Source organism: Notamacropus eugenii, chromosome 1 (assembly GCF_028372415.1).
Source record: "Notamacropus eugenii isolate mMacEug1 chromosome 1, mMacEug1.pri_v2, whole genome shotgun sequence".
Taxonomy (NCBI): domain Eukaryota; kingdom Metazoa; phylum Chordata; class Mammalia; order Diprotodontia; family Macropodidae; genus Notamacropus; species Notamacropus eugenii.
The window spans coordinates 540,330,706-540,402,794 of NC_092872.1; the positions used below are offsets into that span (position 1 = coordinate 540,330,706).

At 36.1% G+C, this 72,089-nt stretch overlaps 1 pseudogene; it reads left to right on the forward strand.

Annotated features, from left to right (window-relative positions):
- Positions 1-42,500: 42,500 nt before the first annotated feature.
- On the forward strand, positions 42,501-43,635 carry LOC140518839 (DNA-directed RNA polymerase III subunit RPC4 pseudogene; annotated as a pseudogene).
- Positions 43,636-72,089: the final 28,454 nt, after the last annotated feature.

The following is a 72,089-nucleotide window of genomic DNA, read 5'->3' on the forward strand; positions in this document are numbered from 1 at the left end:
TTTTGGTCTGGAATTGTGGTTTTATAATTATAAGGAATTTCCAGTGAGGAATCTCTCTCTACCAATGCATATTGGCACATATTCAATGTGTATTAGCACTGGTTGTGTGACTTATACTCTGAACATTACCAGGGAACCTGAAAAGTTAAACAAATTTCCCAGGGTCATAAAATCTGTGGGGGGGGGGGGTGAGAGAGAGAGGGAGAGAGAGAGAGAGAGAGAGAGAGAGAGAGAGAGAGAATTAAAATTCAGAACTTTCTGTTCCTTGGGAAAGTTCTCTATTCACTACACCCTTCTCTCAGATTTTCAGAATATAAATTCTGAAAAGAAGCAAAAACAAATTTTTGAAAAATAATAAGGGGATAACAACTTATCCAAATCCTTATCAAATGAAAATGCTGTGGATGTATTACTGATCTTTATTGAGTGTTGTAAATTTAATGAAGTAGAAATGTTTCCTTGTTTGTTTAAAATCATTCTTAGAGCTCTGGGATTTATCTTAGGTTACAAAAATCAACACTCAGTTACCAAGAAAGAATACCTAGTCCTTGACTTACTTATCTTTATGTAAAGCATATCTTTTAATATGCCATGATTTAACATATGGTGAATGCCCAGATTCCTGTAAATTTGTTTCATGTTTAAAAGAAATGAAGTCTCTATTTGAACAGCACTGTTGCCATAGCATGAAACAAAAGTGACACTTCAGTCTTCAGTGTAATGATTCCTAGTTGATGAAAATCCTTGTGTCACAAGTGGGTTATTTCACCAGAAGTTAGAGAGGACACCATAATTGAAGAAAGGAGGAGTTTCAAAATGAATAATATTTATCCAAGTAATTGACTAAGCATCCAGAGGCCAGTAAGCTGGCACAAAGTTTAAAAGATAATATACTGCTAAAATCTTCATTACTTTTTGTTGATTTGGGTAGAGAAGGTTCCAGTTCAAAGAAGATATCAACTCTATAGTTGGTGGACATAATTAAAGAAATGAAACATTATTGAGGGACAAGCATAAATAAACTCTTGTTTCTTCAGCAGAAAATTATAAGATATTTTCAGTTATTTAAAATGGCAAAATTATAAAATATTTTCAGTTATTTAAAATGGCAGATTAGGTTTGAGGAGCCCAAGGAACTAGTATCAATCAGTCTGTACCAAAAACTTGCTTCACTGAAGCATCCAGTACACTCAGAAAACTTAAACCTAAACAGAGGACAGGTAAAACAAAAATAGAATTTAGTAATCAAAGGGACCTTAAATAATAACAAATCTACTTTCACCATGATAAAATGACTTGCTAAAGTCATTTTAAATGGTGCAGGTTCTGGGAATTTTGAGGAAAAAGGGACTGCTTTGTCAGTCTGACAAGTCTAGAGTCTCCTCAGAACAATGCTTTTAAATATACAGATGGAACAATAATGATTGTTAAAATTCAGTTATCTATCTATCTCTATATCTATATCTATATCTATATATTTAAATGTTCATGGACTCCAGAATAGGAATCTCTGTCCAATAGGTATCTACCCTGTTTCCCATATCCTGTTATCCTGTTTGAGGGAATGATTTTTTGTAAGAGTATATACATATATACATATGTATACACACACATATATATGTATACATATGTCTATGTCTGTATAAATATACATATACACATACATGTATATATACATGTATATGCATATACACACATATGTGCATGTACATAGACATATGTACATGCATGTACAAATACATTATAAATGTATTTACAGATATATCTAGGTACATATTCTTTGGCATATGAGTGTGTTTGAAGGTTTTGGTTACCAAACCTTTATCCAAAACGTGGTATGCAAAGATATTTTTCCCTCTCCTTGGTGCATTAATTTTGTCTATGCAGAAGCATTTCAGATTTATTTAGCCAAAATCATCCATTTTAACTTCTAAAATTGGCTCAGTCCTTTGACTAAGAATATATTTCCTACTCATAGCTATTGCAGTTTTATAATCTGCTCCTCTCATTTCCTTTTTTATAGGATAATTTTTAATATTAAGGTTAAAAATACATTTAGAATCCATTGTGGACTGTTGTATAAGATTCTAGCTTAAGCCTAATGTCTTCCAGACTGTATTCCTGTTTAGTCAACAGCTTTTATCAAATTGGGGGGGAGGGGAGCAGGATCTCTTCTAATAACTTTATGATTTCCAGTTTATTGAACACTGGTTTATTGAGTTTCATTGTTTCTGCGTCTCCTATGGTTAATCTAAATGATCTATATCTCTATTTTTTAATCAAACCAGGTGGTTTTGATGGCTTCTGATTTATAATATGGCTTGAGGTCTGGAAATGTAATTTTACCATTTGTATCTCTTTTTTAAAATTTCCCTTTATATTCTACATCTTTTTTTTTCCAAGTGAATGTTGTTATTATTTATCGATTTCTGTAAAATATCCCTTTGATAATTTGATTGGTATAGGATTAAACTATAAATTAAGTTGGTATCATTTTTATTATATTTACATGTACCAGTCACATATTTTTTCTATTATTGTCTCTTGAAATTTGTTCTTATTACATAGAAATGTTTTGTATTTTGAGGGTTTAGTTTGCAGTAAGCAAGATTGCTAAAATTACTTATTGTCTCAATGAGAATCTTTGCTGATTCTCTAACTTTAGAAGTAAACTATTATACCACTAGTTAACAGGAGTAGTTTAGTCTCCTTATCTACTTTTGTATAATTTTTTTTGTACAGAAGATTTGCCAGAATATTTAGAATTAGTTCAAATAATATTAAGGCAAATGAACATTACTGCCTTATTCCTGAACTGATTAGGAAAGGTTCTAGTAGAATACCTTGATTGCATATGATGCTTCCTTTTGGTTTTGGAAACAAATTTCTTACAATATTTTTTAAAAGACCTTTCTATGATCATACTTTGGAGGGCTTTTTAAAACCATAAATGCATATTAACCTTTATCAAAGAAATTTGTTTAGTCTATTGAGATAATCATGGGAATTTAGATGATTGTGTTTAAGTATGATGAACTATAGTAATTATTTCCCTACTAATTACCCATTTTTGCCTCCTAGGCATAAATCCAACTTGGTTGTGTTCATTGATTTCTTGAATAATCTGCTTGACAGGATTAAATTTTGAATCTATATTAATTAATGGAATTGGATAATAATTCTCCTGTGCTTTTTCCTCCCTAGATTAGAGATTAGGACTACATTTATCCTGATTTTAAATATTTGTCCAATCTGAAAGATTTGTCCTAAAAAAATCTGATAGGTTTCTTTCCTTCTCAATTTCTCCATATTAATATTAGTAGTACTGGTATGATTTTTTCTTAAAAATTTGATAGGATTTTCCTGTGAATCCATAAGAACCGGAATTTTTGCTTTGTTTTAATATTTCTATATAACTATTTCTTTTTATGAAATTGGATAATTTCTCTATTTAGCTTTTTATTATTTTGGATATTTTATGTTTTTGAAGTTATTCATTTATTTCTTTGCATTCTCATGGTTGTTAAAAACATGAAACAATTCATAAGATGTTCTGATAATTATTTTTATTTCTTCTGGTTTCTTGTAATTTTAAGGTCATCATTTGCTATTTTACTTGTTTGACTTTCTGCTTTCTTTGCAAATTGGCTAAAAGTTTATCAAATTTATTATTCTTTTCAATAAACTAGATTTTAGTTTATTCCTATGATAGTTTTTTCTTCCAATTCATCTATAATTGATTCATTTTAATATTAACTCTTTTCTACTTATTTTAAATTTATTTATTGATGGACATTTTAGTTTTTAGATACACAGAGATATAATTCCCCCTAAATACTGCTTTGCTGCATCCCAGAAAATTATGCTGGTTTGTCATTATATTTCTTACACATAACTGTTGTTTCTATAATTTGCTCTTTGACTTACTCATTAATTAGAACTTTATTCTTAAGTCTCCATTTGGGTCTGTGTCTTTGTGTTTCGTGAAATGATTTCTATTTTTGTTGTGCTGTGGTCTATAAAGGATATGTTTCTTTTCTGACTTTTAACATTTGCATGAAATATCCTGCATTCAAATGCATGATTAAGTTTAGTAAAAGTTCCATGTACTGCTGAGAAATAAGTGCGCGTGTGTGTGTGTGTGTGTGTGTTTGCATGTGATATTCTTTAGCAGTACATTTAGGAAACTCCATAGATTGGTCTTTTAATTCTATTCTCTTGAACAATTTATTCAGTGCTATATTTTCCTTGTTTATCTTTCCATTAAACTTGCCCAAAACTTAGAGACAGACATTGAAATCTCCTGACATTATTGTATTCTACATCTACATGCATGAGTTATTCCTTCATGAATTTATATGGTAAGGAATTTAGAGTATAGAAGTTTAATATTAATATTGTTTTGTTATCTGATTCCTTAAAGTTTAATATACTTTTATTGTTTATCCTTTCTTTAATTTTTGAATCTCTCTCTTTGCATTGTCTGATACTATGACTGCAACTCATGCTTTATTTTTTTAGTTCCATTTTTTATTTTTTCAAATTTATTTATTTATTTATTTTCTATTGTCAACAATCACTTCCATAAGTTTTAAATTTTCTGCCCCTCCCTCCTAGCTCCTTAGCCAAGACAGAATGCAATCTTATATAGACTTTACACTTACATTCTTATTAAACACATTTTCACATTAGTCATGTTGCATAGAAAAGTTAAAATGAATGAGAGAAAACATGAATAAAACTAAACAAAACTAAACATAACAAAAGAGAAAATAGTCTGCTTCATTCTACATTCTAGCTCCATAGATCTTTCTCTGAATGTGAATGGCATTTTGCATCATGAGTCCTTTGGAAATGATTTAGGTCCTTTCATTGCTGTGGAGGACTAAGTCTATCAAAAAGAGTCCTCATACACTGTGGCTGTTACTGTGTATAGTGTTCTCCTGGTTCTTCTCATTTCGTTCACCATCAGTTCTTATAAGTCTGTTCAGGTATTTGTGAAGTCCTCCTGTTTGTCATTTCTTACAGCACAATAGCATTCCATCACATTCATATACCTCAATTTACTCAGCCATTCCCCAATTGATGGGTATTCCCTTGACATCCAGTTCTTGACCACCACAAAAAGAGCTGCTATAAATATTTTGATACATGTGAGACTTTTTCTCATGTTTATGATCTCTTTGGAATACAACCCTAGAAGTATTGCTGGATCAAAAGGTATGCACATTTTTATAGAACTTTGGGCATAGTTCAAATTGCTCTCCAAAATGGTTGGATCAGCTCACAGCTTCATCAACATTTAACTAGTGTTCCAACTCCCCCACATCTTCTCCAACATTTATCATTTTCCTGGTTTTTCATGTTAGCCAATCTGATAGGTGTGATGTGATACCTCAGAGTTGTTTTGATTTGCATCTCTCTGAACAATAATGATTTACAGCATTTTTCATATGACTATAGACAGCTTTTATTTCTTTCTCTGAAAATGCCAGTTCATACCCTTTGACCATTTATCAATTGGGCAATGACTTGTATTCTTGTACATTTGACTCAGTTCTCTATATATTTTAGAAATGAACTCTTTGTCACAGAAACTAGTGGTAAAAATTCTTTCCCAGTTTTCTGCTTCCCTTCTATTATTGATTGCATTGACTTTGGGCAAAAACTTTTCAATCTATGAGTAATCAAAATTTTCCATTTCACACTTCATAATGTTCTGTATCACTTGCTTGGTCATAAATTCCTCCATTCTCCATAAATCTGATAAATAAATGATTCTTTGCTCCTCTAATTTGTTTATGCTATCAGCTTTTATACCTAGATCCTGTACTCATTTGGACTTTATTCTGGCATATGATGTCAGACATTTTTTCCAGTTTTCCAGCAGTTCTTTTTTCAAACAGTGAGTCCTTATCCCAGAAGATGGGGTCCCTGGGTTTATCAAACAGTAGATTGCTATAGTCATTGTCTACTGTATTGTGTGTACCCAACATGTTCCTCTGATCTACCCCTCTATTCCTTACCCAGTACCAAATGGTTTTGATGATTACTGCTTTATAACACAATTTAAGATCTAGTATGGGAAAGCCGCCTTCACTAGCATTTCTTTTCATTAATTCCCTTGATATTCTGGACTTTCTGTTCTTTGAGATAAATTTTGATATTATTTTTTCTACATTTATAAAATAGTCTTGTGGTCATTTGATTGGTATGCCACTGGATAAGTAAATTAATTGAGGTAAGATTTTCACTTTTGTTATATTTGCTTGGCTATCCATGAGCAACTGATGTTTTTCTAATTATTTAGATCTGACTTTATTTGTGCAAAAATGTATTTTATGATTCTGTTCATATAGTCCCTTGGTATGTTTTGGCAGGAAGACTCCCAAATATTCATAGTGTCTACAGTAACTTTAAATGTGATTTCTCCTTCTTAGGTTTAGGTATCAGAACCATACTTATATCATAAAAAGAATTTGGTAGGATCCCTTCACCAATTTTCCCAAATAGTCTATACAGTGTTAGAATTAACTGTTCTTTGAATGATTGATAGAATTCACTTGTAAATCCATTTGGCCCTGGAGATTTTTTCCTAGGGAGTTCATTGATGGCTTCTTCAATTTCTTTTTCTGAAATGAGGTTATTTAAGTTTTTTTACTCTCTCTTCTCTTAATCTGGATCGTTTATATTTTTATAAATATTGATCCATTTCACTAAGATCATCAAATTATGGGCATACAGTTGAGCAAAATAATTTCCAATTATTGTTTTAATTTCATCTTCATTGGAGACGAATTCTCCCTTTCCATTTTTGATAGTGGTAATTTGATTTTCTTCTTCCTTTTTTTAAACCAGATTGACCAAAGGTTTATCAATTTTATTGAATTTTTTTCATAAAATCAGGTCTTAATTTTATTTATTAGTTCAATAACTTTTTAATTTCAATTTTGCTAATCACTCCATTGGTTATTATTATTTCTAATTTGGTATTTAATTGTGGATTTACAATTTGTTCACTGACATGCTCTCTCTCTATTTTATTCATGCAACCATCCAGAAATATAAAACTTCCCCTAAGAACTACTTTCTCTGCATCTCATAACTTTCGGTAGGTTGTATCATTATTGTCATTCTCATGAATGAAGTCATTGATTGTTTCAATGATTTGTTGTCTGACCCATTCATTCTTTAGGAATAGGCTACTTAATTTGCAATTAATTTTTGTTCTATCTTTCCATGGTCCCTTATTACATATAATTTTGTTGCATCATGATCTGAAAAGGATGCATTGACTATCTCTGCAGTTCTGTACTGGATTGTGAGGTTTTTATGACCTAGTACATGGTCAGTATTTTGTGTACACACCATGTACCACCAAGAAAAAGCTATATTCCTTTCTATCCCCATTCAATTTTCTCCAGAGGTCTATCATATCTACCTTTTCCAGAATTTTGTTCGCATCCTTAACTTCCTTCTTATTTATTTTGAGGTTAGATTTATCAAGTTTAGAGATGGGGAGCTTGAGGTCCCCCACTAGTATAGTTTTGTTATTTCTTCTGGTAATTCACTTAATTTCTCCTCTAAGAATTTAGATGCTATACCACTTGGTGCACATATGTTTAGTAATAATATTGCATCATTGTCTATGGTGCCTTTTAGCAGGATATAGTTTCCTTCCTCATCTTTTTTGATTAGAGTTATTTTTGCTTTCGCTATGTCTGAGATTAGAATTGCTACTCCTGCTTTTTTTGCATCAGCTGAAGCTTTTTACCTTCAGCCTTTTACTTTTACCCTGTGTGTATACCCCTGTTTCAAATGTTTCTTGTAAATAATGTATTGTAGGATTGTGGGTTTTGATCCATTCTGTTATTCATCTATGTTTTATGGAGAATTCATCCCATTCCCATTCACAGTTACAATTATTATCTGTGTCTTTCTCTCCATCCTATTTCTCCCCTTGTTTATGATTTTATTTCTCCCTTCTCCCTTCCCCTCCTCAAGAGTTTTTCTTTTGACCACCACCTCCTTCAGTCTTTTTTCCCTGCCATCATCCCCCTCTCTTTAATTTCCATTTCCCTTACTACTTCTTCCCTCCCTTCTAATCAGCCCTTTTTCTTTCTCTCCTCCTACTGTCTGTAGTACAAGTTAGATTTCTATACTTAACTGAGAATGATTTTTTCTTTTCTTGAAACAAATCCAATGAGAGTATAGCTCAAACAATGCTCCTCTCCTTCCCCTCTTTCCCTCTACTGTATGTTTTTGTGTCTTTTACTGTGAGGCAATTTACTTTTTTCTGCCTCCTCCTTTTCTCCTGTTACAGTTCCTTTGCATCCTTTAATTATGTTTTTTCTAATCACATCAGTTAATTTATAGCTACTCCCTCTATCTATGTATATCCCTTTTAAATGTCATAATAAATATACAATTCTCAAAGTTAGCAAGCATCACTTCCTATACTGGGATGTAAACAGTTTGACCACATTAAATAACAAGTGTTGTTTCTCTCTTTTTTCCTGTTTACCTTTTTGTGCCTCTCTTGAATCTTGTATCTGAAGACCAAATTTTCTATTGGGCTCTGTCCTTTTCATCAGAAAGTTCTGGAAATCCTTTATTTCATTGAATTTCCACCTCCTTGCCTGAAAGATTATGCTCAATTTTTCTGGGTAGCTGATCCTTGGTTGTAGTCTAAGCTCCTTTGCCTTATGGAATATCATATTCCATTCCCTTCAATCTTTTAATGTAGAAGCTTCAAGATTCTGTGTGATCCTGACTGTAGTTCCTCAATATCTGAATTGTTTCTTTCTAGCTGCTTGAAGTATTTTCTCCTTGACTTGATAATTCTGGAATTTGGCAACAATATTCCTTAGTATTTTCAACTTGGTATCTCTTTCAGGAGGTGATTGGTGAATTCTTTCAATCACTATTTTGCCTTCTCTATCTAGGACCTCAGGGTGGATTTCCTGAATGATTTCTTGGAAGATATTATCCAGACTCCTTTATTCATCTGGTAGACCAGTAATTCTTCCATTTTTTTCCCTTGGATCTATTTTCCCAGTCAGTTGTTTTTCAAATGAGATATTTTATATTTTCTTTTATTTTATTCATTCTTTAGATTTTCTTTGATTAATTCTTGATGCCTCATGGAGTCATTAGTTTCCACTTGCCCAATCCTAATTTTTAATGAATTATTTTCTTCAGTTAGCTTTTGTATCTCCTTTTTTAAAGTTATTTTCTCCAGTTAGGTTTTGTATCTCCTTATCTATTTGACCAATTTTATTTTTTAAAGAACTGGCTGTATTTTTAAAATCATTCGTCAGTTTTTCTTCTACCTCTTTAATTTGGCTTTTTAAATCTTTATTGAACTCTTCCAAGAATGCTTTTTGAGCTTGAGATCAGTTCATATTCCCCTTTGTGGTTTCAGATGTGAGTACTGTGTCAATGCTATCCTCTTCTGAATTTATATTTTGTTCTTCTCTGTCCCCATAATAAGATTCTACAGTCTTTGGTTTTCTAATTTGCTTCTTTCTCAAGGTGATTGCCTTTTTTTCTGACTTCTAAAGTGGGTCTCTTCTTCTGGGACACAGAGGGCTCTGTTCCACTTTTTTGTGCTGGGAGTTAGAGTCCTGCTTAGTGACTTTGTGTTCTGTGACCTCTGTTCTTTCAACTAGAAGCTATATAAGGCTGCATCTTCTCTGGCACTGAGCTGGCTAGTGTGTGACCAAGGCTGAGGTCAGGTGTCAAGTCTGATTTTCCCTAAGGTTACACTTAAGTTTGCTGAATAAGGTGTGGGGGAAGGGTGGTCTGGTTGCTGGTGATCTCCTCCTCCCTAGGGCTGCACTAAACCCATTTGTCCTGGAGTCTGCCCAATTCCCCTGGCTGTGCTAAGGGATGCCTGGGGTCCTGTTGCTGGTGCTTACTGGCTACACCCCCTGGGACTCATGATCTCTGCTTAGTCTGCTCAGGTGTGACTTGCTGAGATACCTCTGGTCCTACACTGCTTCCTTTCAGCCACAGAAAACAGGACCCTTCTTGGTGGTCTCCTTAGCCCCCTGATGTAAAAAAAAATTGCTTATCCCTTCTGTAAACTTCACTATTCCAGGATTTTTCCTGGGGCAATATTCTCAGGGTTTTTCAAGGTTAATCAGAGCATTCACAATTTACACAATTTACACCTAGTTCAAGTAGGTGACTTACAAACAATCTATGTGCTGATTGCCCCAGGAATATTGCTGCAGCTGTCATGGGCCCTGTGCTTCTCTCTCATCTAGGTGTGCCGGACTCCTGTCCTGTGTTGACCAGTTTAGGAATTTGAACTGCTGCTGCACATTCAGCCCAGGAGGGCCTCTCCTGCTTTGCTTTGTCTGTGTCTGTGCTGGTGCTTCACATCTCCTCTGTACTCTCCCAGTTTGGTGTAATAGATCCTTCCCATTGATCTTTCAGGCTGTCCTGGGTTGGATATCTGCCACAGTCTATCTCTCAGTGAATTCTGCCACTGTAGAATTCATTCAAATTCACTTCTTATAGGTGTCTCAAAGTATTTACAAATGAGGACAGGTGGGTCCCTATTTTCTTTCTACCATCTTGGCTCCGCTCCACCTCCTGCTTTATTTTTTGTACTCATTTGATGCATATTATTTTTTCCAACTGCTCATTTTTATTCTGTGTATGACTTTGTTCTTAGGTGTCTTTCCTGTAAGCAGTAAATTGTGGAGTTTTGTTTTCTTATCTAGTCACTCTTTTCTCATTTTGTCATATTATTTAATCTATTCATATTTAAAGTTATGACTTATATTTACATTTTCTTTTACTTATTTCTAATATTGGTTAAGATTTTTGCTCTAAATTTATATTTTTTCCTCTTCCTCTGTAAAGATACTACTACTCTCTTTCATTTATTTTACCCTAATCTATTATAAGACAGCCCTATTCCCACCAACTTTCCCTTCACTCTAAAGTTATCCCTCAAATCCTTTTCTCTAGTTTTGGACTTTTGCTTAACTTATTAGTTCTTTTATCTTTCTTCTTTCAATCTAATTATTTAATTTTTCCTCCTATTTTTCTCCTCAGTCAAACAGATAAGGAAATCACTACTCCTGTTCAAATTATTTTGTTCAATCATTTTTAACTTTTTCTGCATTTTTTACTTAAAAAGGATTTCTTTTCCCTCATACTCTTCATTATTTATTTTCCCTTTCTGTCTGGTCTAGACTTTTATTCTTTGATTCATGACTTGATACCTACTTAGTCCTTTTTTATTAATTATATTCCTTATGAAATTAAAATACATACATGTTATTCTAAACAATTTCTATTTTAATGCTGCATGGATCATTTCTCCTTGATCCCTTATTTCTGTTGCACTTAATTCTTAGAAATAATAGTCTATTAAGGTGATAGAGAAGATATTACCTGATGGTAAGATCGTGTGTGTGTGTATGTGTGTCCCTGATAATGAAACTTATTATTAGTCTTTGACCACCCCTATGATCACTCTATCCTTTTTGTTTAAAATAATCTCCCTAGGTCCATTCCTTCCCATACTTTTGAATCAACTGCCCCTTTGGAGCTCTGATCCTCCTTCTCCTGAGATGACTCACTGATTCAGGGGATAGAACACTGGACCTGGAGTCAAGAAGACATGAATTCATATCTGTCCTCATACACTAATTGTGTGATCCTGAGCAAGTCACTATTTGCCTCAGTTTGCTCAATAATAAATTGGGGATGATACTACCACCTCCCTCTTAGAACTGCTATGAGGATCAAATGAGATATTCATAAAACATTTAGCATCGTGCCTGGCATATAATATGTTTGTTTCCTTCCATCCTGAGGCAGTATGAGTATTTGCTCCAGGTACCAAATCCCTACAGATTATACCCATTGTAAGATCCCCATCAGCATTTATAGAAAATCTCTCTTCCCCTATGGAACCTTATCCCATCACTAAAATGAAATTCCTCCTTTCCCTCTCATGTCTTAATTCCTCTTTTTAACTCTTCATCCATTCTCTCATAGGTTCTCTGCTTTCTTAGAGACTAGAGGAATTATTTTCTATTTAATGTTAGCCTCTGCCATGATTAGAGTAATACTATATTCCCTTCTATCTCTTCTGCTCCCTCCTTTTGTGAACCTTGACATTGTCTAATTTAGTTTCACCAAAAAAAACCAACTATAAATGGATTGTGGGGAGGATTAACCCATGCTGTAGCAAGCCTATCTCTCCACCATCACTTCTATTTTACTTCTGTTCTTATTTTTATCTTCTTTTGTAATTTTAGAAAGAAATTTCTTAATGATCTCTCTGTTATTATTTTGCAATTGTTGTGCTTGGATACAATTTGCTTGCCTTTCTTATATTTGCATGGTATTAGATAGTTGAAAAAGAAATAATTTCTTCAAGTCTATTTTTATATGGCTACTTCAAATGCATCTTTTTTAATTGAATATCCATATTTTATATTAATGACTAAGCTCAAGTTTGCAGGGTATGCCATTTTGTGTTCAGAATACATCATTCCATTTCTTCCTGTAGTTTCAATAATCCAGAACAATCCTAACATATGATTCAAATTCCTCCTCCTTGTAAAGATCTTTCCTTTGGCTACTTGCAGAACTTATAGTTTGTTTATGGAATTGGTCACTTTAACCCTATTATATCTGAAACTTTGAATTATAGGTTCCCCCTACCCCCAAAGCAAACTGTGGATTCTTACAGTTGGTATTTTGCTTTAGATATCAAGGTTTTGGGGCAGTTTTCTTTTATTACTTTTTTAACATTATAGAATTCAGAATTTTTTGACATAGTGTGGTCTTTTGAGATATCTATAATTCTTAAATTGTGTTTGTACATCTTGTCTTTCAGATCAATGTATTTTCCTTGTATAGAGATCACATTTTTTTTTTTGATGTTTTTTGCTTCTCTTCTTCCAGGCAGCACTCCTCTGTGTATCTACATTTCAGACTGGTTATTCTTTTTGTTTTCTTTGCTGAAACTTGTCATTGTGCATTTGAAAGGGTTTTTTTTTTCTATGTCACTAATTATTTCTTCCATACCGGTCAAAAAATCTGCTTTCATTATTCTTACTTCTCTTCTAAACCATCTATGAACATTCTGCTTTAATTTCATGCTCATTGTCAACCCACAGGTTCTCCTGGTTCATCAGGTGTTGATTCATTTTCTTTTGCCATCTAATATGTATTAAGAGATGTCTGAATTCTTTTAGCTGATCTGGAAGTCCTATTACCTTTTGTTAACAGTATCTTCTTTGTTGGTTTATCTGCATAAGATTAAGTTCTTTAATTGCGTTTTCTTTCTCCTGAGACTTCTTCCCCTACCTTTCCATGTTCTCCAATTGCTCTCTTTATGACTCTTTCCCCTTTGATTGCAGTTTCCCTAGGGTTAGAATTAAAAATCATCTCATCTCAGCCTCCTCCTACCTAAGGCATTCATGCTTCACTAGCTTCAGGAACTGTCCCTGGTGACTTCTGGGCTGACAGAACTGGCTCCAAATGGATGCTCATCTTTTTCTCTAAAGTTTAGTGGATTGCATTGCAGCAATGTATATATAACCTGCCTCACTTCCCACTATTCCTCAGTTCTCTGATTGAGCCCTCTTGCAATACAGAACACTGTTCTACTAAGATAAGCTTCTGCCTCTTGATTTTTCAGAACACTGGGAGGAGTAAAGAGTACGTTTGAGTTCTCCTTCAAGCCCAAGATTCTACTTACATAGTCCTCCTTGGTTGTGTGGTTGTGTGGTGGGAAACAGTGCTAAATGAATGCATTAAGAATGAAGGATAAGTTTTTTCTAACAGGAATTCATTGGGTTTTCATCTTATTGGAATTCTTGGTTCCAAAATTGTTAAGACAGCTAAAATTTCTTTATCTCTTGCACATAATTCCTACTTTGAAGTAGTTGAGAGTTTCTCACAATGACAAAAATGTCTTGCCCTTATACCCAATGGGCTACAAAAGTGTGTATACCCTTTGATCCAACTATACCACTACTAATTCTCTATCCCAATGATACCAAAGAAAGGGAAAGAGACATATTATTACAAAAATATTTATAGCAGCTCTTTTTGTAGTGGCTAAGAACTAGAAATCTAGAAAATGCCCATCAACTGAGGAATGTCTAAACAAATTGTGGTATATGATTGTGAAGGAATATTATTGTGCCATAAAGTGTGACAAGCAAGATGATTTCAGAAAAACCTGGAAAGACTAACACATACTGATGCAAAGTGAAGTGACTAACTAGGGGAATAGTAACAGCAGTATTATGTGATGAAGAAATGTGAATGACTTAACTATTCTCAGTAATACAATAATTTAAGACAATACCAAAGGACTCATGATGAAGCATGTCATCCAGTTCCAGAGAAAGAACTGATGCTATTTGAATACAGACTGAAACATTCTATTTTCACTCTCTTTTTTTCTTTCTCCTTTCTTTCTTTCCTTTTGTCTTTTTTTTGTATTATTCATCTTCTTATACAAAATGACTAATATGGAGATGTTTTACATTGTAGTACATATGTAACTTATGTCAAATTGCTTATTGTCTCAAAGAGGAGGAAGAAGAGGGAGGAAAAGACAGAATCTGAAACTCAAAACTTTAAAAATTGTTTTAATATGTAATTTGGGGACAATAAAATTTTAAAAATATCTAGTTCTACATTTTTTGAAACCATTTGAAATGCTTGTTTATCATTTTTTGTTATTTTTGGAAAAAAATCTTCCTATCCTATGAACATTTTTCTGTTGAAGGAATGCCTCTTGGTTTTCTCTATTTTTCTAGTTAGCTATATGTTTTGTTTTTTATCCAGATCAGGTTAGGAACCTCCCTACACCAATGTAGATCAGAAAAACAAAGCTATTCTGAAACTCATTGTCTTTGAGAGTTCACTAGGACACAGAGTGTAAGTGATTTTTTTTCCCAGGAGTTCATAGGCGATACAGATGTAACATGTATTGGAAAACTGACTGACATCCTAGAATGTGTAGTTCAGTGGGGCAATTATTGCCTCTTAGCTCTGTGAACTGTTTTTTGACTCTCAATACCTTTTAATTGGAAGTTAGTGGTAGGGGGAAGTAGAATATTAAAGGAACACATTAAATTTTAAAGACAGACTGAGGTAGGAATGGGGAAAATAGGAACTGAGAAGTGGCAGAAGAAGCAGTGGGAAATGAGTATGCCCTGCCTTCCTGAACCTCCTGTGACTAACCAGGCTGAGCTGACAAGTATTGGGGGCAACATGCAAAAAGAGAAAATGGAAAGGAGAAATTTGCAGGCTAAAAGGAAACTATGAAATAGAGGCTGGAATATGACAAAGGAGAGAACAAAGAGAGGCATTCATGAAAATCCTATAGGCATCTCGGAGTAAAATGTTCAAGCTGAAACTTCTGGTGGGACCCACATTTTCAAGTATTGAGGGAAGGAAGGAAAGAAGGAAACAGGAAAGAAGGAATTTATTAAACACCTACCAGAAACCAGGCTATGTGCTGTACAAGAATCTCATTTGATCCTCACAGCCTTGTGAGGTGGGTGCTACTATTATTCCCCATTTTAGAGCTGAGACAAACAAGACAGGGAAGTTATGTGATTTGTCTAAAATCATAGTTAGCAAATATCTGAAATCAGATTTAAACTCAGGACTTCCTGACTCCAGGCATAGTACTCTTCGCACTATGCCACTTATCTCTTAGATGTTCCAGATAAAAAAGCCTGCTCTTTCTCCAACTTTCTCTCCTATCTAGTAAAACACACTTACTGATTATGCCTAAAGATTTCCTATACTTTAGCTTTCGCTTCAGATATAAAGTGATCAATAGTCAAAGAGGAGCAAAAGTTTAAATTAGATCAGAGAGCCAAACGTTCATCCGAATGTTGGGAATTGTTTAACTGTGGATCCCGAACCATTGTGATTGGACAACTTGTTTCATAAAACAGAGAAAGAGTCTCAGGACCTGAGGGTCATGACATTGACCCCAAACTACAAAATGAGCTATTTTTAATAACAAGATGTGGATAATTAGGTCAAGAGACACAGGGGATAAGGAAGAAAAGGAAGAAAAATCAGGGAACTGAGGTCATTCACCTGAGTGAGTAGAGAAAAACCCTAGGAAGGATGCTGCTATATCCATACCTATTATGGAAGAAGGATCTAGTACTGACTAGCTAATTCTAACTTTGATAGTGACATCACAAGTATTACATTGATCTTTTGCTTTATTCCTTGAAAACTCTAATTTCTCTGCATCTACCCTTGCCATTTTCGCTTAATTCTTTGATTGTTTTTCTGAACCATTCTAATAGGCCAGCGTCACTTAGGTGGAGTTCATAATTTGTTATAATACTTTCCTCTTTCTAAGGGAATTAGAAATAATTCTCCTTTACTTAAAAATTGCTTATTCATTGAGATAATTTTTTTATTTCTCCTTCTTAATTATTTTTTATTCATATTTACAGTCACTGTACTAAATTTTCTATGTTGTCCTGGTAACCATCAATCCTCTCCTTTCTGTAGGGCCAACACTGCCATCATGAGCCCTTACTTCCTGATCTTTTTTCTCTTCTCTCAGACCACTAGACTTGGCTCTCAGAAGGTAAGGATGACCCTTTGGGTCATTGAAATAGGGAATTAATAGATGAAGAGATTTAAAGTTGGACGAGAATTCTGAAGTCCATAATATAATTCTTTTAAATGGGATGAATAGAGAATAATTGATCCCTTTTAATGAAAAAGAATAGTATGTGCGTCAATATAAAGAAAAATCTGTTTTATTCCTCAGAAATTGATATAAAGGTTCATAGGATAACAGATTTTAACTAGATAGGACATTAAAGACCAGCTAGTCCAATCCTTTCATTTTTAAAATGAAGAAACTAAAATCCAGAGAGCCTGAGTGACTTCTCCAAGGTCACACTGGTAGGAACTAGCAGACTATAACTGGCACACTGTAATGGACAAAGATGGTCAATTGGCCTTTTGATTCCAGATTCAATGCTTTATTGCCTACCTTGCCATATAACCATTTTCAACATCTTTGATCATTGCTCATTCATTATATTCAACTATATGCAATGTAATGTTCAAGGTTCAGAGTTCAGGATTCCAGGGACCCTTGGGCAGGGTAGAGAGGGAGTACAAAAAAAAATGTACTAAAACCATGATTTCTGTCTTTGAAGAGTTAATATGCTATAGGGGAAAATATGCATACAAAAATTACGTGTCATTATTATGGGGGGATATGTGTAGTGTATATGTATATACTTAAATGTATGTATATACATATGTATGTATATACACATATATGTGTATGTATGTATACATATATGTGTGTATATTTACATATATAAATGTTCAGAATTGGAGGGAAAATTTCTGACTCAGTTCATTGGACAAGGCTACATGGAGGCGGCATTTGATGTGGGTCTTTAAGGGTGGATAGGATTGTAATACTGCCAATGGCAAGGTGGGGAATACCTTAAACTTCTATGTAAATGTCTGCTATTATTGTTTTAAGGACAGGGTGCCCTAGCCAGGAATAATGATATAAGCAAAGCTACAGACTATATGCATTTGTTCATGGAACATGTAGTATATATCAAGTTAAGTGGTATACAATGGGCATCGAAGGCAATGATGATAGATAAAACTATGCTATCAACATTGACAAGAACAGAAGAATCTGAACTTCATTTTGTAGGTATTGTTTAGACATTAGACTTTTTTATCAGGGTAATGACATGATGAAGGAAATTCAATATGGAAATTATCCTGACAACAATTTGTCAACAGTGGGAAAAGGTTGGAGACATGAAGACAAGTTAAGAGGCAACTGCAAAAATGTACTTGTGTGTTAGCAAGATTCACTACTAGATGAAATTGATAGCCACTATCTTGTTTTTCTACAAAAAGCATCAGAAGTTGTAAAGATTATAAGTACTGAGCTGACAGGAAGTGCAGAGGAAATGTAAATCATAAAGAAGAGATAGACCATCTTCCATATTCCTGTTTTACCTCTCTCTGAGTGAATATACAGTCTTGTTAGCCATAGGAATATGGTTAACATATATTGACTTAGTCAGAATTAGCTCTGAGCCCAACCACCATATACCTTGGTTCAGGTCTCTTGTCTAAATTTGCTATTTCCCATTAAGCCATATGATATTGACATAAGATAACAATCATTCAATTAGGGCTTATCAAGTGCTGATTATGTGCCAAATACTTTTCTAGACATAGTGAATACAAAGACAACTTAATCCCTCAACACAAGGACCTTATATTCTATCAGATACTATAACATGTGTAGGTATATGTAAAATAAGCATGAAAGAATTAAAGGGTCAGTTTTTGCTTTTATTTCTGTTTTGGCAGTTTTTTGTTTATCTTTATTTTTCCTTGGGGATGGTAGTTACTAGCAGCTATAGGATTCAGAAAAGGTTTCATATGCAAGGCAGAACTTGAACTGAATTTTAAAGCAAATTGGGAATTTAAAGAGGCAGAGGTGGGGGAGATGTGCATTCCAAGCATAGGAAGCAACAGGCTTAATTACCCTCCAAAGAATAGTATTGTGCTAGATAGCCATTAGAGAATACAAGTATCCTCCAAAGTTGTTTTCAGGATCTCAAGCTTGAAGCTTGACAATAAACTCTCAACAAGATTTGATGCAGAAAACATTTAAACTAGAAGAGAAAGTGTAATTTAGAACAACAACAAACTGACAATTTAACAAGAAAAGAAAAAATCCCTGTGATTGTTCATTGTACTATGAAATATTACGCAATTGTCGTGTTCATCATAACATTTACGTTTTTTATAAGTTGAGCTTGATATTAGCTTGCAGAACATACTCAGTTTGATTTTGAAAGATGTTTGGTTTGGTTTAGTTTGGTTTATTTTTTCATTTTAAAGAAGTTCAATGTATCCAAATTAAGTAGTGTAACAGAAATCTGATAACCACCTATTTTCCACTTGTGACCATTAACTGCAGTACATTAAACCCTTCTTTGAACACAGCCTGTCATCACAAGTGTTTTTCATATATGGGTCAAGCCATATCCCCCCCCCCCACACACACACACGCATACAAAATTATTGTGCATTAGAAGGAGCCCTGGGTTTGGAGCTGGAAGACCTACTTTTAAATCCTGGTTCCTCATGTGTGATTTTGGGTTAGTTACTTGACCTCTATGGCCATCTGTTCCGTCATTTGTAAATGAGTGGTTAGGAACAAATGATGTTGAAGGGTCCTTTTAACTCTATGTCTATGATCCTAAGCTTAATATAACCTCCTGTGACATGCTTATACAATTACTGTTAATCATGTCCTCTTGCCTATTATCATAATAGGGATCTGCAATTTATTTTACTACACATAAAAAGTGATGAGAAACCTAGGCCTCATTCCACAACAGATTTAAACATTGTGGAGTTGGATAGATTGTTTTCAAAACCTACACATTTAAGGGGTATTAGAATATTTGAACTGAAATAAACTCAGTTGAATCATAGCAGTGAGACAGTTCTGTCTGGCAACAAGATGCCAACTAAGGACTAAGCAATATGCCTGGAAAGACATTAGCAGCGGCAAAATAAAATACATCTTCCACTTTATAAGAGAAGTTAAATGAATTTAAACTCAAGTAGGAAAAAGACAGAGGCCTACTGGTCAGTTCAAAATTATTTCCCTTGCACTTTTTCTAAATAAGAAAAACAGGAGAAATAAAAACACTAATCTAAAAAATGGCAAATACAATGAAAAAAGGCATAACCAATATTTACTAAAAATAGAAAATGTAAAATAAATTTTTGAAACTTGGTAATAAAAATTGGAAAGATTCCATAAAATTATCTGTAGAATGATAGAACTCTACCCACAACTTCCCATCTTGTAAATATACTCCTATTAATATTCCATTCATAATCCACCCACATGCTAGAGACTTAGGTCTTTTATAATAATCTGGTTCACACTACCAAGTAAACTGTCCATGTGTTATTCCTTCCTCTTGTAACATGACCAGATGACCATTTTTTTCATTCATATATTGGCTGAATGTTATATTTTAGATCCCTTATCCACAAATTGCTCAGACTCAGTTTATGACTTTCCATTGACCTTTGGGTCTGAATCAATTTTGTTCTTTCAGAAAATGTGGTGTGCTGTGATTTACAACCGTATAGTGTCACTAGAAGAATATTGATCTTAAGAAAGATGATTTTTACTTCAGGAAAGGCTTAGCATAATTTAAAGAACAACACAATGTACCAAAACTCATTATCCTCCTTTATAATTCTAGGTCAAGTTGAGAATCTATCTGTCCAAGGTATATGAAGTGATGAACCAGTTAAATGAGTAATCTATTCAATGACAGGTCATAATCTGAACAACAGAAAATTTTTATCCACTTGATTATAACTGTGTAGATTGTCAGGATGAACTCTTTTTGAACTGAAGTGGATTTTTTGGGGGGGCAAAGGGGAAGAATAAGAGAGAAAGGTGCCTTATCATTATGATAAGTGATTTCATTGGCATAGCACATATCTGGTAAGGAAAATCCCTCTACCAAAGTAAATTGGCAAACTTCTTTGCAACAGAGAGCCTAATTTTTGAGACTATAATGTATTGTAATTATTTGTGTCCATATTTTCCCCTGCTTGTTTATAAGCTTTTTGAGGGTAGCTAGGTGATGCAATGGATAGAGCACCAGTGCAGGAGTCAAGAGGACCTGAGTTCAAATCTCACCTCAGACACATGACACTCACTAGCTGTGTGACCTTGGGAAAGTCACTTAACCTCAATTGCCTCATCCTGGGTCATCTGCAGTCATCCTGATGAATATCTGGTCACTGGATTCAGATGGCTCAGGAGGAGAAGTGAGGCTGGTTACCTGCACAGCCCTCCCTCACTCAAAACAAAGTCAAGTGCAAATCATGTCATTATTTCTCTGATGGCAAGGTCTTCACTATTTTTTCAGCATCTCACACATAGTGAATAATTGAGAAATATTTGTTGAATTGAATATTATGAAATGGAAATGCTATGAAATAAGACATCCCCACAGTATTTATATTAGTTGTAAATTTCAATATAATTCAATCCACCTGGAATTTATTAGTGACCTAGTATGTGCTAGGCACAGTGGTACATTTTGGGGATACACCAAATGGAAAGACAAAATGAAAATATTCTCAACCTTAAAAGAAGTTGTCTTCTACTCAGAGAAAAAAAAGTTACTCAGATAAATACAAATTCTTTAGGTCAGAACCTGTGATTTCATGAGTGTAGATGAATGAGGAAATGAGGAATGGGGAAACTGCTTCTTCCAATGCAGATGGGCAACTACTCCACCATTTATAATCGTAGAGAATTACATTGAGTACTGAGAGCTTATATGGTTACATGATCAGTATCTATTAGGAATAGGACTCAAACCTAAGGCTTCCTGACTCTGAGGCCAATGCTAATTCCACTATGCCATGTTGTCTCCCAATATAAAAACTGTAACAAGTAAAGACATTATATACAAAATCTATTTTGGATTTTTGTCCCTTCTTCTGGACTTAAATCCATGCTACCTTGACTGCAAAGCCTTCTTTCCTCTATCTTTTCCCTACATCATGTTGTATCTTACCATAACAAAAAAAGTAAATTTAAGATAAGTGTAAAACATATACAAAGTAATTTAGGGCAAGATATAAGTAATTATTTCTGATGAGAATATGCTTTTATAAGAATTGTTTCTATATACTTATAAGAAATTTTCTTCACTCAAAAGCATTATTTTGTATTCTAATAAGAGTTTGAGAAAATGTGAGCTACCAGGATATGGGAATAAGGAAGCTAGAGAAATAGAGAGGCTATCTGGAGTCAATAACTTATTTCCCCTTGCCCTTCTAACCTGTGATGTGGTTTAGAGAGAAATTAGCCCAAAGAACCTCAAGTCTATCCTATATTAGCAAGTTCTATAGCTACTTAGATCCTGTATCATCACAAGAATGCTGTATTCACTCTGACTGTGACTTTCCCTACCCAGGCCGATATAAACCAGGCTATGGTATCAAAGTGTATGTAGAGCTAGTCCAATATAAGTGGTTAAATGTTGTACACTATAGGCTACTAAAAGTAAACAAAATAGAGCCACGGGCCCCTGAAGAGTGGGTGTGAGAAGAATTGGAGAGGTTGAAGACTACGAAAATGATTCCAACATTTACATCATGAATACCTTCTTCAGGAAAAGGTTGTTGCTGACTTCCTTCACCTGCCTCTGATCTTGGAACAGTCCATTACAGGGGTCTTGACATTCCTAATTCCCAGGAATTTTGACATTTAGGAACTATTTACTCAGCCCCATCATTGAGACAAAGTAACCTAGAGGTCCCGTGCCTGCCACCATCACGGCCAGCTTTTGAGAGTTTGCACCAGTTGCCAGAATTACTCTATGGTATTGTGTTATACTATCCTGTATTATGCACATGCCCTTGAACAAGTGGCATCATTAAACGCCTTTGGAAACAAGTATCAAATAATTATCCTTGCTAGTTCAAGAACGGCTCTAAGGAGTAACAAAGCAAACTGAACAGTGATTAACTGAACCCAAATTAGAAACTACTTTTGGTTGAGATTTAAAATTCTGCTCAGCATCATAATACATTTTAAATTTAACCAGTAAAGTTCATTGAACTTCTGTCTCTTGAGAAATGTTAAAGAATGAGATATTGAAGCTATTTTTTCAGGAAAGGAATAAGGAAGGAGCTATTCAGTGAGGTGAGTCCCTTCTGGCCCTATTATTTTGTATTCTGTTATCATCGTACCATAGTACATTCAGATAACACCCACCTTGCTCTCTACTTCTGAAGTCCAGCATATAGCCATGTGGAAAAAAATTTATTGGAAAAGAAACATTGTTTTCAAGCAAAGGTCTTAGTCTATGTATACAATTTTTCCCTTCCCTGTTCCCCATTCAGAATGGATTTTTATAAGAAAAAAATATGTATTAATACTATTGCAATACATTTCTTGATCTTTTGCTGGTCAGAATTAATTGAAACATAGAGAATGAAGCAAAGAAGGCAATAGTCTCTCATGTGAGAAAGATGAAGTCTCAGGGGAAAGAGACTGTTTATTGTAATAAATTAGAGGGACGAATACAGCACCAGCCCTGGAGTCAAAAGAACCTGAGTGCAAATCCAGCCTCAGCCACTTACTAGCTGTGTTTAACCCTAGTTGCCACTAAAAAAGTAATGTAATAGAATCTAAGTGTAGAGATGTACATTTAATAGATAACATGATGATTTATTTAAAAATAGGAATTTGGTATAGTACTTGACTCCTGGTTTATTATTTTATTTTATGTATTTCCTAATGTTAAATTTTCCAGCAGAAGTAGGATAGCATAATGGGTAGAAGACCAGCCTTGGAGTGAGAAAGATTTGGTTTCATTCATTTATTCCTTCAACAAGCATTCAGCAAGTACCTACCATATACCTGGTGTTATGTTAGACATTGAGAGTACAATGATAAAAATTAACTAGTCCTTAACTTCAATGATTTTACATTCTATCAGAGGTAGAAAATATATAAACAAAAAAGTAGATTGAAAATATATTCAAGGTAGATAAAACATAATGGGAAGGAAGGAGGTTTAAACTCTGGACCTGTCACCAAAAACATGTAGCTATAGGCAAGCCATTAACTTTATCGGTCCTCCTTGCACATAAGATGATAAGTTAAAGAAGAGTTGCCAATTGTCATCCAGATTTTCATGCTAGGAGTCCTTAAACCAATATATCACTGGGATTTGGGGGGGTCACATGAGCAACATGATAGCAGATTAGACATTTTCTCTGATCACTAAGGCTTCTTAAACCTCTCCAAAACAGAAATTATGCATCGAAGATAAATCAACTTCAGCTGTCTCCAAGGTCTGGAACACACAGAAATCAAAACAGGGGGAAGGTTAAAAAAAAACAGAAACAGATGCTTACTGACATTGACCTCACTCAGCACCCCTCCTCTACTTCCACAACTACCAAAGGACCTATGAAGAAAGATGGTTTCTGCATCCAGAGAAAGAACTGATAAATAGAAGGATGTATAGAATGATTTTACATATATATGTATATGCATATTTATATCTAATGGTAGCCATGGAGTGGAGGAGAAAAAAGGAAAAAAGTTACATGATAATTTTATTATATATTTTAAAAGAATATCAAGCTGTACACAACAGATTTTCAATTTCATGTGCAACTTTTTTCCTATTCTGCTGTTATAGAATTGCTTGTTGTATTTAAGTTCAGAACAGAATAAATACAGTTTTAAAATATAACAAGGAGCAAGAAGGAAGGATTAGATCATGAAAAAAAATAGTGAAGCAGACTCAAGGACATGATACAGACTTACATCAAAACCTATTCCCCAGTTCCCCCTCCCTCTTTCCAATGCTGTGGAGACCCCAGTTCCAGTCTGCAAAAGTTTGCTCAGGGCTCAACAGCCAGGTTGATCACAGACCTTAAGAAGCAAAAGTATGTCAGAGTTGCAACAAGAAAGCACCAGTGCAACAAAGCTCTAAACTGGTAGTCCCAGGGAAAAGAAGCTCTGAACTGCTGGCACTGGGACAAAGGACAGAGGAACAGGAGTGAGATCAGCCATCACAATAGGACAGAATGCATGTGGGAGGCTGTGTAGCACTCCACCAAGCCTGAAAGGGAAGAGCAATAGCACACAGCTGGAACCACTTCTGATGACCTTAAATTTAGTTTCTCAGTGTGGAAGGAGGCTGAGACACTGAGATTTAGCTCCTAAGGAAATCACAAGTCAGAATGGAGGGAGTCAAGAAGTAAGTAATAAAGAAAATAAGGGAGTGGGGTACTGAAAGTACCAAAGATTTCAGGAAGAAGAAAATTCAAAGACTGAACCAAGGTAATTAAAAACAAAACTTTTTTTCAGAACGCCTTATAATATAAATCCTTATTTATAGGAAATCATTCCAGTGTTTAATAATTTGCAGTCATATTGCAAAACTATGAGAATACTGATGTTAGAAAGATGAGTTTATGGTTTTGAAGTAACTTCAGATCATTGAAAGTAATGAACAGTTTCGTTAATGTGATGCAACCTGATGTTTCCCTGCTATTTCATTCTGGGTCTGGCTCATTGTCTCTGTGTAGAGTCTGTCCTAGATAAATTTAATTGTGGACTAATTAAATGGATTGATTATTCAATTGTGTATGGCAAAAAATGTGTTTTTCATCTACTTTTGTTTTTTACTCTATGGATGATTGAATCTCTTGAATGACAAGAAATGTCAGTGAGAAGACATTATAGTTTTATAAGACTCATTGCTATCAATACAGTGTAAATCAGAAAAAAAAGAATATCTGAAAAAAGTGATGATAGGTTTTATATATATATGTATATATATACTTGATATTAATATATAAGTAATAATGGAGCAATGGATCCAATCTATCATAAAAATTTTATAATAGTTAAAAATTCATAGAAGACCTCTTGTTTGAGGAGAGAGTAGATTTTGTTCTACCAGTTATGAAGATAGTGATAATGATGATGATGGCATCCTTCCAATATCAGTATATAGTGAAAAAAATCTCTTAGGATGTTTGGTGGATATTCAATGGAAACCTTGTCAAACTAAATAGATGGGTGAGTTTGGGATGACATCATTTTTAAAAATCTACATTGAAATCACACATCCATTTTAGTTTTTTAGTATAATAAAAATAAGATGGTATCATTTACTGGACCTGACACAGGCTGGTACAGTGCTAAGTTTGATATTGGTACAAAATAAAGGAATAGAAGGAATTTAGTTAGCCATAACATAGAAAGAATATCCATAAAGGACATAAGATGGATTCAACAAATCACAATTGCCATGTTTCAATATTACTCATGCTGACTACCACTTAAAAGCATATGACTGAGAAAAATACTACTGAATCTTTTTGGCCTGGCTTTTATTGTTGCTATTGTTCAGTTATTCAGTCATATAGACTCTTTCTGGCTCCACGCACAATAACATATCAGGTCCTTCTATTACCAATCATTTCTCAAAGTTTGTCGAAGCTCATGTTCATTGCTTCCATGTCGCTATCTAGCTAGCTCATCCTCTACCATCCCTTTTCCTTTTGTCTTCAATCTTTCCCAACATCAAGATCTTTTCCAATGATTCCCATTTTTTCACTATGTGACCAACATTTTTAAGTTTCAGTTTCAATATTTGACCATCCAGTGAAGAGCTTGAATTAATTAATTTAAGTAATGATTGATTTGATCTCCTTGATATCCCGGAGACTCTCAAAAGTCTTCTCCAGCAGCTTAATTTGAAAGAGGTGATTCTGGCACTCCAATTTCCTTATACTCCAGCTCTCACAGATATACATTGCTACTGAAAAAAATAAAAGCCAAGACATTGACTGTACAGAGCTTTGTTGATAAGATGATGCCTTTACTTTTTAGTAGGCTATCCAGATTTTCCATACCTTTCCTTCCAACAAGCAAGCATCTTTTAATTTCGTGGTTATAGTTGCCATCTGCAGTGATCCTTGAGGCCAAGAATACAAAATTGGATACTGCTTCCATTTCATCTCCCTTTATTTACCAGGAAGTGATAGGGCCAATTGCCAAAATCTTAGAGTTTTTTTTTTTTATTAAGCATCAAGCCAGCTTTCCTCTTTCACCTTCAGAAGAGCTTAGCTCCTTGTCACTTTCTGCCATCAGAATAGAATTTTCTGCTTATCTGAAAGTGTTGATATTTCTCTCAGCAACCTCAATTTCAACTTTTGATCCATCTAGCTAGATATTTCCCATGATGTATTCTGTGTATAGTTTAAATAAATAAGGTGACAATATACAGCCTTGCTGTAACCCTTTTCCACTCTTAAACCAATCAGTTGTTTCACATTCCACTCTAAATTGGTGCTTATTGGTCCACATAAAGTCTCCTCAAGAGATGAGATAATCTGGGACTCCTATCTCTTTGAAAACTTGCTACATTTTGTTGTGACCCACATAGTCAAAGGCTTTATTATAGTCAATGAAGCAGAAATGGATGGAATTCTTTGTTTTTTCACACTTTGGAACCCCTTCTATTTGATAACTTGGTCTATTAAAAGAACAGCCTGCTCTTCTGGTAATTCTCAGTTCATATACTACTGATGCCTAGCTTGCAGGATCTTAAGTATAACCTTACTGGTGTGTGAAATGAGCACAACTTTTTTGGAAATCTGAAAATTCTTTGGCATTGTCCAATTTTAGTATTTGGATATAAACTGATATTTTCCAATCCAGAGGCTACTGTTGAGTTTTCCAAATTTGCTGGCATATTGAATGCAGCACTTGAAAAGCATCATCTTTTAGGATTTTAAATAACTCAGCTGGAATTCCATCACCTCCATGTGATGGTAAGCAAAGTAGGATCTTTGACTGTTTTTGTTTTAGTATAATTGTCTCTGATTGAATGTTACATTTATCGACCAAGAGTCTTTACTAGGAGCAACGTACAGAAATAAGAATTATTTTAAAAAGAAATAGTACATTTAAAAAGAAATAGTACATTTAAAAAGAAATAGTATTTATATTGTTAATTATTTTAATGTGATTAAAGATCTTCCCTACGCATTGATGAGCCTGGGATTTGTAGGAAAGCCCATACCTTTTGTTAATGAGGCACTGATTCTCAAGAGTTGTGATGCCCAGTGGCAGAGCCAAGATGGCAGAGTCAAAAGACACATATACTTTAGCTCCTCCCCCACAGCCCATTAAATACCTGTGAAAAATGACTCTAAACAAATTCTAGAGCAGCAGAAGCCACAAAACGATACAGTGAAAGAGACTTCCAGCTCAAGGTAGCCTGGGAGCCTGACAGAAAAGGTCTACTGCATGAGGCGCTGAGCGGAGCAAAGTGCAGCCCAACGGGGTCCACAGGGCACAGTGTGGCAAGAACAGGACCCAGAACAGGTCTTGGGGGCAGAATCCCCAGTAGCAGTGGCAGTTCTCAGATCTCTCAACCCACAATCACAAAGAAAGCTTCAAAGGTCAGTGAGAAAGCTTTTTCAACTGGGTGACAAGGGAGCAGAATCCTCTCCTAACCTTGGTCCTAGGCAGCTGCAGCAGCAATGTCCATTTTTGGAGCTCTCTGTCTAAAGATCCTGGGGGAATTGAGCTGCTGATCTGGGTCTCAGCCCTGAGTGGAGCTGGTAGAGGTTGTGGAAAGGGATTTCTACTTGCAGATCCTAGGCAGAAAAGCTCTGATAGATTCCAAAACAGTGTGGAAGCCAGGAGAGGAGCAAACTCCTCTCCCTTGATTGTGCCACCTTGGAGGAATTGAGAATGGATGGTCTCCAGAGTACATCTCCCTCCTTGACAAAGAACTCAAAAATCAAGTAACTGGCTGGGAAAATGCCCCAAAAAGGGAAAGAAAATAAGACTATAGAAGATTACATTCTTGGTGAACAGGTATTTCCTCCCATCCTTTTGGATAAGGAAGAACAATGGCTACCATCAGTGGCCTTCAAAAAAAACATACAATTGCCTCAAGCCATGGAAGAGCTCAAAAAGGATTTTGAAAATCAAGTAAGAGAGGTGGAGGAAAAATTGGGAAGAGAAATGAGAGAGATGCAAGAAAAGCATGAAAAGCGAGTCAACAGCTTACTAAAGAAGACCCAAAAAAATGCTGAAGAAAATAACACTTTTAAAAATAGGCTAACTCAATTGGCAAAAGAGATCCAAAAAGCCAATGAGGATAAGAATGCTTTTAAAAGCAGAATTAGCCAAATGGAAAAAAAAGGTTCAAAAACTTAGTGAAGAAAATAAATTTTAAAAATTAAAATGGAAAAGATGGAAGCTAATGACTTTATGAGAAACCAAGAAATTACAAAACAAAACCAAAAGAATGAAAAAATGCAAGATAATGTGAAATATCTCTTTGGAAAAACAACTAACCTGGAAAATAGATCCAGGAGAATCAATTTAAAAATTATGGGACTACCTGAAAGCCATGATCAAAGAAAAAACAGCCTAGTCATTGTCTTTCATGAAGTTATCAAGGAAAACTGCCATGATATTCTAGAACCAGAAGGCAAAATAAATATTGAAAGAATTCACCAATCCCCTCCTGAAAGAGATCCAAAAAGAGAAATTCCTAGGAAAATTGTAGTCAAATTCCAGAGTTCCCAGATCAAGGAGAAAATATTGTAAGCTAGAAAGAAACAATTCAAGCATTGTGGAAATACAATCAGGATAACAGAGGATGTGGCAGCTTCTACATTAGGAGATCAAAGGGCTTAGAATATGATATTCCAGAAGTCAAAGGAACTAGGATTAAAATCAAGACTCGCCTACCCAACAAAACTGAGTATAATACTTCAGGGGAAAAATGGTCATTAAATGATATAGAGGACTTTCAGGCATTCTTGATAAAAAGACCAGAACTGAACAGAAAATTTCACTTTCAAACACAAGAATCAAGAGAAGCATGAAAAGGTAAACAGGAAAGAGAAATCATAAAGGACTTTCAAAAGTTGAACTGTATGCATTTCTATATGAAAAGATAATATTTGTAACACTTGAGACTTTCCTCAGTATTTGGGTAGTGGGATGGATTATACACACACATATAGATACAGAGATAGAGAGAGAGATAAATATAGAGATATATAATAATATAGACAGAGAGCACAGGGCAAGTTGAATAAGAAGAGATGATAAAATTGAAGGATGAGAGAAACATATATTGGGAAGAGAAAGGGAGAAATGGAATGGGGCAAATTATCTCTCATAAAAGAAGCAAGAAAAAGCTTTTTCAATGGAGGAGAAAAGAGAGGATGTGAGAGGAAAAAGCATGAAGCTTACTCTCTTCACATTTGGCTTAAGGAGGGAATAACATGCTCACTCAACTTGGTATGAAAATCTGTCTTACACTACAGGAAAGTAAGGGAGAAGGGGACTAGAGGAGTGGGTTGATGATAGAAGGGAGGGCAAATGGGAGGAGAGAGTAATTAGAAGTAAACACTTTGGGGAGGGACAAGGTCAAAAGACAGATTAGAATAAATAGGAGGGGCAGGATAGGATGTAGGAAAATATAGCTAGTCTAACACAGCATGACTATTATGGAAGTCTTTTTCCAAAACTACACATATGTAGCCTATATTGAATTGCTTGCCTTCTCAGTGGGGATAAGTGGGGAGGGAGGAAGGGAGAGAAGTTGGAACTCAAAGTTTTAGGAACGAATGTTGAGAATTGTTTTTGTATACAACTGGGAAATAAGAAATACAGGTAAGGGGGTATAGAAATCAATCTTGCCCTACCAGAAAAGAGAGAAGATGTAGATAAGGGACGGGAGGGGTGTGATAGAAAGGAAAGCATATTGAGGGAAAGGGTAATCAGAATGCAAGACATTATGGGGTGGGGGGAGAGGAGAGATGTTGAGAAAATTTGGAGCTCAAAATTTTGAGGAAAAGAATGTTGAAAACTAAAAATAAATAAATATTTTGAAAAATAAAACCAAATAAAAGTGTTGTGATGCCCTCTGACTCTAAAAAAATGTATAAATACTCTGAGGGTGAGAATTTACTTTGGGGTTTATTCACTGGAAACATTAATTTCGCCAGACCAGACTCTGGGAAGCCACTAAGAACCCCCCCCAGCTTTGGCAGCCCAGATATTGGTGCTTCCCTCTCTGGTAACTATGGTCAGGCAGTTGGATCTGTCTGTTGATCTGTCAGGTATTTGTTGATCTGTCAGATATTTGGAAGTGTATCTGTTGACCTTGATTTCTCTGTATTTTCTCTGAAGTTCAGGGTGCTGACTTTTTCCCCTGAACTAAATGTGCTTGATTAAAGTGATTGGTGACACCTCAAAAGTTGTCTTTCCTTTTATAAATGCAGATCTAAGAACCTATGATAGCAGGCCCACCTGTGTATGTCGGAGCACTTGCTCATACACTCCACTAATTTTAGTGTTAGCAATGCTTCCTAAGACCCACTTGACTTCATTCTCCAGAATGTCTGGCTCTAAATCAGTAACCATACCACTGTACTTATTGGTGATGCTAAGATCTCTATGGTGTAGTTCTTTACTATATTCTTATTCTCTCTTCTTAATTTCTTCTAATTCTTTTAAGTCTCTATAAGTTTAATCTTTTATTATGCCCATTTTTACATGAAACATTCCCCTGATATCTCTAATTCTCTTCAAGAGATCTCTTGCCTTTCCCACTCTATTTTTTCCTTCTATTTTTTGCATTGCTCCTTTTCTTTTCTTTTTTATTAATTTATTTGTCTTCAGTTTTCTACAATCACTTCCATAAGTCTTAGATTTTCTCCCCCTCCCAAATCCTTACCTCCCTGAGACAGCATTCAGTCTTACATGGGTTCTACACATACATTCTTATTAATCAGATTTTCACAGTAGTCATGTTGCATGTACAAAATAAAATTAATGGGAGAAACCATGAGGAAAAGCCAAGCAAAACAAAACATGACACAAGATAAAATATTCTGCTTCATTCTCTTTTCCAGTTTCGTAGTTCTTTCCCTGAATGTGGATGGCATTTTGCCTCAAGTCCTTTGGGAATGCTTTAGGTCCTTGTATTGCTGTGAAGGGTCAAGTGTATCAGAAAAATTTCTCACAAACTCTGATTGCTAGTGTTTACAATGATCTCCTGATCCTGCTCCTTTCACTCAACATCAGTTCATTTAAGTCCTTTCAGGACTCTCTGAAGTCTTCTTGTTCATCATTTCTTATAGCACAATAGCATTCTATTACATTCCTATACAACAACTTGTTCAGACTTTCCCAATTGATGGGCATCCCCTCGATTTCCAGTTCTTGGTCACTACAAAGAGAGCTGCTATAAATATTTTTGTATACTTGGCACCCTTTCTCATTTTTATGGTTTCTTTGTGACACAGTCCTAGAAGCGATATTGCTGGGTCAAAGGGTATGCACATTTCTGTAGCCCTTTGGGCATAGTTCCAAATTGCTCTCCAGAATGATTGAATTAGCTTGCAGCCCCATCAACAATGAATTAGTGTTCCAACTCTCCCACATCTTCTCCAACATTTATCATCTTCCTGTTTTGTCATGTTAGCCAATCTGATAGAGTTGTTTTGATTTGCATCTTTCTAATCAATAGTGATTTAGAACATTTTTTCATTTGACTATAGATAGCTTTAATTTCTTCCTCTGAAAACTGCCTGTTCCTATTCTTTGACCATTTATCAATTGAGAAATGATTTGTATTCTTGTACATTTGACTCAGTACCTAAACCAGAAAGAGCCAAAACAGAGAAAGAAAATTATAATTCAATTTTCCTAATGAATATATATGCAAAAATTTTAAATAAGGTATTACTGAAAAGAATATAGCAACTTATCACAAGAATAATACATTATGATCACTTAGAATTTATACCAGGAATGCAAGGCTGGTTCAATATTAGGAAAACTATCAGCATAATTGACCATATCAACAACTAAACTAACAGAAACCATATGATTATCTCAATAGACGCAGAAAAAGCTTTTGACAAAATACAACACCCATTCCTATTGAAAACACTGCAGAGCACAGGAATAAATGGATCCTTCCATGAAATAATAAGCAGTATCTACCTAAAACCATAAGCAAGCTTTATATGTAATCGAGATAAGTTAGATGTATTTCCAATAAGATCATGTCCATTATCACCACTGTTATTCAATATGATACTAGAAATGTTAACTTTAGCAATAAGATAAGAAAAAGAAATTGATGGAATTAGAATAGGCAAAGAAGAAACTAAGTTATCACTCTTTGCAGATGATATGATGATATACTTACAGAATCCTAGAGAATCAAGTAAAAAACCACTTGAAATAATAAACAACTTTGATAAAGTTTCAGGTTACAAAATAAATCCACATAAATCATCTGCATTTCTATATAATCTATATGTTAATCTATATATTAATATAGATTCCATACGTTGCTAACAAAGCCCAATAGCAAGAGACAGAGAAATTCAATTTAAAGCTACAGTAGACACTATAAAATATTTGAGAGTCTACCTGCCAAAACAAATCCAGGGATTATATGAACATAATTACAAAACGCTTTTCACACAAATAAAGTCAGATCTAAGTAAGTGAGAAAACATCAGTTGCTCATTTGTAGGCCAAGCTAATATAGCAAAAATGACAATTCTACCTAACTTAATTGACTTATTCAGTGCCATACCATTCATACTACCAGAAAAATATTTTCTAGAGCTAGAAAAAAGCATATAAAAATTCAACTGGCAGAACAAAAGGTCCAAGTGAAGTAATGAAAAGAAATGTTAGGGAAGTGGCCTAACCTTACCAGACCTCAAATTGTATTATAAAGCAGTAATCATCAAACCACTTGGTACTGGCTAAGAAATAGAGGGGTAGACCAGTGGAATAGGTTAGGTAATCAAGACACACTAATCTATGAATATAGCAATCTACTGTTTGATAAACCCAAAGGCCCAAGCTTCTGGGATAAGAACTCACTGTTTGACAAAAATTGCTGGAAAAACTGGATAACCATGTGGCAGAAACAGGGTATTGACCAATACCTGACACCATACACAAGAATAAAGTACAAATGAATATATGATCTTGGCATAAAGACTGATAGTATGAACAAATTAGAGGAGCAAGGAATAGTGTATTTATCTCATTTATGGAGAATGGAGTAGTTTTTGATGGAACAAGAGACCAAGAACATTATGAAGTACAAAATGGATAATTTAGATTACATTAAATTTAAAAGTTTTTGCATAACCAAAGATTAGGAGGGAAGTAGAAAACTGGGAAAGAATTTTTGCAGCTGTTGTCTATGATAAATATTACTCCTTTTCAGAAAACTTTCTTATCTCTCCTTTCTATTCTCTGGAAATCTGCATTAAATTGGATACATCTTTCTTTTTCTCCTTTACTTTTTGCTTTATTTCTTTCTTCAGCTAACTTTAAAGCCTCATCAGATAGCCATTTGGCTTTCTTGCTCTTCTTTTTCTTTTTTTTTTTTTAATTATTGTTAACTCCTGTACAATATTGTGAACCTCTATCCATAATTCTGTCTATTAGATGTAGCCCTTTAAATCTATTCATCATTTCCACTTTATATCCATAAGGTATGTTATTTAGATCATATTTGTGATTTTCCTTACTTTCTTCAATTTAAGTCTGAATTTTGCAATAAGATGCTCATGATCTAAACCACAATCAGCTCTAGATCTTGTTTTAATAGACTGTGTAGAGCTTCTCTACCTTTGACTACGAAGTATATAATCAATCTGATTTCAATATTGGCCATTTGGTGAAGGTCACATGTAGCATTTTGTGTTGTTGAAAAAGAGTATTTGCTATGACCAGTGAACTGTCTTGAACTTAAACTGACTTGAACTATCTTAGTCTCTCCCCTGTTTCATTTTGTACTCCAAGGCCAAGACTGGTCTGTTATTCCAATTATGTCTTGATTTCCTAGTTTAGCATTCTAATTCCCTATGATGAATGGGCCTGTTTTATGGGGTGGGGGCTTTCTACTAGAACATGTTTTAGGTGCTCATAGAACTGATCAACTTTGGTCTCTTTGACATCAATAGTTGGAGCATAGACTTGTATCACTGTGATGTTGAATGGTTTGCCTTGGATTAAAACACATATTCTGTCATTTTTGCAAATACACCTCACTATTGTTTTTCTCACCCTTTTATTGACTATGATGTCTACTCTATTTCTCCTAAAGGATTCTTGTCCATAGTAGTGTATATAATGATTGTTTGAATGCCATTCATTTTAGTTCACTGACACCCAAAATTACATTTTATCTTTCTATCTCTTCTTTGCTTAACTTGAATCATAGATCCTACATTCAGATTCCTATGCAATATTGATCTTTATAACATCAGACTTTTCTTTCATCACCAGATGCATCCTCAGTTGAGTTTCCTTTCATCTTAGGCCCAAACATTTCATTAGTACTGGAGTTATTTGTAGATGTCCTCTGCTCTTCCTCAGTAGTATGTTGGACACCTTCCAACCTGGGGTGCTTATCTTCTATTTCATATTTTTTATCACATCTTTTCTCCACGGAGCTTTCTTGGTAAAGGTATTGGAGTGGTTTGCCATTTCCTTCTCCAGTGGATCATCTTTTGTCAGAATTCTCTCCTATGACCTGTCTATTTTAGGTAACCCTGCATGGCATAGCCCATTGTTTCACTAAGTTATGTAAGCACCTCTGCTATGTCAAGGCAATGATCCAGGAGAAAATTTCAGTCCTTAGGCTTCCAAAAACCCATATCAATGGTTCAAGTCTTAGTCTTATGAACCATTTAAGTTTCAAAAACATTTTCAATAAGAATAAGCTATCCCAGCCTATGTTAGTTGATGTTAGTCTGAATTGAGTTATCAACAATGTAGGAAGTTCCTCATTAATTACTTCTCCCAACAAATAAAGAAAAGGAAAGGAAATTATTGGACAATGAAGGATAGACCAAAGAGGAGAACTGTGTAGTGTCGTAGAAGTTAAGTAAGGAGACCTTCAAGAAGAAGAGGATAATTAGCAGTGCCATAAGTTGCAAAGAGATTGAATAGGAAAATGAATGAAAAAAGCCAACAGACTTGATATTTAAATGTCATTCTCTGATAAAAACAGTTTCAATAGTACATTAGGGTCAGAAGACTATTTTGTTCTTACTATAAGATAAGCACTATTTCTTTATATATTTTAACATTAAATGGATGTTTCTTAATTTGTTGTAGTTTTGGTATTTTTCATGTCCAATTCTTTTTTTTTTATCATTTGGGGTTTTCTTGGGAAAGATACAGGATAATACCTTGCTGTTTCCTTCTCCAGCTCATGTTATAGATGATGACACTGAGGCAGATAATTATGAGACCTGCCTAGGGTCACATAGGTAGTAAGTGGCTGAGGCTAGATTTGAACTCATAAAGATGAGTCTTCATAACTTCAGGCCCAGCACTCTATATGCTGTGTGATCTGTCACCTTAAATAAGGACCTCATATTTCAAGATTGTCTAATAGCCTGTGACAAATTTGTAGTAAAGGGTTGAATTCTTTGGGTTTTAAAAATAAAATTGGGCTATGATATTTCCATTAAACATTTAGTCTTTTACATAAAAGACTAAATTCCACAGGGATCGTAAAATGAAAAAAAAATCTGAGTTAAACAAAATGTTGGACAAGGTCAGTCTTGTCCAATGTTAGCCTAAATATGGGCATGGCTTTACCACTTATGGGTAGTTCAAAGTTTTGGGACATGACTACACCAATTTCAAAGATATAATAGGAAACTTACTTGTATTTACATATTAAAAATCTTGAAAGTACAGCTGAATATAGAATTATATAAATTAATCTAATAATCTGACACATACTCAAGTCACTTAATCTTTCAGTAATCCATTTAATACCATAACACTATGAGTTGTAGATGAGTTTTCATTCTGCCATGAAAGAGAGAATTACCACATTGTATGTTACCCAGTTTGATGAAATTTCAGGTTCAGACCAAGAGAAAATATCTATATAATGAGAGAGGCAGGAGGAGGTAGGAAGATGAGGCAAGAAGAGGAGGCAGGAAAATGAGGCAAAATTCTAATTTTGACACAGAAATTGAACCTGAAAAGGTACTGGAAAAGCAGAGAAAGAAAATATCATAGAAAGAGGCAAGGCATACCATGAAGAATGCAATGAAGATTGATATAACATTTTTATGTCAACAAATAAATTTTCTTTGGCCAGGTAAACCTTGTGGACACTCTATAAGTAGGGAAGTAGCTGTATCCCACAAGTAAATTTTCCTTGGAAAATATAGGAGCATTATTAAATAAAGTTAAAAAGCTTGAAGTATTCTCAATCTTTCATCTGTGACATGCTCCTCACCAACTAGTACAAATAACCCAGTTTCAGAAGTATTTACTTGCTTCTGTTCATACCAGAAGGATTAGCTCATGTTCCTCCTTATTGCCTTCTCATCTCCCTTGAAGTTTTAAGGACTGTACCAAGGAGGATAGTGAGCAAACATGTTCCATCTTCTTTCTTCTCCTTTCCCTGTCCCCTGCCATTTCCCTGATATCAGGGATAAAAATTAGAGTATAACCTAAAGTTCAAGGATAGAAGCATAGAAGTGACAGTCAAATTCTCTAATGCACCTGGACTATGAAAAGTACTGTCTCAAGGTGGCTAATGGAAAACATACAGATAGGTCAACTGAAACCCTGAAAAGTCTACTTGTAAAATTCTTGAAGATCTGGGACCCAGGTAATCAATAGCATTTCTAGGTACTGAAGGCAGTGGAAGAGTTGAGACAACTTAATTGATGTATTGACTTTAAACTCTTGTCTCATATTTTTCCTTATAATCAGCAAGGGTCTTTGTGAGTCTTTCCTGCCCACAGCTGTCATTTCTTAACAAGCCATGGGCCATGATTTATTCAGGGATAGATTTTAGAGCACTCTAAAAATGTACCAAAATAGGTAGGCCAGAAAACAGAAGTTAGAAAGAACTAGAACAAGGGCAGTGGTGAATATCAGAGCCATAATGGCTGGACTTGTGGCATTGGCTCCTGGGGGAAGTCTCTCATTGAGGAAAGAGAATGGACTCAAGGGCACCAGGGATTTTCAAAGCTACTGCAAGGGAATGAAACCATCCCAGGATGAGGCTGCAGCCTCTGGGAAGGCAATAGGCAGGGAAGAAAGCTATAGGGTCCCTCTAAATCCGTTGTCCTGGAGCAAAGTCCTAGTGGGCCCATCCCGTTTACAAATTTAGTGAACACTTCTTGTTTATTTGGTTTTGCTTTTTTCCTGTTCCTTGAGATCATTTAAGGGAGTTAAAGATCTTACCCCTTGATACCCTGGACCAACTTCCCAGAAGTATGTAGCAATCCAATAATTCACAATATCAGCTCATATTGTCAGTTCTGCAGCCCCTCCAGTCAGTGAATCCTTTTCTAGGTTTCTTTACCCCTACTTTGCTTTCCTTATTTGTTTATTTTTCTCTTCAACATTCAACTCTTCCCCACTCCTACACACACACACATACACACACACACACACACACACACACACACACACAAACACACATACCCCTATTTAATTTTCCAGAGGAAACTCCATGAGCTTATGTGCAGAAGACAGAAATGCTAAACTTCACTCAAAGAAATGCAACACTTCTTCCTGAGAGCTCAGAGTATTTGACACCTTCCCCTTTTCTTTAGGAGAATAAATATATTTTCACCTCTCAGGAATCCTGAGGTGAGAAGGGGGAGGCAGTGCTTCATAACTAGCTTCCTACATCCTTCTCCTAGGGACAAGAGAGAGCAAATTTGTTGCAGTAACACATTTGTGTCTACTGGCTCTGTTTCTGTGATATTTTCCCCCTTAGTCAAACTGTGCAGAAGTCTTATTAAATAAGCATGCACTGAATCTTGAAGGTGGAGATGAAGACACTGTCACCTTTCCATGACTCGCAGGAAGGGAGGTTGTCCTTGCGCTACCTGGAGCTACGTGGGAAGAACAAAATGGAATATTCTGCATTTCAGGTTTGGGTAATAGCCACAGAACTTTTTGTAGAAGCTTCATTAATATGGTTCTGGTTTAAAACACCTTTCTATCTTGTTATATGTCTCACTTGAACACACACACTTTATCACAGTGTGACTCAGACTGAGTCTGTCAATTTCAATTTGTAAGAGTTTTTGGCATGCTTAGTTACATAATCTATCCTAAATTATGAGAAATAAGGAATAAAGGACAATAAGCTGCAATTGAACTTCATGCAGTTTAGTTCACTAATCAAGAACTCACATATGTGTATATGCCCGGAATCTTCTCAGTGTCACTAGTGCAAAGTCTCTTAAGTTAATTCATTTGTTAAATATCAATTTCTCCATGGAAAAAATATCTTTTCTGCCAAACAGATTGTCTGGTTGGATCTTAGCAAGTATTTTGAGGCATAATTATTTATCCCATCCATGAAACGGTCCATCTTTGGGGAAGGGATGATAGAAGCAGCTCAGTGAAGACTGCAAAATAAAGACAGGTAAAATTACCATAGCATCAGACAAATTTTGTCATCTTAGGCTTCCAAATATTCAATTTTGTATTTCTGCTACTGATCAGAAAATGTAGAGGACAAGGCCATAATTTTGCAAAACAAATGTCATAATTTTGTGCTAAGAGCCGAAACTAAAGAGGTGAGAATTTTATATCCTGACTCACTTCAAGTTCAGAATCTTGCAATTTCCAAGGATTAAAATACTAAAGGATTCACAGGTAGGCAATTTTGCTCTGACATTTGTACTGCCATTTATTATTCGGTTTCTTGCTTCTCCCCCCTAAAGAAACAAGAACTCTCTGTCAGAAAATTAAAGAAGACTGATCTCCTTTTTGTTAAGTGCTTGCCACAAAGGAAAATGTGCTACCTTGGAACAGCTCATTTCCTTTCTTCCTGTTTTGGAGTATGCATTTGCTCACAATGGAATTCAAGACAATCTTGAAATGTTACATTTGAATCTCATTACCTGGTATTTACAATAGTTCTCCTTCCAGCCAAGAGATAATTTTCATATCCTTAATTTTGCCACAGCAAGTGTGTACTTTCTGAAGGCCTTTCTGTCTGTGCTCCACAGGATTGGTTGCAAGTGGAAGATTAGGTTTTCCTGAATCACTGTAGTTCTTCCTGACAGACTCCTGAGTAGTAGTACCAACATTTCTAACCCAGAAGCAATCCCCTACTGATCAATGCACTTAGCCTGAGAATATAGGTATATAGGAGCTGTAACTTCAAAGACTGAAGTGTAGTTGGGCTATTGAGACACCTAGCATTTTATATATTAAGTAGAAAAAGAACAAAATAGGAAGAAAGTTTGGAAGGAAAGAAGGAAAGAACAGAGGGAGGAAGAAAAAGAAAGATCTTATGAGGGCATCTTTGAGATTTCAAAAACTTTCAGTAGCTTACAATTAGCATAGTGGCTTCCCACAATCTCTTGATTAACTTCTACCCCCATCTCTAGGTAGATATATAGATACATAGAGATCAAGGGAGAGAGAGAGAGAAAGAGAGAGAGAGAGAGAGAGAGAGAGAGAGAGAGAGAGAGAGAGAGAATAATTGGTTGGCTGGGAGGTCAGGAAGGGTTTCAGATCATACTAGAGTTACTTACTAGTTATGTTAAGCAAATCACTTAAGCTCTTTTAGTTTCAGTCTCCACTTTCATAAAATATGGATGATAATAACACCCACCTCAGAGAATTAGTAAGAGGACCAATTGAGAATAATATCGTAAAGAATTTTGCAAATCTGCAAAGTATTATATAACCACACACATACATACACACACACATATATATACACATATGTATGTGTATATACACATATAATTATATACTACACAAACTACATAAACAAGATGTCCCAAAGTTCTTTGTATAGTTTTAAGTTTAAAGTTTAAAGCATAAAACTGCACTGACTTAGATTATCCTGTGCACACACACACACACACACACACACACACCCATATGTGTGTGTATATGTGTATACATATATACATATATGCATGTATAAAGTACATGTATATGTGTACCTATATTGATATTATGGATATATACACATATATACACACTATATATATATATACATATATATGTGTGTATGTGTGTGTATATATATATATATATTACACACACTAGATGGGGGTTCAAGCAAAAAATAAATATGTATATATGTGAATTTATGTATACCTCTGGTCTCTGGTGAAATATATGACAGATAAGATTCTGCCGTCTAGAACTCTAACATACAACCAAGACTTTCATATCATCATCTCCAACTTCTGGCCAGTGTGTAAGGATTCTGAACAGCAGGCATCCTATCTCTGTAAATTGCCATGCATTTCACCATCCACGGGATCATAGATTTAGAGATGGAAGAGACCTTAGAAGTCATCTAGACCAGCCCATTCTTTTGAGATGAGAAAAGTGAAGACCATGGAGGCTAAGGGAACTATCCAAGGTCCCCAGGTGATAAAGTCAGGATTTAAACTAAAATCCTACGACCATACATTTTGCTATCCTGACTTATTCTCAAATGGAAACAAGCTGCTGATAAGGAAGTAAATAAAATTATTCTTTAATAACCTTTGCCTTCAAAGTATTCCTTCCTCCCATAGGTACTTGATATTTCTAAGATACTCTCCCTGTCTTATAATACATGCTCAACACAAAGGGTTGAAAACATTTTCTCACAAATGTAAAAATGACGGACTACCACTTCATGGGTTACCTCTCTCAGGGGTATTTTCATTTTGATAGGGGGCACAGCCCTTGTGAAAAAAGATCATGTAATTCTTTGCTGAGAAAATTTACCTTTCACTTTCTTTAAGTAAAAAAAGATGACAATAATAATAGATAACTTTATGTGACTTAAAAATATTGTCTATAGAATGTAAGCTCCTTGAGGTTAGGAAGTTCGTGTTATTCTTTGTACCCCATTGTTTTTTTTTTTTTATTAAAGAGGCCATCCCTTGAGTAACTACTTAAAGAAGCCTATTCATTAAATGGATGTATTACACTCAAAGTGACAATCTAATAAGACCTTAGCCTGAAAGGGTCTCATATTACATCCTGGACCATCTCCAGCTATCCTGATGTATATCAGGCCACTGGACCCAGATGGCTCAGGAGAACAAAGTGAGGCTAGTGACCTTGTACAGTCCTCCCTCATTCAAATCAAATGTCATGGTCCTCCTCAAGAAGGAAGGACAAACACAAGTGATTAACACAGAGTATATACTTAATAAATACATATTGATTGATTGCCTTATTTGCTCCACAATAAGAATACTGAGAGAGGTTTCCAGATATTATCATCTCTATTTTTCAGGTAAGGAAACTGAGGTCCAGAGAAGTTTCTTGCCCTTGGTCACAAAGTCAGTGAATCTCTGAAGGAAGATTTGAACCCTAACTACTGAGTCCAAGTCCTGTACATTTTTCATTACATTACTCTGCCTTTCAAGAGAACAGACACTCGAAGAAGATGGCTACACCCAAACTGTACAGAGTTGAGCCACTGCAGCCGTAGAAAGAAGCAAAGGATACTGGAATTTTCACTTCTGCCCTTTACTAAAATGGTAATGCCCATATGAACCCAACAATTTCCACCCCTCACCTCAGCACCTCAGTGACCTACAGGGGAACTAGACAGAAGCAGCAGGCCAGACCAATTTCTGCCATCCCTCAAGGTGGCAGCCCCCAGCAGCTACCTGACAAGTTCTGCATGGTTCTCAGACACAGCTGCAGCAATAGCTGCAGGTGCAAGGCTGACAGGAACAGCTCTAGGTGGGTGATGTGCCTTCCTGGATAAGGTTTCTCAGCTATGTGGTGCTAGGTTATAGGTACTCTCAGGATGCTGGAGAGCACCTGAGGGCGCTGACCCTTGCTGCCAGGGATCCAAGGGATGATTGGGCAGTGGCCTGCAGCCCCCCTATTCCCAGGCTGCTTCCTTTCTGTCCATTCTGGAGGCCTCACTCTCAGCATCAAGAGGAAAACCTTCACTCCTAACATCATTAGCCTGAAGGTAAATGAAGAGCCAAAGGAAGAAATATCAGTTAAGAAAGAGAAATGAGTGAGGAATCAAGATCAACCACAAGATGGGCATGGTTGAGGGAGGGGTTGTCAAGAAGTGATCCAATCCCAATCCATTTTTGAGCAGAGTCCTGCAGAAATTATGAAGAAGAAAGGCAAATAGAATAAGATAATGGATGTTTCAGATTTTGACCCATCTCGTATTATCAATATTAAAAAGGAGAAGAGGGAAATGGGTGAGGAAACTAAACAAATTCTACACATGCTAGAGAAGGATAATTTTATACATGACCCAGGGCTCAAGAATAATACATGAAACAAGCCTGTGCAGCTTCATCTGGCTCAACCAAGGTGGTTCTTTATGGAAGAGACTGAAGAACCTGATGTCAAGCTCAGGCTGGGGAGAGCCAAGGAAGAGAACATGGAGGTGGATATGCCAGGACTGAAAGTAAAAGAGGAACCACAAGATGAGGATGAGACCAAGGCAACTGCCCCCTCCAGGCCTGACAGAAGGGTGCCTGGACTTCCTCAAGATGTGTCTGTGGCAGATTTATTCAGGGAACTGAGCTTTGACAAGGAGGAAGAGCTTTTATTCCTGCAGCAGCCTAACATGCTTCCTGGTCAACCTCCTACCCATGACATCAAGCCCATCAAGACAGAGCTTTAAGGAGAAGATGGGCAGATGGTGCTCATGAAGACAGAGAAAAACAGGGATACTACACTGACAGAAAACCTATGTATACTAAGTGACCTGACAGAGGATCATGTGAGAAAACTACTTAACCAAAAATCTGGAAAGGTGCAACTGCTTCTGAGCAAAGTGACTCTGGATGTAACACTCCTTTTTGTAGGAGCTTGTTTCTGTTGGCATTGGAGATAGCGGAACAGGTGATGTGACAGTGCTGGGCCATGTGAAACACAAGCTTGTATGTTCCCCTGATTTCAAATTCCTCTTGAGTACATTGGTACAACCAACTGACTGAGGGAGAAAGGGATGCCATTTGCTCTTTGCCTTAGGATTTTCATTCTTGAACTTCATTGGAATCCAAAAGACCATTCCAACCTTCAATTCCTGCCTCTGATAACTATTATGACTGACTGTCAAGAGACTATAAGAGTTCAATTACTTCTTCTCAAGTGTTAATGAATGGCTTGATAGACTTTGGAGAAAATGGAAATAATACGCACATGCCTGCTGCTATATTTATGGTCTTATGCCCACTCTATACCTTATATTTATGTCTTCCCCTTTTTATACTGACTGTATCCATATGTGCTGAAGGGCAGTGGAGACACAAATGGAGTCATGGGAAATAAGACTATTTCTTTTGGCTTTCTTACCTGAATCTCCTGGAGGGATGTATAGATGTTTGCTATGCTTCTGTATCACCAAGGCAATATTCACAGCACCAAGGAAAACTGTTAATATGCTGGTGTAGTTCTGAATCACAAAGTACAACAGATTCTCCATATAGAAGGCAAAAGAAAAACATTCATTCAGACACCAGAAAGCCAAATCTGTCATAGTAATAAAGAAGTCAATTCACATTATCACTGCAGGGGAAAAAGCCATTCCCAAGCCACCCCCTTCCCCTCCCTGCTGGGGCCTTCCCACAAATACTCTTGAGCCTAGTTGTGTGTGCTTGTCTATGTCCTCTCCTCCCTTCACCCTAACTGCTCTCACCACCTTCCTTCCAGTTCTCCTCCACCCTTCCCGTTCTACCCATTCAGCAAGCTCCTACCACCACTTATGACTTAGGCTTCCAGGTGATTTAAGCAGGTCACATGGGCCTATTGATGAATGGGAAAGATCTTCCCATTTAAATTGCCATTACATTTGGTCCCAAGATCTTTTGTATTCATTATATTGGTCAGTTGGTCAACTGGTATTAGTAGAATTGTAACAGGGATAACAGAAAATAAGCATATAAAACAATGTCTTAGGGTGGGGCTTGAGGACAAGCACCCCATCATTCCCCCTCAAACAAATGGAGCCAAAAGCCTTGGCTTAAGGGGCAAAGATCTCTTCTGTAGCTACTTTCTGTTGAAACTAGACGTAGAGCTGTCCCTGCCCCAAGAGGTCCCATTTGAGGGATCAGTTCTTTAGCTGGCATCCAGAGCTTGGTTGACCTCATGTCCAGGGAGTGACATATCACAGTTGTGGACAGGGCATGACATCTGGCTTAAGCAATCAGGCATCTGTAGGTACAGGGTACTAAGCCTGCAGGAAACAAATCTAGCAAACAAGTTTACCAGACAAAAAGTCAAAGAGAAACAAGGAGACAATAACCAGAAGCAAGGCAGGTAAGGTCAGCAGTGCTTCTAGAGTTCACAAAGCCACTATCATAGCCTCATTCATGGTAGAATATATGAGTTAGGGGTATAATTTGGTAATCATCATCTCCTGAATAAACAACAGTTAAGGTATTATCTTTCCCATGTGCTACAATTTCCAGAGCCTTTGGAACAATATCTGGCTTCCATTTTGCCCATACTTTAGCTCCCAATTTTATTCTATCATTAAAACCCAACCCTTCAGTTCTGCTAGTTATTTTGGAAGAGGGGAGTCAATTTTCACAAAGGAGTATTGTTTCACAAGGAATAATAATCACTTGTACTATTTTATCATTTTTACAAAACTGTATGGGTTCTTCACCTAAATTCTGGAATGTCAAAATAATTTGTCCTTGATAATTAGAATCTATCACCCCAGCCAATACACATATTCCTCAACCTGCTAATCCTGATTTAGGTAATATCCATCTAAAATGATTCTTATACATATTCCGGTAGAGATTTTTCTTATATCTTTTCTAATACAACCAAAAGTCCTCTAAACAATGTAAATTATATCCTGCCAAACCAGGTGTCCCTGGATACAGTACTGTCACATGTGAACTCACAGTCCAATACTCAATATTTGGGATCTTATGTGTTTGTTGTTTTCTAATTTGCAGATTTGAGGTCATCATCCTGGCTAGAGGTATACTTCCTCCCAATGATCTACTATTCAAATTAAGTAAAACAGTGAACAATTTATCTTTCCAATGTTGATAAGAATTATTAGAACTTAACTTCCTTAACTGCTCTTTCAATAATTCATTCATTCTTTCAATTAATCCAGATACTTGTGAATAATACGGAATATGATATATCCATTCTATATTGTTGAATACACATTTCCTCACCTTTGAAATGCTACCCATTGTCATTTTGGATTTGCATTGGGGTTCCATAATATAGACTTATGATATCTAGAGTTTTACAGCTGTTTTTCTGGGTCACATTGTTATAGGGACAAGCCAGTAATACACCTGAGTAGGTGTCAACACAAGTATGTTTAAACTTGCATCCTTTATTTGGGGTAGGGGTCCAATATAATCTATTTGCCAAACTTGGGCAGGTATTTTCCTCTTGCTGTCTCTCCAAATACTACCCAAGGAACAGAGCATTCTTTTTCCAGTTGATATATATAACATTCCTCTGCTGCTTGTTTTAACAATGAATAAGAGATACAAATACCTTGGCCTTGTGCACACTGGTCTGTGGCCTGGACACCTAACTAGCTGGCCATTTGATGAACCTATTTTGCTAGTACCAGATCATCATTTGGTATCAGAGTGGGACAATATGATGAGTAGCAATCTTTGCTAGTTTATTAGCATGTACATTGTACTCACGTTCTGGCATGGTGAGGTCCAGGTGAGCATCTACATGAAAAACTGACAAAATAATAACCAAAGACATGTCCCATATATCATCCCATAATTCTTTGCTCCAGACTTGTTTGCCATGAATTTCCCAATTTTTATTTTTCCACATGGGCATCCACGTAGCTAACCCATTAGCTACTGCCCTTGAATCAGTGAATATATGATATTGTCCTCCTTGTTCTGTTTTGATAGCTTGGTGTACTGCCAATATTCAGCATATTGACTACTTCTACCTATCCCAATACTTTCCAAAGTTCACCTCGTACATGAGTTATAGGCTATTGCTTTCCAATGTCTTCTGTGGCCCAAATATTTTGCTGTCCCATGAATAAACTGTGCATGTCTCTGTTCTACAATTAATCCACCATAACCTGAATTCCGTTTTACCAAGGATTGTACCAACAGTGACTTTGTTTCAGAGTATGTATCATTTCCCTCAGTATCTACGTTTGCTACAGAATGTAAAGCAGAAACTCCACTTTTGCCTGCTTTAGATCTATTTTGAATATACCAGTTCCATTTAATTAAGCTAGCCTCTTGTGTATGTCCAATTCTGTGAGAAGCTGGGATAATCGTTACTCAGGTCAAAATCGGGATTCCAGACCTTAATATTACCTCATGGCCTAAAGTCAGTTGTTCAGTCTCTACCAAAACCCAATATGCAGCTAACAACTGCTTTTCAAAAGGGGTATATTGAATTCCAAATGAAGGGAGTTTCCTAGACCAAAATTCTAAGGGTACATTTTGGCTTTGGTGTTTTTGCCATAAACACCAGTTTGCATATTCATCCTGTATGGTCACTTGTAAATTCACCTGAGGGTGAAATTACCAATTTGCTGTAAGGAAGACATCCTTACTGGGACACTTTGCATACACCATAAGTTTAGGGCCAATTGTATAGTGGCCTTTGCTTTTCAAACACTTTACTCTGCTCACATCCCCAATCAAATTCATATTTTTTCCTAGTAATTTTATATAAGGGTTTCAAAATTTGTCCTAGATACAGTATGTGATGTCACCAATATCCAAATAATCCTACCAACTTTTGGTCTTCTTGTCGTCTAAATGTTCAGCCACATTCCTATGACAAATAGTGGGACTATGCAAACACCCTTGTGACAAGGGTATATTGTTGATCCTGATAAGTGAAAGCAAACTGATCCCATTGTTTAGAATCTACTGGGACAGTGAAGAAAGTATTGGCTAACTCAGTAATAGCATACCAAGTCCCATCATATTTCAGGATCCTTTCTATTAAGGTAACCATATTTGGAACAGCAGCATACAGGAGTCACCTTATTCAATGTCTATAATTCACTGTCATCCTCTATGTCCCATCTGACTTTCACACTGGCTAGACAGAACTATTCCATCAAGTAGTTGTAGGGACTAACACTCCTGGCTTAACATATTCCTTTATAGTATTGGTAATTTCATCTAGCTCACCTGGCACACAATATTACTTTAAAGTAATTACTTTAGTTGGTTCAGGTAAAGTGATTGGGTCCATTTTTATTTTACCCACTAAAACTGTATTAATTCATATCTTCCTTACTGCAAATTGGTATCTCCCCTCAGGTAAATTTAAAGTTATGCCTCTCAATATATCTGTTCCATTTATGTATTCAGGAATGGGTACAATTACCACAGTATACTCTTTCTTAGGTAATTATCTAATTTTCATCATTAGTTTGACTTTTCTAACTGATATTTCAGCCCCTCCCAGTCCTGTGATGGTGATAGGAGTTTCATGTTTAAACTTATCAGGATTTCCATAAATAAGGGAGGCCTCTGCCCCAGTATCTATTAAAGTGCTAGTTACAGTATTTGATCCATTTTTCCAATATTTGATCAAATTGATATGGGGTCTGTAATCCCATCAGTGTATTTCTTTAATCTGAGCTTGGTCTCATTCAATTTCCTATTCTCCCTGAAAGTGTGACAAACTTGGTTACAAGGGTTCAGGAGGATCTGTAGGGACAGTTCTTACTTCTCAATTCTGTCTAGTATCAAGCCTCTTTTAATGGTACATTTTGTATAGTTAATTAGTTGTAATACCATCTATGCTTACAGAATCTACCCTTGCTTTCATTAGAGCTTTAGACAATTCTTTCTTGTCAATCTATTCTGACATTGAATCTGTTGACTATTTACTCTTGGCTCTCGAGGAAGTTTATTTTATCCCCAGTCCCCTAAGTCCCTTAACTGTAACATCTTGTCCAGCACCTCTGAAAGAGGGTGCCCTATTTCCCCAATTATTAGAGTCAAAAATAAGTGCTTGTAAGCAGGAGTAGCCATCTTCACTATTATATTTCTATGGGAAATTGCTAAGGGGGTATCATAGTGTACATCTGCATTTCCAATCATTATGGCAGTCTTCATCACCTCTTCCTTTAACTTTATTATACAGTCCCTAAGTGAATATTAGGGTCTATCTCCACTAGGCCACAGAGATTCAGTAGGATACTGTTTACTGCATTCTTCTGCAGACAATGCTAATAGATTAGTCTTATTGTTGTCTCCTTGCATATTGTAATCACTAAAAGTTTGGTGTGCAAAAGAATTCTGATTAATACCTATAAATTTCAAGTAATCCCTGCCATGTGTATATACTCCTCCAGCCCCTTCCTCACTGATTCTCACCATCCAAGACACTAATGATTCTTCCATCCTTTGGGTGAACAGAAGCAAAATATCTGTGACCTCCTGCTGAGTAAAATCCTCAATTATCTCCCTAATCAGTGTCTCCCTACTTGGTTCTCTTGTTTTCGCCCTAATATAGGGTGTGCTTCTGCCTGAGAAGTCTCCCCTTGTAACATTGTTTCATTTTCCTCCCACACATTCTCCTGGCAGTCTTCACCGTGGCAAATAGGCTGGGTCTGTACAAAGGCTGTATGCACACTTCTTTTGCAATCCTTCCACTTCTTCTTCTCAGCTAAATGAACTGACTTTTCTTCCACCTAAGACCTCCAGCTTGCTCTTTTGAAGGAGAGCCAACCACTGAGAATTCCCATGCAAACTAACTTTTTTCCATCTGAATTTTTTCTTTCAGCAGCTTGTCTCTGCTTTCACAAATCATGCAGTAACCTGTTAATAAAATCCAGCCTCTCCTACACACTCTTGCCAGTTCTTTCCCTGGTTTTATTGATATTCCTTGCTAACACCCTTTCCAAATCTCTAGGTTCCCCCTCTGTTAACTGCAGTTCCCAGTTTTCACAGGGTCCAGTGCTTTTAGCCTATTCCCTTGTTAGGGCGGAATACATTAAATCCTCCCATCCCAGGATATCTGTTTCTTCCTCTAAAGCCTTTCTGCCTCCAAATAAAGATTTATGCCATGTGATCCTGTTTGTGATGGCAAATGTATCACCAAGGCAATATTCATAGCACCCAGGGCAACTATGAATATGCCGGCATAGTTCTGAATCAGAAAGTATAACAGATTCTCCATATAGAAGGCAAAAGAAAAACATTTATTCAGACACCAGAAAGCCAAATCCCAACACCAGAAAGCCAAATATGTCATAGTAACCAAGAAGTCAATACATATTATCACTGCAGGTGACAAAGCCATTCTCAAGCCTCCCCCCAAGCCTTCCCCCACCCCCACCCCCATCCCTGCTGGGTCCTTCCCACAAACAAACACTCATGAGCCTAGCATACCTGCTTCCCTGTGTCCTCTCCTCTCTCTGCCCTAGCTACTCTCATCACCTTCCTCCCAGTTCTGCTCTACCCTTCCTGTTCTACCCATTCAACAAGCTGTTACCACCAGATAGGACTTAGGCTTCCAGGTGATTTAAGCAGGTCACATGGACCTATTAATGGGTGGGAAACATCTTCTCATTTAAATTACCACCACAGCCTTGTCCTCCAACTCCTTTCCCTAGTCTTTGTCAGCTGTATCTCAAAGGAAAAGGTTCCAGCTTTACTCCTCTCAACCAGAAAACACAGGAAAATCTACTATGCTTAAAGATCCTGAAACACAAACTGTGCAGGATACCCTTTTTGCCATGGACTTTTAAGCTAATGTTTTGCTAGAGTGTAAGTTCTGTTGGAAGGCATGAATAGAGAAAATTCTGTTAACATACACACACACACACACACACACACACACACACACACACCCCACGCACATGCACATGCACAAAGAGAAAATGGGCATTCATTCTTAATATGTTTGCTTGACCATGTTTCCTCTTTCCTCTTCCCCCTCTTCATTCTCTGAGCATTAATTCAACTGCACCTGAATGAGGGAGTTCATCATTTCCACATTCTTCTCCACTGTGAATGACTGGGGTGTGATGTGTATCACAATAGGAATCCCAACTGATTGAACCAAATTAAAGATTAATGGATCTGAAAGTCATCAACTAATGTCCAAGCATCAATCAATTGGGGAAAGGAATAATTATTTGCTACTATAGATACTTTCCTTTATCACAGCTTTGCCACTTACTGTTAAGAGAAGTAGTTATTAATCTCTTTTCTAATATCTAATTATTAGTATCAGGATCCAGCTTTTTCTTCTCTTTTTCCTTCCTCATTCAGGGAAAAGTCCTTGGCAGTCAGCAAGTCTCTGAAAGACAGGGCCAATGATAAGAATGGCCTAAACCTCTGGAACAATCTGGTCAGGAATAATCTGGAACAATTTGGCAGGACCCCAACCAATTGGGAAATTTTATTTCTAATTAAAGTGTAAAAAGAATCTAATCTAGGTGAATTCCTCATTCATGCCCTTGAACCCTTGCCCTCCACCCACAATATGGTCCAACTTAAGTGGTCTGGGTGTAGATGGCTTCTTTTGCCCAGATTGCTGGAAACAGTGGAATCTCTCATAATCAGGCCACATTCTCAGCAGGAGGAGTTGAAAGCTTTCAACTCATCTCCTTATTTGAAAGTCTATCCCCTCATTCATTGTTTACCAAGCCAGGTCAGGGGCACCCACTTCTCCAAAGGCATTTAAGCTCTTGATGATCTCCATGGTTTGCCTTTTCATCACCAAAAGAGACCAATGACCATCAATGTATTATCTCTTAGTCTGTTTAATAAATGGATTATTAATTACCCCCAAAGTCTGGGGTAATGAAGTTACCTTCATCTAACTACCTATGTCAAATTATTTGATTCTCTGAAGCTCTGTTCCTCATCTGTAAAATGAGAGGGTTGGATTAGAACTCTAATATCTCATCCAGTTTCTAAACTAAGATTGCATAAGCCTATCCTTCCACAGAAGCAATAACCTACTATCCATAAGCATAAGAACATCCCTGAGGTTAACAATGATAACTCTCATCTTCTTGGTAAATAAAGAAGATTACTCATGTGTCTTCATTAAAGGTCATTGGAGAATATATTTTTAATAATATTCAAACATTGTAATTTCTAAGCCTGGATAAAATTAATTTTCTTATTGTTTCAATTAAGTAAACCTTCCTTGCTTGTTTTCTCATGACTAACTCTTCTTCCATCCTAGAATTCCCCATATTCACCTAAGATTCAAAGTAGGGGAACAATACAGTCTTGGCTTGAACCATTTTATCTAATGCAAACTCTATTTGCAAATCAGGCAAATCACTAGAAATCAAATAATAGAGTATATAATTGAACCATACTAATAAAATATAACTTTCAATAAAATTTTTTCTTTACCCATCATAAATCAAAGGAAAACAATTCCCTTGTAGACTTCTTTGTTGGGGGAGAGGCAGGAAGAGAATATAAATTCTAAGATTGGAGAGGGAAGACATTCATATTCCAAAGATAGCAGAGAGAAAGTTTCCTTATATTGCTCCTGGAACACCTCCCCAGGCAGTAATTTGCCTCAACTTATTCCACTTTGCAAACTGTAGAGAGGGATGCCTTGAGTTACTGCTGGAGAGACTCTCTAGGTGAGTGATTTTCTTTTACCTCTTTCAAGATTCAGGAACAAGTAATATAACCCCTGTTCCCACCACTTCCCTCGCTACCAAAGTCTTTCATTTCTTCAGTTTTTATTTTTGGTTTGGTTTGGTTTTCTCTGAGTTTGGAAATAAAGATACATGTACTCACACACCATTCTTTATAGTTTCACCTTCCATGATGTCCTGCCTTCCACATATTCTTGTATCCATTCCATAAGCATCAAGAAGACAACAGAACAGAAAAGGGTATAAGCAGTAAATCCTCTTCTGTCATTCAAGCCATCAAAGTAAAACCCTCACACCCTTTACACTCTCCCTCAAGGTAAAGTTTGCAGTCCTTGAAATAACTGATTGATGGTTTTAATTTGTAATCTATCAGACTGCCCATTCATTTGCCCACAATTGGGTTCCATGCACATTGTACCAATGTAATACCTAATTCCAAAGTTGAAATGGTAAGCAATATAGCAAACACATAAATCTTAGGCACGTAAAGTACCTACATAGCAACCCAAGATGCATATGGTGAAGCAGGAAAAGAGGTTACATTCAAATATATCACTTAACATGTTGGAGTTATATACAAAGCATACATTATATACATTCCATTAAAGGTCATTAACTCTATCACATAAAAACAGTCTATGTTAGTCTGGCCACTGGCTAAATCACTCCAGCATTTCTCTGGTAACCTGTTGTTTGTATTATTGTTACCCTTAAGTCTACTGACGTGAGTGCTTATCCTATACTATGGGCCCCTCAGGCTAATATAGTCTCAAGTCCCTTAGTTCACCAGCTCTTCTAGGATTGTAGAATAATAGAATTAGAATTGAAAAGGTCCATAAATGTCAGCTAGGCCTGACCATTTTATAGAAGAGGAAATTGTGTTCTGCAGTGTTGAAATGATTTGCTTAGGGTCACATAGGTTGTAAATGGCAGAACCAGGATTTGTACCCAAATCCTCTGATTTTGAATTCAGTCATCTTTTCATTTCATCATGCTTCCTTTTGATTCTCCAACTGTTTCTTTGGGAATCTGAAAATGCTTCACAGTTTCTAGTGGCTCACACAATGTATTTCTTATGTCATCTACTTTCTCTGTTTACTCAGGTGGCTGTGCAAAGACTGCACAACATGATGTCAAAATGCCTTCCATATTATTTATCATTATCATCATCAATGCACACTCCTCCCCAAATTCACAGTCCTTGATGTAGGTAAAGGCTTCCTTTGACAGCTAACTCCCTAATCTAATATTACATACATGTATATATAAATATATATATATACATATATATGTGTGTATATACATGGCTATTCAAATGTACTATATGACACTGCAATAAATTATATCATTACATTTTAAGAGGATATATGATCATGTGATGTTACCATTGTTCAACACTTGTGCCCTAAAACAAGTTTCCTGAACTCCTAATAGGACTTTTCCCCCAAAAAAATCTAAAAGTTCTAAAAACTAGCTGCTAAATTATAGCCTAAACCATGAGGACAGAGAAAAAATGTCTCAAAGAGTGTTTGCAGTGTTAGTACAACCACCACTAGCTTGATTGTATAATATCATTCTATATAAGCCCCCACACAAAGGTAAAGGAGGTAGAGGGAGAGGAAATACGTGCATACTTTTATTTGATAATACTAGTAGTTTCCATCTCAAAAATGCAACAAAAACAGCAGTAATAAGTCAAAAATATACCAGAGTGAATCAGAAATGTAATCAGTGATGTTGCTGAGACATTGCTATTGTTGGTTTGCTTATGGGACTTGATTTGCATGTGGCACTAATCAACATTGTAGGCATTATATAAATGCCTATTCCTTCCCCTAGCCCTGAAGCTAACTGTAGCTACTACTATCAGTCACCAAAGTATCACCTCCTTAGCCACCACTCAGGTTAGAACAGAACAGATCAGAGATTTAGAGCTAGAAAAAGTCTTAAAGGATATCTTATTCAACTCCCTCATTTTACAGATGGGAAAACTAAAGTCCAAAGGTTTTATATGTTGTCTTCTCCCATTAGAATGCAAGTGCCCCAGTAAAGCAGATGGGAAAGGGGGAAAGTTATTCTGATTATTCCCATTATAGATGATGGGATTATAGGTAATTCCCATAGCAGGTAATAAAGTCAACTCATTATCATAGCCACTAGAGGGATGTATCAATTACATTTATTTATAGCTCTCATATAAATCATAAGATCAGAGGATTACTGGAAGGAAATTTAGAGTTCACCTTGTCCAACCCCCACCATTTAAAAAGGAAGAAATCTAGGCTCAGAGAGTTTAAGTTACATGTCCAAGGAACATAGATAGTAAATACTAGATCTAGGGTTTAAACACAGGTATTCAGACTCCAAAATCAGCATTTTTCCTGCCATAACTAGTACTAATTTTTTCTCCACTCAACTCAAATATCCCAGAATCTCACTCAGCACTGGTATAAGCAAGAGAGGCATATGTTTTAGGGGGTTGACAGTCCTGACTATGAATTAATGAACAATCCAAAGTGATTGACAGGAAAATCCCCTTCAAGAGAATCAAGAGATGATTGACTATAGAAATATTGCTATATTCTGATTAGGTACCATCAAGTAATTAAGGTGAGAAGGCACTTCAGAGGAAACCTCAAAAAAGGAAGAGACAATTCTCACCCCAACCCTCATTAGGGAAAGGGAGAACACAAATCCAGAGCACTTGATGAATACTATTACAAGAGCAAACTTTCAATGAGAGCAAAGTAGCATAATATATAGACAGATGTAGGATACTGAAAAGAACTGTAGGTTATAAATTTAAGCACTTGGCTTCAAGTCTCAATCCTACCAGTAATGTGACTTACTTGTGGTAGAAGTGATTATATTATTATCATTAGTGATAGAGGTATCATCATACATACATAGACACACATAATCAAATAGATCTTTGATCTATCTCATTGATATGGGTGCTCCCTCCAACGGTGAAGTTCATCACTCATCCATGCCTTCTTATGCAACTCCTGACCATATTCTCCTTCAAGTTTATAAGAGAGCCATCCAATATTCTGGGAGCCTTCTTTGTCTTTTCTTGATGCCTCAACAATGCCATCAAAACACTATAATTATCCCTGTCTCACCATATGAACATTCCATCTTATTTTTCGTTTACATATTTCATAAATGAAATCTTTACTTCCCTTTTGTAGTCGTCTGTTGTGTGCCATAGCCTACAGCCTGCTCATCCCATCATTCTCCTTTTCATTGTTCTCTTGGTGGTGCTGATTTTAAATTCTTCCAAAATTAAGGTATTCCAGGTTTTACAGTCACACGGTAGAGAGAGGAGTATCACACTGGTGGGTCTTTGCTTGGTGTAGACATCTGGAGTCTCTAAGGGAATTCCATAATTTCTCAAAAGCCTTCGGGCTTTCTCTCCTCCTTTGTAATGTTGGTCTCAACTCATTTCCTGTTTGTAGTGACTCTCCAAGACATATATACCAATGGGTAAGCTCAATACACTCTCCATACGACTGCATTTTTTAACCTGGATGATGTGTATTCTTTATACATTTCTTATCTTGTTTTGCTTTTGTTTAAATATGCCTGTATGTATTAAACACTTAATGTGTTCAGAACACTTTCTTAGAAACTGGGGTAGAGACAAATATAGATGAAACATGGTCTCTGTCCTCAAGAATCTTTACAGTTAAGTGGGAGATAAAACACCCACACAAAAGACCATAGTACCCAATATTACATAATAAGTGCACTTGAGACTTATGAGACAAAGTATTAAATAAATAAGGTTTCCTGGAGGAAATAGTATTTAAGTTAGGATTTAAAATAGAAATTTAATAGATATAAAGAGAGGAGAGAGGGAAAGAGAAAGAGGGAGGGGAGGGAGAGAGAGAGAGAGAGAGAGAGAGAGAGAGAGAGAGAGAGAGAGAGAGAGAGAGAGAGAGAGAGAGAAAACATTCCCATCATGAGGCACAGCCAGAAAAAATCAGAAGGAAGACAGAAGGACACAGAGAATGGCTAGAAGACACACATACCTGGAATGTGTAAGAAAATAATGTGATATTAGGTGGGGGAAAAGTGATGCTAGATTGAGGAAGATTCAAATGTCAGACAAAGGAGTTGAAACATTATTCAATAGACAATAGGGAGACACTGATTTTTGTTTCTTTTTTCAGTCATGATATCTATGTCTGACACAACCAAATAAATGCATAAGAAAGATTATTTCATATTTTTTGACTTCCTAGACCAAAATACTTATACCTGGCCAATACTCCCTTTTATTCCTTTAAGGAAGAGACTATTTTACTTTTAGCATTTATATCCCCATAACTTAATAAGAGCTTAATAAATATTTTTCATTCATTCATTCATTAATTCTAGCAGAAGTATGAAAATGTCTTGATCAAGAATAAAGAGAGAAGGTCAAGATGAAAAGAACTATAAGAGATATTGCAATAGTCCTTGGTGGTGGTAATTAAAGCTTTTACTGAGAAAGTAGAGAGTGGGAATGGAGAGAAGATTACTCATTTGAAAAACGTTTGCAAGATGAGATAGGGCTGCGTAAGCAGAGGCAATATAACAGGAGCAAGATTAGTGAGTTGTGGTTTCACGTAATTTAAGCAATAGGGGATTTGTATAATTACTTTCACCCAGAAAGCAAAGAAAATCACAAGGTTACTAATATTAAATACTACATTGTGCTACAGATGGAAATGGATCGTCATAAGGAAGAGATCATTCAGGACAAAAAATAATAAACTCTGTTTTATACTTCTTAAGTTTAAGGTGCAAAGAGAACATCTAGGCTTAAAGATACCAGAAGCAGGTGGGGGTATGGGTCTGGAGCTCAGAAAAGAGACCAGGGCTATACACATATATGTAGGAATCATATTCATCTAGCTGGTATAAGCAAGAGAGTGAATGATATTGTCAAAGGAGAAAGTACTTTTTTTAAATTGGGTGTGCCTCAATTCATTGATCTTGATTGTATCATTTAATCTCTACAGTTATCTCATCTTTAAAATGAAAGAGATTTTTCAGTTCCTGAAGGTCTATGATTCTGCACTAGTACATAGAGACTTTTAAATGGAAAAAATAAAATATTGATTAAAAATAAAATTATTTTTATTTAATAATTTATTTTATTTTTATTTTATTTAAAAATAAAATTATTGAAAAATGAAAGTGAATAAATGCCTGTTGATTTTATTTATTTCCTTTCTGGAACTGTGCTAAATATTGTAGATTAAAAAAAGAAGCAAAACCATTTCCTGCCATCAAGAAATTTCATATCCTAATGGGGAAAATCTGTGGAACACACACACACAAACACATGTATATATATATATATACATATATGTACACATATATGCATATATATAATTTTAAGGATTTTTTTAAACACTCAAGGAGGAGAAATAACTCTAATAACTGGAGGAGAAAAAAGGGATAAGAAAAAACCAAGATAAAGTTTTTGCATCTTAGATTGCCTCTATCAAATCTTCTAAGCACCTAGAATGATGCTTCATACTTGGTGGGCTGGAAAAGGAGTTGGTATACTCCCTAAGTGTTGTTTAGGGTTGAGAGTGATGCAGAAATTGAGTCAAAGTTAAAAACCATTCTGGTCACATTCAGTTCTTCATCTTAATTCAAGGGCTAACCATCACCTTTTGGCCAGTCAGGCCACAGGCTTCAAATCTTGCCTGAATGCTAATGTTGCCTTTCTGCACATTCCCAACATTAGATGTAAAAGCCTTTCCTTGGCAATGTCTTCCATTTTAGCTCATTTATCTCCCAAGAGAACCAGCACTTCTGTTGTGGCCCACAGGAAGGGTACAAATTAGAGCAGGATGACTAATCACAAGACATACAAACCATGAATCAGGTCCTGGAGTGAACAAACTAGAGTGTTTTTTTTTTCTTTTTCTTTTCCTGAAACAAACCGCACGGCAGGAACTCTTGTATTTCATCTTTAAATTGGACATCCGTGAGTTTTCCTCATGTCATATCTATCCCAGTTAGTCTTTCAGTTTGTGAAATACAAAACCATGATATATAAGTGTGCTCACACCTACAGATTTAATTAACACTTTAGCCAAAATTTAGAATACTTTACTATGTAATGGAGTTGATTTTTTAAAAGCATATCTACCCTTCAACCTCTCATACCACCCTAAAGAAAACTGGGATCATTTTTCTGAAATAATAAAATATAGCTCTCTCTTTCCTCCCCATCCCTTTCAGTGTTCTCTGGTATGACTGATGGACAAATGAAGTCTACAGCAAATCCAGACTATATCATAATAGGTCGTGACAGAACATTAGAGAGATACTGACTTCAAAAATATTGCCATGGCAACTAGTGAAATTTGGTTCTAAATGCAGCAGAGGGAAATGAGTGTCTTCCAACAAACAAAAGGAAAAAAATCTCAGTCTAGGGTGTAGAATGATTTCTGCCTTAGTAACCTGATTAACCAAACTCTTTGTGAGCAGTCTAACTCAGCACTTCCATTGTGCTTTATTTCTCTTGGTGTCAAAATGAACAGTTGGACAAAGGAAACAAACTAGGAATGGGTAATGAGCTAATAAATACCCTGATTATAAAATACAGTTTCAGAGGCTGTGTTTTCAGTAGCAAGGATTATAGACGAAGGATTTCAGGAAAGGTTTTATGGTGCAGTATATGTTTAAATGACAGAAAAAAATTATTAATAATAATAAAAAGTTAATCTATAATTTTACACCTGCTTCTGGTAATTCAATCGCAAATGTATTATGCATTTTCTGAGAATATCTTCTGAAGTTTTATTTTCAAAGCTTAACCTGTTTTCTATCTGAATTTCCTATATCTACTAAGGCAAAATTATTCCCTTATTTGCTAATTGGTACTGCACCCTCTACTTGATCCAGTGGTAGCTTGAGCATCATTTTGTTCTTAGTTTCGCACATTTTGGGGGGTTGTCTGAATCATCAGAGTGTGTCTCCATTTGAAGATATCCCCACTATTGTACATTGGATAACATTGTTTTGAAGTTGGTGCCAGCCTGTTTGAAAACAGCAGTTTCCATAGGAACAGATTTTCCGACTAGATCTTACATGGACAAGTATGTCATAAATAATTGGCAATACCCTGAGGGAACTGTTAAACACCCAAAGAACGACAAGGAGAGAAAAAAAGGAAAAATTCTAGGGAATAGTCACACAGTGAAAGTAGACTGCAGGGGGTGTAGGGAAGCAAATATGGTCTAAATTCCTTGGATCTTGATGAAGGTAATAAATTAACTTTTTTAAAGGCACCATTATAAAAACTTGAAATGTGTTAGCTCCAAAATCAAGTTACATAAAATTTGTCCATAAAAGATTTGACATATTCACAGAGTAGTCCCCTGTCCCCCTCTCAAAAATGTACTGATGGTATACAAATCATTGCCATGTAACCATGAATGATTTAACTCAGAAAGTACATATCATTGCCAAAGAGTGGTTTCTAAATGTAGTGTTTGGCATTCAGAATGAGGTGGATGGAGTTGAGCTACCCCCTTTAGCAGCGAGGAATTTTTCTTGCTAAACAGTTTGCCAGAACTCAGCCTTAGAGACTGGAAGAGCTGTTGGCAGGAACAATAACCCAGGTTAATTTTACTCTCTCACCTTTCTTTCTTTTAATTCTTTGATTAGCTTCTACCCTGCCTGACTTTCTTTTTTATTTATTTATTTAACTTTTAACATTCATTTTAACCAAATTTTGGATTGCAAATTTTCTCCCCTTTTGTCCCCTCCCCCCACCCCAAAACACCGAGCATTCTAATTGTCCCTATCACCAATCTGCTCTTTCTTCTATCATCCCTCTCTGCCCTTGTCTTCATCTTCTCTTTTGTCCTGTAGGACCAGATAACATTCTATACCCCTTTACCTATATTTCTTATTTCCTAGTGGCAAGAACAGTACTCGACAGTTGTTCCTAAAACTTTGAGTTCCAACTTCTTTACCTCCCTCCCTACCCCCTACCCTTTGGAAGGCAAGCAATTCAATATAGGCCAGATCTGTGTAGTTTTGCAAATGACTTCCATAATAGTTGTGTTGTATAAGACTAACTATATTTCCCTCCATCCTATGCTGTCCCCCATTACTTCTATTCTCTCTTTGATCCTGCCCCTCCCCATGAGTGTCGACCTCAAATTGCTCCATGCTCCCCATGCCCTCCCTTCCATCATCCCCCCCATCCTGCTTATCCCCTTATCCCCCACTTTCTTGTACTGTAAGATAGGTTTTCATACCAAAATGAGTGTGCATTTTATTCCTTCCTTTAGTGGAATGTGATGAGAGTAATCTTCATGTTTTTCTCTCACCTCCCCTCTTTATCCCTCCACTAATAAGTCTTTTGCTTGCCTCTTTTATGAAAGATAATTTGCCCCATTCCATTTCTCCCTTTCTCTTCCCAATATATTTCTCTCTCACTGCTTGATTTCATTTTTTTTAAGATATGAGCCCATCCTCTTCAAATCATTCTGTGCATTCTGTCTCTATGTGTGTGTGCGTGTGCATGTGTGTGTGTGTAATCCCACCCAGTACCCAGATACTGAAAAGTTTCAAGAGTTACAAATATTGTCTTTCCATGTAGGAATGTAAAGAGTTCAACTTTTGTAAAGTCCCTTATGACTTCTCTTTGCTGTTCACCTTTTCATGCTTCTCTTCATTCTTGTGTTTGAAAGTCAAATATTCTTTTCAGCTCTGGTCTTTTCATCAAGAATGCTTGAAAGTCCTCTATTTCAGTGAAAGACCAATTTTTCCCCTGAAGTATTATACCCAGTTTTGCTGGGTAGGTGATTCTTGGTTTTAGTCCTAGTTCCTTTGACTTCTGGAATATCCTATTCCATGCCCTTCGATCCCTTAATGTAGAAGGTGCTAGATCTTGTGTTATCCTGATTGTATTTCCACAATACTTGAACTGTTTCTTTCTAGCTGCTTGCAATATTTTCTCCTTGACCTGAGAACTCTGGAATTTGGTCACAATGTTCCTAGGAGTTTCTCTTTTTGGATCTCTTTCAGGAGGTGTTCTGTGGATTCCTTGAATATTTATTTTGCCCTCTGGTTCTAGAATCTCAGGGCAGTTTTCCTTGATAATTTCATGGAAGATGATGTCTAGGCTCTTTTTTTGATCATGGCTTTCAGGTAGTCCCATAATTTTTAAATTATCTCTCCTGGATCTATTTTCCAGGTCAGTTGTTTTTCCAATGAGATATTTCACATTACTTTCCATTTTTTTCATTCTTTTAGTTTTGTTTTGTGATTTCTTGGTTTCTCATAAAGTCATTAGCCTCCATCTGTTCCATTCTAATTTTGAAAGAACTATTTTCTTCAGTGACCTTTTGAACCTCCTTTTCCATTTGGCTAATTCTGCTTTTGAAAGCATTCTTCTCCTCATTGGCTTTTTGAACCTCTTTTGCCAATTGAGTTAGCCTATTTTTCAAGGTGTTATTTTCTTCAGCATTTTTTTGGGTCTCCTTTAGCAGGGTGCTCACCTGCTGTTCATGCTTCACTTGCATGTCTCTCATTGCTCTTCCCAGCTTTTCCCCCACCTCTCTAACTTGATTTTCAAAATCCTTTTTGAGCTCTTCCATGGCCTGAGCCCATTGAGTGGGCTGGGATACAGAAGCCTTGACTTCTGTGTCTTTGCCTGATGGTAAGCATTGTTCTTCCTCATCAGAAAGGAAGGGAGGAAATGCCTGTTCACCAAGAAAGTAACCTTCTATAGTCTTATTTCTTTTCCCTTTTCTAGGCATTTTCCCAGCCAGTGATTTGACTTCTGAATATTCTCTTCACACCCACTTTGCCTCCAGATCCTCCCAGCCAGAGCTTGGGGTCTGAGATTCAAATGCTGCTTCCCAGCCTCAGGGCTTTGGGTGGGGGCAGGGCTTCTAGTCAGTGTGAGATTAAGTTCAGGTGCTCAGGTGGGGGCAGGGCCGCCTCTTAGGCTCAGTTCCCTCAGGGGGTTTATGCAGAAACCTTCAACAATGGATCCAGGCTCCTGCCTGTTTGGGGAGCCCCTGTCTGCTCCCGCCTCCACTGTTGCCTCCCGAGGGGGCCTGAGTTATGGGGGCACCCCACTCCCCTCTCGACCTGCCAAAGAGACCCTCTCCCTGACCCCAGTCACCTGTGGGTGGAGGGACCCACGCGGCTGCTGGAGATTCCGTCCCTGAAGGCCGCTCGCATCTGCTCCTCTCAGAGCCAGGTGGCCACAGCAGGGCTGGGCTGTGTCTGCAGTGTGACGGACCTTTTGTGAGAGGTTTACAGGGCTCTCTGGAACAGAAATCTCTTATGCTCCGTTGTTCTGTGGCTTCTGCTGCTCCAGAATTCGCCGGGGGTTCTTTTTTACAGATATTCTATGGGTTGTGGGTTCAGAGCTATGTGTATGTGCGTCTTTCTACTCCGCCATCTTGGCTCTGCCCCCCCCCCCCCCGACTTTCTATCTTAGAAGTCTGGCTTTGTTGTTTAGGAACAGGGCTGGTTACAGGAAGCAACTGTGCTGTTGGAGGTGGGGGAAGTAACATCCAGCTCCTTTCTATTAGTAGATTGGGATAATTCCAAAGATATGATCCTAGGGTAAGTATAGGAAGTGGCTTTTGTGTTTTCATCTCCACATAATAATGCAAGAGAAGTGTAGCCATTTCTATAACATTACATGTTGATATACAAATAATGAAATTGAACTCCCATCAATTTTCAGTGACAATCTGACATCATAAAGCTTATCTTTGTATAAACGTGCTTTTTCTTCACATACATATGTTCATGCAGACATACTGACACTAAATTCTATTTATAGAATTATAAATATTTGAATTTAGATGAAACCTAAAAGTTATCTGTCTAGGCCAGTTCATATCTGATCAAAACCCTGTCAACTTAAGTCCTCATCATATCTTATCTGGTCCACATCTGGAGTTGTACATATAGTTCTGAGGACTTAGAAGGGACATCAAAGACCATCCAAAGGAGACACATATCCCACGTTAACGATGTAAAGAGAATTAATATTTTTCCCAACATGGGTTGGACTAGATGACTTCTGAGGTCCTTGAAGCTTCATTTTCAAAGACTGACCTTTCAGTCTTTATATTCTGAGATCACTAATAAGTGATCAACATTCTGCTTCTACTTGACAGCCTCCAGTAGTGAGGAATTTACAGCCTTCTGAAGCATCTCATTCCATATTTGGATATTAATTATTGATAGGAAGATTTTCCTCATTTGAGCCCAAATTTGCCTTTTTGATTTGTACCCAGGATATCTCATTTTTCTATGTCAGACTAAACAGAACAATCCTAATCACTCTTTCTTATATCGTCACTCAAATGTTTGAAGTTAGCTATCATGTCTTTCTTAAACCTCTTGTCCAGATTAAACATTCCCAGTTCCTTAACCCAGGAGTCTTTAATCTTTTTTATGACATGGACTCCATTGACAATCTGATGAAACCATGGACCTAGCCTCAGAATTAGGTTTTCAAATACATAAAAATTTTAAGTGCATCAGATTATAAAGGAAACCAATCATACTGCAATAGATGTCTACTTTTGTATCTTCATAGACCCTCTTACAAGAGCTGCTGCTTTGACCAATCTTTATGTAACAAGTAGTCTTCTCACCATTCTGATGGATTTCCTTTGCTTCATTTATCTATAGGTATTTCATATCAGACCACACTTTCCCTTTGAGCCTGATACATTGATGACCACTTGGTTTAGAAGGTGCAATGCCTTCCTTCTTTCTGAGTACACAATTCCAGATTTAGAGGTGGAAGGAATCATAAAGGTCAAGTAGTCCAACTCTCTCATTCCCCAGGATAGGAAATTGAAGGTAAGAAAGGCAAATGATTTTCCTAAGGTCACCTAGATAGTAACAGAGCCAAATTTTGAATTCATATTATTTGACTACAAAATTACTACTTTCCTCATTGTACCACTCTTTCCCTAGTAGAGAACAAATTATTACTTGAGCCTATTTGAAGAGATGATGAGTTTTATATATCCTTGGCAAATTTATTTCATTAGCTGGGATAGCCAGTTCTTCTTGGCTATAATCCTGACACACTGGGGATCACTTTTCCTTTCCAGATTATGTATTTTTTTAATCTCATCTGAAGACTTAGCTGAAAATCCTCTGGATCCTGAATTGGCTTAAATTGTATCACAAACTGACCAACAGCCTAGATAGAGAGTCTCTAGAGGTCTGGATGATCAGTAATTTTATTTGTTTGGTTGATTTGTCCCTGGATAGATTTCTCATCCTCAATCCACCTCTAGTCAGGTGAAAAGTGAGCAGATGATAGATTCTCATCATGAATAAAGTTACAAAACCATAATGCTAGTAAAGCAGTATGCATCTGAGATGACCTTGACCACTGATAATTAGAGAATAGACCTACAATCCAAGAATAGACTCAAGAAAGGAAAAAAGAAATATTAAGGAATATTTAGCACATAATTATTATAAATGCATTTTGTTATTTCTTGGACAATGTTCAAAAACTGACTCAGTTTATGGGTTTTATTTTCAGGGGTTTTTTTAATATCTTCATTCCTACTTCCTCATAACAATAAAACATAATGAATCTTACACAGAAATTTGAAAATTAATTGTCAGACCTGTTTAGACCAATGCCTGAAACTATGTAGATTGTGCTTAATTCTACTACGTTAGTCCATAAAATGATTTGTATGATACAAATGACAAAACTGATCGATGTGCTCTTGAGAGTAGACACTATTTCATCCAATGCATTTCAATGGCTAGCTTTGGCCTGCTCATACTTCTTGTTTGCTTTATTGAATAACACAGTATAATATTGAAGTCAGAAGACATGCAGCAATCCCTGGGAGCAATGGTCTCCAAAATTTTGACTATTAAGAGTTGTTTCTAACGCTAAAAGAAAAAATGTCATGGACCTTCCATGTTACAGTAGTCTCAATATTAGTATCCATTGTCTGAAAAAGTATTTAATTAGAAAAGGCTACTGTTAATCTTTAAATATCTGTCAATAAATGTACCTTTTATTAATGGCAGAAACTTTTATGTGCATTTGAAAAACAGTAATATGGATGAGTATGTGATGTGTTAGTGTATAAAAAGGTGTTTATTATTAATAAATTTTCAGAGCTCTGGAAAAAGCCAGTGGTCCATAGGTTGGGGACCACTAGCAAAACAAAAAAGTAACGAACCAGCTCTTAAATGGTATTGTATCCATTGTATTACTGATTGCCAGGTGGATTTTAGTGAATATACCAACTTGTGACTGACTCACTAGAACTTCTTGAAGGAGAAATTGTTTATTTCTCTTGTGCAATAAATCATTTTCAAAAGGCCATGTATTTGTGCTTTCAAAACTTTTTTTTTAGTAAGGTAAAAGGCTTTGCTTAAGGTAAGGGCCAAGCAATTTCTGAATGATAGAATTTTAAAATAAATTCTTTTCAAAAACTTCACCAACATCACAAATCCCCCCTTTCACATGTAGGTAATTCCTAAATGGTCAAATGGATTTTTTAATGAAACTTTCCAATATGTTGCTGAGATAGAGATGGAGCATGAAAAAAAATTCAACAGAAGAGACTTTTTTGAAAAAGAAAAGTTATACGGGACAGAAAATAGAAATTTAAAATGGAAATGACTTTTTCAATCTTAAATATAGAATTGTTATGGTGATATTGCTGTACAATCCATTTAACTTACTCAGGTAATGTAAGAGAACTTTATCATCCGTGGTTTATACTTATTCTTAAATATCACTTCTCTGATTCCTTTTTAAAAAAGGGGGTTTAAATAATTCTGGGAAACATAATCTTATATGTGTATATGCCTACAGATACAGAAAGTATAATCACATTCTTTATTGGAATCCATATACGTTACTTTATTTCACATGTATATATGCACAGAGATTTCTATTGTATAAACACAGACATATATACATGTGAAATAAAGTCATGTATACAAATACCTATAGTATATGTGATTATATTTTATAAACTAGAAGTTTATAAATAAATATAAATATAAGGTGTTTTATGTCATGTGCAAATATATATGTGCAAAAATATACATGTGCAAACTAAATCATGTCACATTGTTTATATAACAATTAGTTGCATTATATTAATGAAAGATGTTATAATGTAGTAGTAAAAGGACTGGCTTTGGAGTCAGAAAGATATGGATTCAATTTTGGCTTCTTATACCTACCTGTTGTATGACTATGGGCAAGTCAATTAATCTCATAGTTCCCCCAGGAAACTCTCTAACACTGTAATGCATGAATCAGATATTGATCTACATCAATGGAGGGCCTTCTCCACACTTAAAAGTTGTCTACACAATTGAACACACAAATTTGTATCATAATTGTACCTATATATGCACAGTAACTCAGCACATAAAAGATGCATAATGAATGATTAATATAAATGTAATAATAGAAGTGTTACATATATTTAAGCACTTTAAAGTTTGAAAAAATTGTTTTATTTATACTACTTCATTTGACCCTTGACCCAACACTTTGAATTATTATGACCATTTTACAAAAGAGGAAACTGAAGCTGAGAGATTAAGTGACTTAGTTTTTGATAGATTGATATACATTCTTAAAAACACATCTTCCTGTGTGTATTTGTATATCCAGAGTAATAAGAGGAACTACTAATTTGCTGGACTGGAACATTTTCCATGGAAGCAGACACGAACCAAGATTTCTCACTGAAGGAGAAGATATGGAAAATTCTTGTGACTGAGTCCCAGTGACTAGGAATGAATGCATTGAAGATGAGAGGCAACTGGGTGGTAGAAGAATGTCATATTTTCCCCCACCTACCCACTACTTTCTCTTCACTGGACTTCCAGCAAAGAAAGGGAGGGAATTTTTCCCTAGTCACCCATCACCAGCAGTCGATTAGCAACAGAATCCTGTGTCAAGATAAGACATATCCTTCCCCTGGTGGGGCTGAGATTGAAGTTACCATTTCTTGTTCTTATACTTCCTGGCTGCTGTTTTCTGCCTCTCTGTTTCCTTTTCTGAGTGCACGTCAGTGTACTGAGGAATCCTGAGGATTCAACATTTCCAATCTTGGAACCTTGTGGATAGAGACATCCCGTGGTGAGGAGCTGGAGATCAACCAAGAGAGAGATTTCCTCAAAAGCAAGTTTTTCAGATAAGAGGACCACATCCAGGGTCACATTTAGGCCAAAGGACTGAAGCCATGTGATGAGCAGCCTGATGACCTAGACTTTGCAAACCCTCCTTGAAATTTGCTTTGTAATCCTAGGATAGTACAGGTACTAAATTAAAGCATAATACCCATTCAGTACTCTTTTAAGGGATCTTTACCTTTTGGCAGGAGCAGAATGCGTATATTGGGTTGAGGTTTTTATGGGTTGTTTTTGTGATACTGTGTATGTTCGTTTGTGCCTTGGAGTGCTTTCTCTTCTATGCATTTTCTGTAGTGAAAGAAATGAGTTAGGTCTAATATACAATACCTAGTTTATATAATGAATAACTATGAAGTGAGACCCTATTTCCTGCTTTGAGGGAGTCCCCCTTTTATGAAACACATCTGTGTAATTCATAAGCTAAGTTTTTTAGAGATTTCCTTGGAGTTTTACTCTAAGGTGAGGACAGAGGTAAAGGATGAATCCAGGTTAATGTAAGCCCAAGGTCCTTTATGGTAGGGGGTCTCTAGGTCTCAGGGCAATATGTAAAAACTACTCTTTATTTTACAGCCACTTTGCTTAAAAATTGCCTTTCTATATATATACATGGATGTACATATATGTAAATACATACATATAATACACACATCTACACTGTGTGGTGCAGCAGAGAGTATATGTAGTCATGAGATGAGTTCTAACACATGCTATCTATGTGAACTTAGTGAAGTTAATCTCTCTGAGCCCCTATTTCATCAAATATAAAAAGATTTTAATTGGATGACTAACTGACCTCAAAGGTCCTATTCAGAGGCAAATTGAAATATGTATGTATGTATGCATATATGTATGTGTAAATGCATATAATCTTTAAGAGAGACATACAAAGAGATGCAGAAATAAAGAGACACATTGAAAGACTCACAATGGGAGGAAAAAAGAGAATATAAGAAAGAGGGAAGAGAACAGGATAGAAGAGACAGGGACAAAGAGAGACTGAAGAAGATTTAAATAAATATATGACAAAAAATGAAATGTGATATTTGACTGACTTGCAGTCTTACTACCTTAAATGTCAAAATATCTTAAATGACTATGTGTACATACACAGACAATTATGTGTATAATGTATAGTGGAGTATAAGACTGTCAATGAGAAAAGGATAGGTTTAGAACTTCCTTCTCATGCTTACTAGCTGTGTGAGTATTAGTAGTTAATTCCTCTAAGCCATATTTTACTCACTTCACAGTTTTTGTGAGGTTCAGATGAAATTAAATATTTAAAGCACTTCACAGACTTTAAAGGGTTAGAGAAATTTCTTATATCTGTATTTACATATACAATATTCATATTCATTTTAAAAGATAATAGTATGGTTGCTTCAGGATTGCAAGTCAATATTAAACATCAGGGTTTTTTAATTTCCCCTTCCCTGGACATCCAAATCACATTCCTTTTAAAATATTATAAAGATTAATAACCAAATTCTATCTCTCAAGATTTCTAGCCAGCAATGAGCCAAAGTTCCTTTTCTATAAGAGAGTAAACATCTCTTCCTTATACCTGCATGAACCCTAAAAAGGTAAGTTAAGTAGGCACTGATCTTGGCTTTAAGGAGCTTAAAATCTAAGACCTAACCAATGGCATGTTTAATATGTTTGCAAAGTAAAGAAAGCTACTTTACATTTTAATTTGAATCTGGGTTTGGAAAGAATACAAATGGCATAGTTTTGAGTCATGAAACACTGAAGAGCAATTTTCAGTATGCTTTCTGTAGACTTTGTATTCTTAAATCCCAGACTCTTCTGGTCCTAAAACAGATGAAGCAGACAAAAATAGGATGTCCTTCACTGTAAAAAATGGTCCATATTGACTTATAATTAAAGCATGCAGATGAAATCATGTTTTCTAACTGTTGTTAAGGATTCAAACTGATCAATGGATATTTTCTCACCCAGTTCCCATTGTGATAGAAGGCGTACATTTTAAGATGGTGGATTGAGATTAGGACCTTGTTCTGTGACCATAGGACAAAGTAGTCATCAGGAGGAATAAGGTTGACATACTCTCCACGTCTTTAGTCACAGTCACATGCTACTATAACCAAAAGAACTAACTATGTTATTGCAAAGGCATAGGCCTCTAGCAATAGTTTTTCATTTGGACCATGAAGTCATATACAGTCCAGACTCAAGTTTAAATTAGGTATTGGTCATTGTCTCTATTTTTGCCTATTTTCATTCTATCTTCTACTTAGAATATCCTCCCTCGTAGGAGTTAGAGATGAAAGATTATGTATTCTTACCCTGCTGGTTCAATAGATGAAGAAATTCATGTGCAGAGAAGTAAAGCCATTTGCCCAAGCTTATATGTGTAGAAATGTAAAAAAGTCAAAATTTGAACCTCAGAGCTACTGGCTTCAAATTCAGATCAACTCCATTTAGGTAAAGCTTTAGAGGTTCAACCATATCCTCCAACCAGTTTCCTCCAATTACTCGATTTGATATCGATCTCTCACTTTTTTGGATTCTTGTGGCACCACATGGTTTAGCACATAAATCTCTGTTTACTCTCTCAGTTTATTCTCCCCAACTAGACTGGAAGATCCCTAAGAGCATGCACTGTAGGTTATTCAAATAAATTCTGTTCAATTCAATTGAATATAATAAACACCATTTGAAAGAAACTACACTGGTGAAGTGTGTTATAAAAGCAAAAATAAATAGACCCTGCCCTCAGGCAACTAATATTCCCTTGTGGGATGCAACATAGGATCATTTGATCAAACATATAGAGTTGGAAGGGACCTTTGCTTAGAGATCATCTAATCTGGCACTTCTTAAACTCTGGGTGATGACTCCAAGGGATTGTGAAAAATTTGGCAATGGTAAAAGGTTTCTGAACATAATGACCAAAAATTAATTCAAAATCAAATACATAATGAATCTGAGGTGTTTCTGGCAGCACTTGCCCATGTTGTATCATGCAACTTCACTGAAGCCTTAGCTCTGAACACATGACATGCCCATTTTGCACTGTGAATGCCATCATGCCCATGCAGTGCCAATAAATGCTGCCAAAACACAGAAAGCTTAAGAAGTCCTGAATCTAACCCTCTTATTTTTTTAAGATGAGGTAACAAGAGTTCAAGTGACTTTCCCAAAGTCACACAAGTAGTGTGGGAGTGTCAGAACTAGGATTTGAACCCATATTTTCTAAATTCAAACACATTGTTTTACCACTATACTATACTACCTATACACATACACAAATAGAGAAATACAAAAGCATAGACAGATGAATGAGAAGTAATTTCAAAAGAAAGAGAATACTCATGGTTATGGGGAATCAGGAAAGGTTTTATATAGGGGGTGGTAGCCATGCATTGAAGGAGAAAGAAAGTATGTTTCAAAGAGAGATGACCTCTCCTATACCAGCACAGAGGTAATAGATGGAATGACAGGTATGATGTATGAGGAATAGTTAACAAGACACTGAACCTAAAGGAAGAAGAGGAGCAATAAGAAATAAATGGAAATATAGATGTGAACTAGATTGTGAATGATTTCAAATGAAAAGCTGAGTATTTTGTATTTCATCCTAGTGGGAAGAGGGACCCATTGAAGATTTTTAAGGGTCAAGGAGATTGACATGGTTGGAACTATTTTAGGAATATTGTAGCTAAGTGTAAGATGGATTGGAGAAGGAAAAGGCTAGAGGCATGAAGAACAATTAAGAGGCTATTGAACTTATTCAGGCAAGAGAGAATGAGGGGGGAAAGGGATGGATGCAACAAATTAATATCAAGCACACCACCATCCTCATAATAACACAAGGTTGAAAACTAGATGTCATTTCCAACATTGAAATCTCACCCACAATGTACATTTGTTGCCAAAGTCTGTCAATTTCGCCTTTGCAAAATCTCTGACTGGAAGTAAGATTAATTAATAAAACTGGACAACTTACTGGATGTGAATGTTGAGGAAGAATTAGGAATTAAGGAAAAATTCTAGGTTTTAAAGATGGGTGAGTGGAAGAATAAGGTGTTATCAAGAGGAATGAGAAAATTTGTAAAAAGAATAGGTTAGGAGGGAAATAAAGTATTTTGAATGCACTAAATTTGAGATGCCTATAAGGGTACTGTGAGGCTTAAATGAAATAAGGAATGTAAAACACTTGGAAACCTTAAAGTCCAATATAAATGTCAGCTGCCATTGCTGCTGCTGCTGCCACTGTTACTGTTATCCTACAGTACTGAGCCTTTAGTTTAGTGGTGACTTCATTCTCTGATTGTGCCTGACTCATGTTTGAATTCAAGCAGTGTTCATAAAGTAATGCAGGGGTATACTAGTAAATGTTTAACAATCAGAATCTCTCAAAAAGATACATACAAAAACTTTTAAGTTTAATTTTCATTATTAACATTTATTCAGATCTAGACAATTTTAAACTTGATAAATCAAACTCTGATATATAGTTAATTTCTGAGGTGTAGGTGATCATAATGAAAATTTAACCATCGAAACTGACACCCTCTTGCCTAGAGGGTTATCTTGTTGGAAGTGATGAGCAAACAGTTTACAATTACCTCATTCCCCTACAGTTGCTAGCGC